The sequence below is a fragment of the Triticum aestivum genome, chromosome 2A, assembly GCF_018294505.1.
Source record: "Triticum aestivum cultivar Chinese Spring chromosome 2A, IWGSC CS RefSeq v2.1, whole genome shotgun sequence".
In the NCBI taxonomy this organism is placed as follows: domain Eukaryota; kingdom Viridiplantae; phylum Streptophyta; class Magnoliopsida; order Poales; family Poaceae; genus Triticum; species Triticum aestivum.
The window spans coordinates 339219187-339291275 of NC_057797.1; positions in this window are offsets into that span (position 1 = coordinate 339219187).

Genomic DNA, 72089 nt, shown 5'->3' on the forward strand with positions numbered 1-72089 from the left:
TAATCCCAGCACTTCCCCTTTCGATGGTCCTAGAGTTGATGTCGATGAGAGGTGCGCCTTCCTGCCCACCGAAGTGGGGAATGATGCGCCTCGAGTCCCCTGGCCATCTTGGACGCAAACTGTCTCTCCGGAGAAGGCGTCAGACCGCAAGATCGACGCTTCCGTGGATAGGTGTTGATGAAGATAAAGCCAGGGAAGAAGGAGAAGGCGGGAGGCAGGTCATCCTGTTAGAGTACAACTACATCGACGCGTTGGTCTAGTACTGGTGACCTGCTGCCTCGTCTTTCTGCATTCCCCTTCCCCTCCTCGGCACCATCAACACCGTTTCCTCGGTGGCCGGGGAAGGGGTCGCCCTCCTGGTGCTTCCGCTTCCTCCAGTAGTCTCCTGACTGGGCCCCGACGCCCTTTTCTGCCGGTGCCTATGCTGGAGCCTTATGCTTAGTCCTGGAAGTGGTGACCAGGGGGGTGCTGAGGTGCTCCGCCCGTCTTCCTCCTTCACAACCTTGCCACTCCCGATCTTGTCAGGCTGTGTCCAGCAGCTCTTCACGAGGAACGGGTGGCGTTGTGCCGGCATGTCGCCCTCCCTGTTCTCTTCCCACCGCACTACCTGGGACAAGAGGGATAGGGAGAGGAGTTTACGGTGCACTTATATTTTTCCAATCTTAAATTTATAGGCACTTGCCAAATTTTAATTCAAATAATGTAAACTCTCGAGTCCATGTTCTGTAAGGCTTGTACTTGTATAGCATATTAATGAAAAAAGATGATCCTTGCCGGAAACCCGTGCGCGTATATGTCCATGAAGAGGTGAAATGCATCTTTATTTTAAACAAATGAGTTTTCCACGGCAGGCTGTCCTGCCGGTACCCTTTCTATTTTCGGTTCATTGAAAATGATTTTAGTTGTACCTATTTGAATTCATTTGGTGCTAGGGTTTGAACATCCCCAGTTCAAATTCATTTGAATTTTAAACATGATGATCAAGTAAAGACAATAGGGGCTGAGCTAGAGCTGTGACACGGTGACACGAGCACGAGCTAGAGCTCTCGAGGCCGAGGTGACATCTCTCCTTAGTGATATTCCATATGACCCACTCTAGACATGACTACTACCTGAGTCCGGAATGTTGTGCATGATTAGGTACCAAGAGGGCCCCCTCGATGATGCACATGAAGACGGATAAGTCCCAAAGTACAAGGATGAAGAGGAACAACAGAAAGAACCAAGAGCAGCTCCCAGGTCCCGGGCATCCGGCCATGGCCCTGGACATCCGGCCCTCAAGATGCCCACACAATAGCAGCCCAGCAGCCGCAATGCTATAGGGCACGGGCATCCATCCTGGCCCCGGACATCCTGCGCCTGCCCGAAAATCCGGCCTCCTTCACTGAACTGCACCAAAATGGCCCGGCGAGCCTGGACATCCGCCCCCCTGCCTGGACATCCGGCTCCTCGTGATGGCCCGAACATCCGTCTCCTCCTATTTGCGCACAGTGAAAGGGGCGAGGCCCATGTACCCCTCTGCCCCCTAGACTATTTATACTCCTTCTCCTCCCTCTCTCTAGGGTTAGCAAAGGATTAGCTCATTTTAGAGATAGAGCTTTGCTCATCAATTCGGTTCAAGACCCCTCGCGGGAAGACCACCAAGACCTCCTCACAGAGAAGAACTACCGCCTCTTGTATCGTCCTTTTTTGCGTTAGGATCTTGTATCACTCTTTATGTTCATGGATCTAGCACATGTGTGATTGTTCTCATTGATTTGAGTGTTTTTCTCTTGTGTTATCCCCTCATGTTCCTTGTAGGATCCTCTCCATTTCGTGAAAGATCGGCCCTCGGGTTTCCACCCTACATCATCTTGTTAGGATGAGCCTTGGTTGATCACGAATTTGGAGCCCTACCCTTTGTTTTCTAGCCTAGTTTTGTTGATTTTTTCCTAATCTCAAAAATTCCCCACCAAAAATAGCCCTAAATTTTTTCGTGATATGTTGTTGTGATGAAGTTTTGTTGGGTTTGATACATGGATTTCGTGTGTAACAGGTACATCTAGCTTTCCCCCATCATTTCCCAATTTCCATCCATGAAATCTCTCGAATTTGTCCTGAAATTTCCTTTTTCCCCACGAGTTCATCGAGTTCATCTCGGATTTGGAGGCCCGGACATCCGGCCCATGCCCTCGGACATCTGGCCTCCCGCAGACCCACTTCCTCCTCCACTTCCATTCCGGCTAACTTTCGCTAAATCTTGCCCAGGTTCCCACTTACACTTGCGCATACCACCACCATATTCCACAACTACAATCGCTTACCCGCTACCAACTCCGAAGTTTTTGTCACATTTTGTTCTTTGAGAATTTGAGTTGTGGTTTTCGTTTCCTAACACATTTTAGCAACTTAGGGACGGTTTGACATTGACATCACCGCCGCTCATATTCACCACAGACTCGTCATCGACAACGACCACTCCACCATTTTGACACCCTCATCTGTAAGCAAGGATGGTAACTTTGACTACACATTTGTGTACTCCATTGCCATTGCATTAATAACCACCATAGCTCATCTTGCATACCTTTCCTATCGAGACTAGCCTTTGAGTATTGTCGGCAATGTTACTTGTGCACATTAGTGGTCATTGCCTATATCACTTCATATTGGTATACATATTTTGGTATCATCTCTTGTGTCACAAAGGTTGTCATCGCATATACGCAATTGCTATCTTGGTTTCTTGAAGTTTTGCATAAGAGGAAAAAGAAAGAGCTCAAAATAGAAAGAGCCAAACAAGCTTTTAAGAAAAAGGAAAATAAAAGGCAAAGAGCTTTTAAGCAAGAACCATAACATCATAATACATTAAGATTGTCATACTCGATCATCTTGGATCATATCATCAGAACACCATACATATAGTATACTTGGGATAGAAGTCGTTGCATTTTGTTTAGTAGGTTGTGCACAAGTCTCATATCCTACTATTGTGCAATCGAGCTAGCGTCTCTCTAGCATTGTGCAACGAGAGAATTTTTATGGATTCCACATTTTGGCTCATTCCTTGGTTGCACGTCGCCATTTATCTATCCGTGTGTGTGTTTCCGTGTGCCATATCTTGCTATTGGTCTACTTGTTGCATTTGCAAATTTGCGAATCTTTTTCAACATTATTGAGTCTTACTAACAAATTGCATAAATTTTGTCCACCATGCTCACCAAGCTCCACCAAAGGCTTTATTTGTTTAGGTGTGAGAAATCGACGAGATATGGTACCAATTGTGCTATTTCCTTGTTACATCATTGAGTGATCATTAATCTATTCTCAACACGGTCAAGGTAAATTTGGTATACTTCTTTCTTTTCCTCCACTCACACACTTACTTGGAATAATGGATAGGCCAACTACATCTACCAACCCACTCTTCATCGAGCAAGATGAGGACCCGAACACCTACGTCACCAAGAAGCACCTCTTCGGCACACAACGAGCTTTGCATCAAGAACAACAAGCATTGAGCGACCGCATCGACAACCTTGCCACCGACTTGCGGCATTCCAAGCAACGTACAAGATATACTTTGACAACAAGCTTGTTGAACAAAACAAGAGAGCAATGCAAGAATGGATGAGATTCGTGCCTTGTTGGTCAACCGCTCTTCTACCTCTTCGTCATATTCAAGACGGAATCACTCAAGTCATTCCTCTGACACCATCTCCCGTTCAAGTATACCGACATTGAACACTCTTCATGGAGCCACGCGCCAAAACCGTCAAGCAAACCACAATTCTCTACACGGCAATGGTCCTCAAGAGCAACTTGAAGAGCAAGAACATCGACGTCGTCAAAATCAAACTACCCTTGGTCAAGCACAAGAAAGGCAACACCAATGCCAACAAGCGGAAGAGCAAGAACGCGAACCCCAATGAGACCAAATGCAAGAGCGACAACACCAACATCAAGACAAGCAACACGCTGACACTCTCTGTAAACAACAACAACGATGTGAAGCACAAGCCCTTGAGGCACGACGTGCCCTCCGTGAAACCAATCATGTTGTCGCAGCCCGCAACCGACGTGTTCATGAAGAAGAAGAAGCCCTTTGTGAGGAAGTACAAGAATGACGACATCAAGCATGATTGCAATGACAATTTCTACTAGCTCCTCCACAAGCTCGATAAGAACCACAAGTTCGCCAAGAGGAACAAGACAATGGGAATCCTCCACGCCAAGAGCAACTTGAGGGCGACAACTCTCCATGTCAAGGACGTCATCACCCTCGATCCCAACACAATGAAGATCAACGATACGACAAGCTCAAGTTCACCATGCCCAAGTTCTCTAGAAGCAACGACCCCGAAGAGTACCTTTCATGGGAATTGAAGGTTGACAAGATCTTTCGTTTGCACAAAAATGAGGGAGAGAAGAAGATTGCCATGGCATCCCTTGAGTCCCAAGACTATGTGCTCATTTGGTGGGAGCAAGTCATTGAGCGCCGAGAAGCAAGAGGTGAACCACCAATCACAACTTGGGATCAAACGAAGGATGTCATGAGAGCGTGCTTTGTGCCAACGTACTATAACCGCGACCTCTTCAAGTGACCACAACTCCTCAAGCGATGAACAAGGAGCATTGAAGAATACTACAAGGAAATGAAGATCGTCATGTTGCAAGCTAATGTCATAGAAGATGATGAGAAAACTAGGGCATGTTTCTTGAGCAGACTCAATCATCCTATCAAGAAGATCACCGACTTCCAACCTTACTCCGACCTCATCGAGCTAGTGCCTCAAGATACCAAAGTGGAGCGACAAGTGCAAGATGACTTCAAGTATGCCAAGTACTCTTCAAAGAGCTACGACTCCAACAACCAAGCTTCAATGACTCCACCGACTTCTACCTCAACCAAACTATCTCAAAGCATCGGCGACAAGTCAAATTAAAAGAAAACTTCGACAACCTCAAGTTGTCCTCCTACTATAAGCAACTTCAAGCCGAGAGCTTCATCATCTACAACTCCACCGGATGAGACCATCAAGATAAGTTCCATCAAATGCTTCACATGCGGTGGCAGAGGCCACAAGTCCTTTGAGTGTACCAATAAGCGCACCATGATCATCAACGATGACGACTCCATGAGTGAAGGGGAAATGGAAGCCCTTGAGCATGTGGCTATGCACGGGCAAGTGATTCGAGCCCCTCTCTTGTTACAATGGCCTAGCACCAAGTCTTTTGTGACAATGATTTGAGCCCCTCTCTTGTTGTTTCCAACGTCTTGACCCTTCAACATCAACAAAACGAAGACCAAAGATGCCATATCTTCCACACCAAGGCGAGCATCAATGGGAAGTCCGTGAAGGTCATCATCGAAGGAAGTTGCCACAATTTGGCTAGTGAAGAGCTGTGTTCCAAGCTACAATTGGTCAAGATGAAGCATCCCCGTCCCTACAAGGTCCAATGGCTTAGCGACTCCGGCACTATTCAAGTGGAGCACACCCACTCGTACTGTAAGGTGCTATACAAACGATTTTGAACCCCTTTTCGCGACAACATTTGGAAGCATCGCCAAGTGAATGTGGGCAATATGGGGGGTCCTTCCCACACGACCTAGAAACCGTCGGGGATCGCCATAGAATAAACATATGAGAAGCTGCCCCAGTCCCACACGTTACATCTCGACGTTACGTTTCTGATCAGAGAGACATCCCAAACAATTACGCTGCTATAGTCATGTGAAAAAGGTGGACATCAACATTTAATCTACTGATATGTTTGTGATAGGTATGTTATCACACACGGTTCAAGAATGTAAAATGTGTGTGGTGCCTCTACTAACACCAACGTGTCCATTTTCATAAATGTGTGCGATTGGTATTCCTATCACACATGCACACTGGTTTGAAATGTTTGCCATATTACCACGAATTGCACACTCATATGAGACGAAAGCGTGTGTGCGTCCGTCGGGCATCGCAAATGTTTCACGTCAAAGAACCATTTGTTCTCTTTTGTGGCACATTATTTCATTCACTCATGTATATTTTTATTTTTCCCTGTAATTTATAATTTGAATTGGAAATTTTGAAATATGAAACGTGCAATTCAAATTCTCAGCACAACGGTTCAGAAACGAATCCATAAATAAATTTGTCAGTACAATATGTTTAGTAATTACAGGATTAGACAGTAATTAAATATGATGAACCACGGTATTTAGAGGTGGTAAAGGTGAAGAGACAAGTGTAAATCATTTTGACTGCCGACGGTGATGAAGAAGCGGAATGCCGATAATGTGCCTTCCTGCATTCCATAGGCACGATGAACTTTTGTCCAACCCCTTGTGACGATCACCCGCCCATCCTTCACCGCCTTCAGGAAGACTTCTAGAGCATTATAATGGTAGCATGAATTATATACTTTAACCATAGTTGCCTCCACTCCGGTCATGTAGTTTGCAAGGTAATCATCAGTAAATTCCTTCGGAAACCACTAAAAAGAGAAAAATATCACATACTGAGGTCTAATAGAGTAACTTGTTGTGGGCAGGGGAAAAGGCAACACATTACTTACCATCCTAAAGTTCACTCTTGTCTTGGGCAAAGTGTAAATAAAGAGCTTAATTCCCATCACCCGTTTCTTTCGCCTAACAATCTTTCTTAGTTTCCTCACTTGACGCTTGTTCATGAATATCTCATTGCCCCATACACAAAAGGGATCGAAGCGTGGATCAGTACCGCTCATATATGTACATACAAGCAACTAGTAAATGTTAGAAGCTAAACTGAGATTGCACACATGATGTAAAATACAACTACCTACGTTCCTAAGTACAAGTATTTTTAGAGATTTCAATATGAACTACATACGGATGTATATAGAATTCTAGATATAGTTTAGATTAGAATCTAGGTTCACTTATTTTGCTCCTTGTGTAGTCTATATTGGAATCTCTAAAAATACTTATATTTAGGAACATATGGTGTATAGGACATGGGATGCAGCTAACCTCGACGGCAAACAACAACATCGCCATTGTAGCCTTGCGTAAGTACATGGAAAGCCAGTGTTAACTACAAGAGGGTTAACATCTACCAAAAAATAGCAAATGGTAATAAACGGTAGCATATGTAGTGATATCTTCATTGCGAAAGAGTAGCACGGTAGCAAAGGGACGGATTAAAAAATGGATACAACTGTTAATTGCAACAGGCTGAACAACATCCCAAGTCATGTATCGTAAGTTTGTAGCCATTGAAATACAACTGTTTAAAAATGGATACATCTGTTAATTGCAACAGGCTTAATGGCCATTGAAACCGGTACTGATAAAAATGCAATTGGCAGAGTTAAACATCACAAGGCAGGTGCTGCCAGAGCACATAATGGCCCAGTTGTCTATAAAAAGGTAGGGAAAATAACTAAAACGTGTTAGGCATGTTTACTACAACATGCTTATTAATACATCGACCGTACAAAACATAGCCATTAATTGCAACTGGTATTGGTAATATTGAACTAGTGAGTTCAAACTTGGTAAGTCCTAAGAGGTAGTTGCTGGGGCACTTCATCTTGGCCAGAGCCCGCCCAAAGTCAGCGGTGGCGGAGGCGAGCTCTTCCTCCGGGCCAAAGCATGGATCAGTGCAGCCGACATGTGTACCTACAAGAAGCAAGTAAATGTTAGAAGGCAAATTGCAATTGCACAAATCATGTAAAATATTGTAACACATGTGATGCAGCTAACCTCAACAGCAAACAACAGCATCGCCCGTTATGGCCCTGCGTAAGTACATGGAAAGGCATGTTAAGTACAACAGGGTTAGCATCGACCAAAAATAGCAAATGGGCAGCATCTCTAGTATATCTTCATTGCAGAGAGTAGAATGGTAGCAAAGTGGCAGATTAAAAAATGGATACAACTGTTAATTTCAAAAGGCTTAACAGCATCCTAAGTCATGTTTTGTAAGTTTGTCGTCATTGCAATACAACTGTTTAAAAATGGATCCAACTATTAATTGCAATAGGCTTAATAGCCATTCAAATCGGTACTGATAAAAATGCAATTGGCAGAGTTAAACATCACAAGGCATGTGCTGCCAGAGCAGAGAATGGACCAGTTGTCTATAAAAAGGTTGGGAAAGTAGCTAAACCGTGTTAGGCGTGTTTACGACAACATGCTTAATACATCTACCATACAAAACATAGCCATTAATTGCAACTGGTATTGGTAAGATTGAACAGGTGAGTACATACTTGGTAAGTCCTGAGAGGTAGTTGCTGGGGCACTTCATCTTGGCTAGAGCCCGCCCAAAGTCAGCGACGATGGAGGCGAGCTATTCCTCTGGATCAAAGCATGGATCGGTGCCACTGACATGTGTACCTATAGGCAACCAGTAAATGGTAGAAGTTAAACTCGAATTGCACAAATGATGTGAAATACTGTAAGACGTGGGATGCAGCTAACCTCGACGGCAAACAACATCATCAACAATTATGACCCTGCGTAAGTACATGGACAGGCATGTTAAGTACAATAGGGTTAGCATCCACCAAAAATAGCAAATGGGCAGCATCTCTAGTGATATCCTGAGTCATGTATTGTAAGTTTTTTGTTGGTATTGGTGAAATTGAGCTGGACAGTTAATACGTGAACATCACACAGTGTGCAGTACTGAAATAAATAAGGCACGAACATGGTTAATGCATCAACCATACTAAACATAGCCATTGCAAGTGGTATTCGTAAGATTTCGCTGGTCAGATCATACATGTTAAATCCTGGGGGGTAGTCGCTGGGGCACTTCATCTGGGCCAGAGCCTGCACCGTGTCGGCGACGACGGAGGCGAGGTGTTCCTCCAAGTCAACACGCACAACGGCCATCGCGTCATGGACCGCCATCAGCTCCTTGACCTCCACGTGATATTTGGTTGGACTTGCGCGGCGATGCTTTAGAGGTATGCCGGTGGGGATTTGGAGGCATGATGATGTTTCATAGGCGCCATTTAAGCAATCAGGCCGAGGTCGTAATAGAGATCGGTGGTTTACCTGACTGGATCCAAGAAGAACGTAGATGTCATTGACACTGTGGTTGCGGCGGTGGTGGTTTGAGCTGCCTATAGGGGGAGGTGCCGGCGGGGAGATACTAAGGAAATTTGATGGGTGGGGATGTTATTGGAGGAATAAATTATGAAATCGCACACCTAATGAAAATTTTGCTGCCAAACTTGAAACTTGGGTGGGGGAAACACACAACGCAGACGAAGCGCGTAAAATACTCGTGTGCGAGAAAAGAGAAAATTGGTAGATCCCGTCTCCAAAAAAATGTACATGTGTAGTTGATTTTTTCGGTCAATGGTATGCCTGGTTTATTAGGAAACATCGCACAGTTAACTGACTTATGGATCATTAATGCAAAAAAATGCACCCGGGTACGCCATAGAAACTGTGTGTTTTGTGATCAAAAACGCACATGGGCACACATGCTAATCAATGCTCAAAGCCCTCAAAGGATGCTCTTATCGACATGGTATGTTAATACTACAAACTTAAAGTACTACTGGTAATTTGCTCTAAGACTACGGGCGACACACACACTAACTACTTATCGCATGCTGCCATCGGGGCATGCTATCCAAACTCCAGCATTCTCCTTCCCGGCCATGTAGGCGGCAACCCACTGTGCTTCAATCTCTGCCAAGCTCTCCTCACCACAGCGTGTGGCCTCTTCTTTCTTGCGGTGGTAGGACTCTCTTTTCTTCACTGCTTTGTGCCTTTTCCGCTCTTTTTGTGTGGCTTTGGCCACCTCTAGATCCACCACCATTTGGCCATGGCAGCCTCAAAGTGCGCCCATGTAACTGTGTGACCGGTGGAGGCGATGAATTCGGTGCAGCAAGATGTCATCGCTTCTTACCATGTGTGCAGTCGCGGGCGACGAGGAACGCTGCGCGGCGGGATGCCATCGCTTCCTTACCAGTTACTGTGCGCCATGATGCCATGAATGACGCTTGGAGAAAGCTTTGGGACGGAGGGGCTGGGAAGCCGTACAATGCAGTGGTTTTTAACAGATCAACGACAAACGACAAAGAAAATTTGGCCTCCCTTATAATTTTTCTCGTTCATTATCGCACATGGTTCATCTCCGTTGCTTCCGAAAACAGTGTGCGCTGAGCCTATTATGTGTTGCGTTATGATTGGCCGGAACCCCAGCCACGCAGATCGTGTGTGTGCACCGTAGGATGCGCCGTGATCGAACAACAATTCACGTCCCTCACATCACACCTGTGCAGCTATAGATGGATTGGATTTATATGCGCTAAATGCCTAGAAATGCACATAATCCCCTAACTATGGTAAATGAGCCTAGAAAAATGCCAAATTTGAACACGATAATTTGTAGGGTGTATGTTCATCGTAGAAAGAAAACTACATGCCAAAGAACAAACAAAATTTGGATTCCCCTTCAATCTTGGTGATTTCCCTCTCGAAAGCATGGAACTTCCTCGGTGATGGTTCGATTTATGAACGGCATGCATGATGACATAAGACAAACCTTCTCAAATTTTTACCAGGGATGGTGAGATCATACCATGGCACCATGCCAGGCGTCATGTTTTTCAAGCATTTATTTCATTTTTTATTGTTTAAAACCCAATAAACAAACGTTTGTAGTTGATTATTGCCACACATTTCATCGAAATATATGTCCATTCCTTGTAAAAGGCATGAGAATTTACTAAATGGCATGAGCATGGTTTTCCAAGCCATTCTTGTGCACCCTTCCATGCACGGATTGTTTGAACTTGAATTATGTGCATTAATGCCTAGAAAATGCACATAAACCCTTAAATATGGTAAATGAACCTGGAAAAGTGCCAAATTTAAACATGGTGACTTGCAGGGTGTATGTTCATCATAGAAAAAAACTCATGGACAAAGGACAAAGGAAATTCGGATCCCCCTTGAATCTTGGTGATTTCCCCCCTCGAAACCATGAAACTTCCTCGGTGATGGTTCAATTTATGAAAGGCGTGCATGACGACATAAGGAAAACACTCTCAAATTTTTACCAGGGCACGGTGAGGCCATTCCATGGCACCACGCCTGGCGTCATATTTTCCAAGCATGTATTTCATTTTTGTATAGTTGTTAACCCAGTAAATGACACGTTTATGCTTGACTATTGCCATACATTTCCTTGAAATATCTTCCCATTCCTTGTAAAAGGCATGAGAATGTACTAAATAGCACGCGCATGGTTTTTTAGACCATTCTTGTGCACCTTTTCATGCACCAATTGTTTGAATTTGAATTATGTGCATTAATGCCTAGAAAATGCAAATAATCCCCTAAATATGGTAAATGAGCCCGGAAAAATGTCAAATTTCAACACATTGCATTTGAGGCGGTATGTTGATCGTTGGCAAAAACTAAATGATAAACTAGGATGAAAATTTGGATCCCCCTTCAACCACGCCAGGCGTCATGTTTTCCAAGCATGTATTTCATTTTTGTATAGTACCTAGTAAACACATTTCCTTGAAATATCTGCCCATTCCTTGTGAAAGGCCTGAGAATTTACTAAAGAGCACGATCATGGTTTTCCAGACCATTCTCGTGCACCTTCTCAAGCACCGATTGTTTGAATTTGAATTATGTGCATTAATGCCTAGAAAATGCACATAATACCCTAAATATTGTAAATGAACGCGGAAAAGTGCCAAATTTGAACATGGTGATATGCATGGTTTATGTTCATCGTAGAAAAAAAACTCATGGACAAAGGACAAAGGAAATTTGGATTCCCATTCAATCTCGGTGATTTACTATCGCGCACGATTCATCTCCGTCGCCTCTGCAAACCGTGTGTGTTCATCCACACATGCAAAAGGAAAAAGAAAATCATCGCCCACTTCGTCCATACCCACTTGCCGCGGACTCCTCCGCAACTCTGCACCTCATCAACTTTTATCGCGGCGGCCACCCTAAGCTCGACGGCTATTGTCAGCGGGCGGAGGTTGCGCTCCAAGTAGCACGGGATTTCGCCCCTACCTATTTTCGTCGGCTATCTACACTGACATTCTAGACTCTGGTTGATTGAGGTTTTTTGCGAGATTGGGCCAAGGATTTTTCTCATGGAGAAGCTAATCAAATTAGCGAAATATTCACTCATCTCTTATCGCAGTCCGTCTGTCGCTGTTAATCAACTAGGGGAAATTGTCGTGGATTCATTTTTTTTCTAGCTGATTCATGGGTGTTCATTCATGTGTCCACAGCGCGAGCACAAATTGGGCAAGTGCGGTCGCGGCCAGTTGGAAACAGAGTTCTATCTCACCATTCCGGATGACTTCCGGAAGCGCTCGGTATGTTCAATCTCAACCTACCACGGTCAGCATGGCCTAAATTTGTGAACATATAACGTCTGTTGCTACATTTGGATAAAAGGTACGGGGCCACGTGCAACTTAGATGTTGAAGCCGGTCCCCCCTATATTAGGCAAATATATGATGTATTGTTCATTCAGTTACTCTCATATTTGCATCAAATCTTTGTTACATTATCTATTTTTGTACTTTGCTTTAATCTATATATTGATCTATTCTATCAGTTACTTCCATATTTGGATCTTGCTTTGTTATTTCAATATATCTAATTTACGATCTTAATTTTCATTTCAAGCAGTACATCCCTTGCTTTGCAAGAACAAGAGTAGAAGGAAATCTTGGGCTTCACTTTGTTTATGACTCCCATGATGTCATATTGACAATGCAGCATGGATTGACAATGACGATTAGCGTAAAACTTGATAAAGATGGTCACTCCTATTTTGATGCGGACCTTTGGAGAAAAATGCCTAAGTGTTATGAGCTGAAAGCTGGCAATAAAACTCTAATGCATGCACCACAACTTGGTACAATTAACATGCATGTTTACTTCCCCAACGTCATCAGCCGATCAAATTCTGATCGAGGTTAGTGTCCTTTCAACTTTCTCCATGCTGTCATATTACTTAGCAAAATCGGGGTATTTGTTCTGACTAATTGATCACTATTTAAGCAACCAATTGTGATTTCATTTTCTGACTCCGTTCCTAGGCAGTAACAAATTCTATTTACCAATTTATGCGCACTATATATTCTTCTGCCATGTTCTGAATAAATAATACCTTTCCACCTTTTAAGCAGGATATGTTGGATGCATAGTGGACGATCTGTATGTTACTAAGCATACCAAATTTCACTTGAAGGACTTGAAGCATGTCATAAACTTTGTTGATAATCTGACAGAGATGGCATAACGTATGAACGCTGGATTTTGGATGGGATTAATTATACCTATGGTGCACACATTGAAGAAGACCAATTGTGTGCACAAAACGCTGGTAAAAAGTTTTATTTTAATGTTGATGCTCATAAACTGTATATATCTTAAGAGATATGTTACAATTGGTTTTTATTCTACATTTCAACAGAAATTGCCCGCTATAGCAGTTCCTGGATCAATTTCCCGGCGTTGTCAAATTACACTTGTGCCTTCTAATAACGCCAAAGTGATTGCAAGGTGTTGCATTTACCTCATAAATGGAACCATTCAAATTAGCAAGTTTCTCACTTGTCGTGGCAATGCATCCATATTGGAAAATTGGAGACACTGTTCTACTCATGCTCTACCAAGGCACAGGAGGGCTCTTCCTTTTCATTGACTAGATGCCGAGTCGCCGTGATCAAGCTACTTCCAGCGGATAGTTATGGTTGTTGGCCCTCAGCCTCTTAAAATGTGCTAGTTGTTACTATCTTAAGTATGTAGATATGGACCATATGGTTGTTAGCCCTCAACCTCTTAAAATGTGATAGTTGTTACTATATTAAGTATGTAGATATGGACCATATGGTTGTCAAAACCGTGTTACAAAGATCCTCCTTTTTCGAATAGTGTAACCATTATATATATGTTACTCAAATTCTGTTAGCCAAGTTCTTATATTTTCATGGAAAGCATTAGTATCGTACAAAGTTCATTGAGTTTAAGTGTGTGCCCGATGTCTAGAAGGCATTTGCATATTAACTGTCCATATTGCAAATTCACAGATGTGTTAACATAAGGAAACGTGTGTGTAACTTACTAATCATCGCACAGGAGTGCTTGCAGACGCATCGTGTGTGATACTCCTAGCCACTGCAAGCAACTAGTTTACATTTTTCAAAGTTTTTTGTACATGCAGAATCACACACAAACTAACTATATTAACTGTCTGTGTTGTAATTTTTCATCGCAAATAGTTCACCCGAGTCGGTTGTTTGCCACGTATCACACACATCTTGTTTACACGATTCATTTGTGTTCTTTTGTCTCATCGCAAATAGTTCACCCATGTGAATTGTATGCCGCATATCACAGACATCTTGTTCAGTTGAACCGTTTCTGTTGTGTTCCCTAATCGAAAACAGTTCATCCGAGTGAACCGTATGCCGTATATCACACACACCTTGATATGGCTAACCTTTTCTGTTGCACTCCCTAATAGAAAACAGTTCACAGAGCGAACTGTATGCTGTATATCGCACACACACATTGATATGGATGCCTGTTTTTGTTCTTGTGCCTCATCGCAAATAGTTTGAATGGATTAACCGTGTGCCCTACAACGCACACGCAACTACAATCAGAACCGTGTTTGATGGCTCTGCCATTGCAAATGTTTTGCATCTTCTTTGATGGTTTTTTTACATCACCGTTTGCGATTAATGCATCGCACACAGTTTAGTCAAAGGGTCTCTGGTCATAGTGTCGTGTTAGCAGCATCGTGTAGTAGTGACTGTTCAAGGCTCCTTCAAGATTGGAGCATATGAAGACACCTTGGAGTGTGATGTGGTTCCTATGTCCGTTTGCCATATCCTTCTTGGACAACCTTGGTAATTTGACCGCGACGTCATCCACAACGGAAGAACCAATCACTATAGCTTCAATATGAAGGCAAAGGAGTAGGTGCTACGACGTATGTCACCAAGTCAAGTGATCACCGACAAGCAAACAACCACACATCATGGAGAGAATAGTGAGCGACTGAACCACCAAAAAGATAGTGAGCGCCACAAGCCCAAATTGAGTGCTCCACGATGAGCGACAAGACTTAGTGATATTCACTACCAAAAGTGAGATGAGAGAAGTGTGCGAGAACACATAAAGTGTCATGCATAATGTCCTATTATGCAAGGACGACACAACACCAACTAACACCTCTCGCTCTCAACCTTTAGTGTTGTCTAATATCTTGCAGGAATTCAAGGACGTCTTCCCCAATGAGTTACCTCTGGGACTACCTCCACTACGAGGCATTGAACACTGCATTGACCTCATACCCAGAGCCCCTCTTCCTAACAAAGCACCTTACCGCATCAACCCCGAAGAAACTAAGGAAATACAAAGGTAAGTACAACAACTCATTCACAATGGGCATGTGCATGGAAGGTAGTTTTCGCATGTCTTCCGATTGTAGACCCATGAATGCTATCACCGTTCGTTATAGATATCCTATTCCATGCCTTGATGACATGCTAGACAAACTTAGTGGAGTTACAATTTTCTCTAAAATAGATCTTAAAAGTGGCTACTATCAAGTACGAATCCAAGAAGGTGATGAATGGAAAACCGCTTTCAAAACCAAGTTTGGCTTGTATGAATGGTTGGTCATGCCAATGGGTTTATCCGAAGAACCCCACACCTTTATTCGGGTGATGCATTTTGTTCTTCGCCCATACATTGGCGTATTTGTTGTGGTCTATTTTGATGATATTCTTGTGTTTAGCAAATCTCTCAAAGATCATGTCACCCATCTTAGAACCATTTTGCAAACTCTTAGAAAAGAGCGCCTTTATGCTAATATGGACAAATGCCTTTTTGGTGTTGATAAGCTTGTTTTATTGGGCCTTGTTGTGTCTTCTAAGGGTGTTCATGTCAATGAATCTAAGATAAATGCTATTAAAACTTGGCCACAAGCAACCAACTTGCAATATGTGCGAAGTTTCCTTGGCCAAGCCGATTTCTATCGTAGATTTGTTAAGGACTTTAGCACAGTTGCAACCCCTTTACATGCCTTGAGTAAGAAGAATGCACCATTTGTTTGGGGACCATCCCAAGATACCGCATTTAATGAGCTTAAGAATTTCCTTACACATGCTCCTTCGCTTACTTTGCCCATTTTTGACAACACTTTTGAAGATCATTGTGATCCTGGTGGCACCGATATAGGAGGTGTGCTAATGCAAGAGAAGCTCCCAATTACTTACTATAGTGAGAAACTTTCCGGAGCGCAACTTGTAACATCCTGGATTTTGCCCTTTTCTTTTTCTGATGATTTTCTTGGATTTCTTGATTTGATTTGCTTTTCTATGGCTATGTGGTTCTAAAACCTGGGAAGATCATGTCTTCCTAGGTTTTAGAGTGGCTTTTCATCCCCATCATCATCCCAAGATCATGTCATTTTCATCCTTGACCTAATCCAATATTATTTTTTCTAAAGAATATTCCTTTTCTGTTAAATGAATAACCCTTTAAACCCTAGGTTGTGAAGCAACCTATATTTCTATCACTCCCAAACTTCCAAATAATTATCATAAATTGTTTGGGTCATATCTTCCTCAAATATATCAAAATCCTTCCTTGGCATCATGAAAGATAATTCACAAATGTTCCTTTTCTGATTCTGCCCTAAGTGGTGGGTTGAGAAGGAAGTGTCATTTATATTTGCTTGATTGATCCCAAAAAAATTTGGACATCTTTTCCTGTCCATACAATTGCTCAGTGACAAAATTCAACTCAATTTGCATAGTAAATATTCCTGAGCAATTTTTCAAAGTTCCTGTCTAAGGGAAGTCATTATGAAGGAAGTACTATCTACGCATATCCAAATGACTTGAAATTTTGCAAGGTCCTTAGTATGATCAAATCATGACTCTCCACCAAATTTGAGCTCACGTAAGTCATCTACGTGAGCCCAGCTCCAAATCTTGGCTTCTGGTCAGATTTTTAGTTTGTGAAGCAACCATATTTTATATTGCTTCATTTAAGTTGAAAATTTACCATGGCATTCTCATATCCATATCAACTCTCTCCACCTAGGTTTGGCTCAATCCATAACACCATTTGCCCTGTGCAATTTTTCCAAGTTTCTGGTCAGAATAAATCATTATGAAGCAATTGCTAGTTTGGTTCATACAAATGGCATGAAACTTTTTGGTCATCTTCATATCCTCAAATCATTGGGCCATGACCATTTTCAGCTCATTTCATGCACTTAAGTGAGTGCTGCTTCATATTTCCCAAATCTGACCAGTAGGGCCCTCTCTACAGCAAGTGCACTCTAGAGAGCTCCATTTCATCTGATATTTGGCCACCATAGTTACCTTAGCTTCTGATCAAGCTATACCAAAGCTCAGAGTCATTGCACTATTCTAGCTCTCACAATTCACATCAAACACATTGCTGCCAAAATGTTTTGGCTCCTCCTCCAAATCTATTCTTCGCCCCTGGACCAGTTTCTTTCTTCATTTTGACTGAGGGTAGCATGGTCTTTCTCCTAGACATGGTCGGTCTGGCCAAAATGAGCCATTTGATCCAGTGCCCGTGGTGATCATGCTTGCGTCATGTCTAATGGCGTGCTCTGGCTCGTTCCGGCAGCTATTCCCGTCATTTCCCTCCTCGTCTCGACGCCAAACCTTGTGCAGGAGCTAGCACATGCTCGACTGCATCGGCCTGAGTCGCTGCCCTGCCTTGAATCGACACGGTTAAGTCGCCATCGTCGTGCCCGTGCCGCATCCAACCACTGTCCTCCATTAGAGCACAGCCCGAGCACGCCCGTGAGCTCTAGAACCCTCCTCCTCGGCTATATATAGCACCCCCGAGGTGCTCTGCACCTCACCCACTCCTCCCCCGTCTCTCTTGCCCACCGGAACGTCCTCATCTCGCCGGAGTTCGCCACTCCTCTTCGGTCATCACCGGAGATCCCCTGCTCCCGAGTGCCTCGAGCCTCCTCTCGCCTCCTCTCCACCTCCACTAGCTTCCTCTCTCTCTGGTGCATCGCCCCACCCCCTTGCCCCCTCGCCGGGGGCGGCCTGCATCGCCGGAGAACCACCACCACCATCCTTTGTCCTCCTCCGTCACCGCGGCCTCCCCTCCTCCCCGTGCCTCCCCAGCGGTCGTGCTCCCTCTCAACAGGACCCCCTCGCCGCCCCTGTCCCGCCGGTGCCCTCGGCTCGGCCAGAGATGGCCGGAGTTTGCCAGGCCCATCGCCAGGGTCCGCCGCCTGCGCCGCTGTCCCCGCGAGCCGCCGTCGCCCTGCCTCTCCCCGGCGCTGCTGTTGCTGCTCCAGGAGGGAGCGGCGCACTGCCCCGCGGCTGCCGGTGGCCTCAGCTTGGACGGAGACGGCTGGTGCTGGCCGGCCCAGCGCCGCGCCCCTCCCCTGCCTCTGCTCTGTTCCATGATAGGAACAGAAGCGCGAGGAGGAAGAAGCCACGCCCCGATCAACCCCCTGTCCCCTGGGTCCCATGGGTTAGTGGCACAGCCCCGGGCCCGCATGTTTTAAGTGGAGGCGTATTTCTTTGGAATACGTCTTCGTGTGTTGAAAGCATATTTCTTTTCTTCTCCAGTTCAAAGTACGTTTTCCTGTTCAGAAAACATATTTATCCTTATGCGCTTTCAATTTTTCCTCCCAGGGACCCGTTGGTGATGAAAATATTCGTAGATTGGTCCTTCTTCTTCCACCTCTCATAACTCCGCGACCATAACTCCGATTGAGGTGAAACCAACGCTCACTTCTTTGTCTCGTCGAGCTCTTTCTGTTGGTGCCATTTTGAAAAGGTGTTCGCACTATGAAAATGACCATGACGTCCTTGCCCTTATCAGCCCCCTCCGAGAGAGAACCATCCGGTGTTTCATTTTGTGGCTTCACCGCACTTCTTCCCGGAGTCTCCGTCACCCCCAGGAAAGCCACAACAACCACTTTCATGATAGCCATGCAGTAGCCATGGTTTCCACTTGTATATTTAATAAAAGTTTGCCCATTATCTGTCTACTTGTTTGCTACTACTCTCATTGTTTAGGTTATGGTCGTGGTTTCATGTTCACCTTCATGCTATGTTCCGATACATCTGGTTATCTTGTACTACTTGGTAGTATCATGTTCATATGTTATGCTTGGTAGTAGTAGTACATGCTGATAGTGATGATGTTCAGTCTAATGCGTGTTTACGTCTGTTATTCAGTACCATTGCTATGCATGTTCCTTTGCATCCAGCTGGGTACATGCTTACCTGGTAGTATTCTTGTTATGTTCTTGCATGGTATTCATTTATTAGGCTAGTGGTCATGCTATGCTCATGTCTAGTTTTATGATCATGCTCGTCAGTATGCCATGCTCAGTTGGATACATGCTTCGTTGTGGTTATGCTCGATGATTATCTTGCACCTCCATGCTTATGTTGATATCATGCTTATGCATTGTAGTTGCATCATGTTATTTTATTATGACTCAGCTTATTGCATTCAAGTTTAACCAGATAATAATCAAACTTGAACAACTGTTGGCTGAGTCATGGTGCCACAAAATCGAGTTGATCAGTGCAACCACATTTGCCTTTTATGGTAATGTCTTAAGTGGGTCTATTGTTATGCCTCTTGCTGGTGCCTCCAACAAGGGAAGGTTATGGGCGCACGCTATCCTGACCAGGTAGGCGGACATAAGCCTTGTGTGCCCGAGTTGTTTGCGCGCTTTGTCCCCGTTTGTGACCCTTGATGTTTTGCCACCATGGTGGCTGAGGGAGTCCTAGATTAGGGGTTCTCTGGACAGCCGGACTATATACTTTGGCCGGACTGTGGGACTATGAAGATACAAGATTGAAGACTTCGTCCCGTGTCCGGATGGGACTCTCCTTGGCGTGGAAGGCAAGCTAGGCAATACCGATGTGTATATCTCCTCCCTTGTAACCGACCATGTGTAACCCTAGCCCCCTCCGGTATCTATATAAACAGGAGGGTTTAGTCAGTAGGACAACATACAATCATACCATAGGCTAGCTTCTAGGGTTTAGCCTCTATGATCTCGTGGTACATCAACTCTTGTAATACTCATATCATCAAGAACAATCAAGCAAGACGTAGGGTATTACCTTCATCAAGAGGGCCCGAACAGGGGTAAACATCGTGTCCCCTGCTTCCTGTTACCATCCGCCTTACGCACAGTTCGGGACCCCCTACCCGAGATACGCCGGTTTTGACACCGACATTGGTGCTTTCATTGAGAGTTCCACTGTGTTGTCATCGTAAAGGGGGATGTCTCGTCTCGTTGTCAAAAACAACATCACTTCTGGGGGAGCCCTGGTTGTAGGCCAAACTCTCCGACTAGGCGGCTTCGTCATGACCGCCAGCTCGGCCGCTGCGCCAACGATGACTTCTCGGGTCATCAAAAATAGCCTCCACATCAGCTCAAAATTCACCGACCAGATGGATCCAATGGAGCTCTCCTCTTTGAATGAGCTCTTGGATCGCATCGCCGCTCTGGGAGTCACTATGGACTACGATCGGATCGGGCTTAAACCCGACCAAAGAGAGATTAACTCTCTGCCGGTCACCCATCAAATAGCGGTGGTGGAGGAATAATGCGGCATTTGTCCCTCTATCCTGAGGACGAACTATGTCTGGATTCCCGAGCTCTCCGAGCCGGATACTCGCTCACGGGTGGACATCTCCCTAACCTTGAACCTGGAATCAGGTCGCATACCGAACCCGCGGAGCAACATCCCGGAGTCCGAACTTCCAAGATCGGAAACTCCCCTGCCCCGGGATCTCAGATTGGGTCAAGGTCTGGACTTCAATCCACCCACCCACCCAGATACAAACAATCTTTCGCACATTAGGCAAGCGCCCCAAGAAACAGTACATCACTATTGGGCAGATTCCTCTTTGTAATGAACAAGGTCAAGGACTGTCATGAGGAAGACGCAATTTCATTCTTTTGTAACAATTGCACGGACAAGGGGATCCTCAATGCCATAAGTCGTCGCGACATTACACACTTCGCCGACTTGGCGGCCATAGTACGGAAATACTATGCAATGGAAAGCGCCTGGAAAACCCAAACACAATTCTGGGATAATCCAGCCCTGTCAAAACCCCCAGTCCAAACTAAAAGGGTGCACTTTCATAAGTCACCCGACTCAATTATAAAGAAACAAAAGCCCACTACAGGGCGTGGAACCGTATTGGAGGGATGGCTTAACGGGCCCTGCAAAATTCATAGTATAGCGGATGCCATACCAACACATAGCCTTAGAGCATGTTGGGTACTCCGGCAGGTGGCCAAAAGTGGTGAGGATCTCCTCATCCAAAACACCCCAGAACACCTCCCCGGGGATCACAATACAGTACTGACAGTCTTCGAGACCTTCGCCTCAAACAATAGGCGTAAGCGAGTACTCCGCAGCCCTGCTGAAGTCTACCACGTAGCAGCAACAAATCCATGGAGCGACATGACTGTAGCCTTCAATGCCAGTGACGAACCTCAATTCCGAACAACCCGAGCACCAGCTGCTTTGGTCCTCATTCCAATTGTGGACGGCTTTCGGCTCACTAAATGCTCATGGACGGCGACAGCGGATTAAACCTCATTTACGAGGAGACCCTTCAAAAAATGGGAATAGACAGCAACCGTATAGAGCAAAGCAGCACGACCTTTCAAGGAATTATCCCTAGTCGGGAGGCACGTTGCGCTGGGAAAATCACACTAGATGTGGTATTCGGCACTCCGGAGAATTACAGGTCCGAAGAAATCACATTCCAAGTGGCCTCGTTTAGTAGCGGATACCACGCCCTTCTAGGGCGGGAGGCATTCATGATTTTCCGAGCCATACCCCATTACGGGTACATGAAGCTCAAAATGCCCGGACCCAATGGAATCATCACTCTAGCTAGTGATCCGGACATAGCACTCCGCGCCGAGAACAAAACAGCGGCATTGGCCCTCGAGGCATTATCCGAAGCCCTTGTGGCGGAGGAGTTGACCGCGCTGCGCTCCACAATGGACAAGGACGACGTGATACTAGACAAAAGATCCAAGTTCACCTCCTTTAAACCAGCAGACGGAATAGTCAAATTCCAAGTCCATCCAACCGATCACACAAAAACAACATCCATCGGGGCACAGTTAAACCCCGCTGTAGACGCCGCACTACGGGAGTTTCTGCGTGAGAATTGGGACATATTCGCCTGGCATCCTTCAGACATGCCAGGAATCCCACGCAGATTGGTCGAGCATAGCCTTAATGTTCTAAAAGGATTCAAGCCGGTCAAGCAGACTCTTCGGCGTTTCTCTGAACCTAAGCGACAAGCCATGGGAGAGGAGCTAGCCAAGCTACTGGAGGCTGGATTCATTAGAGAAATAAAACATCCGGACTGGCTAGCAAACCTGGTGATGGTACCAAAGAAGGACAAATCCTGGCGCCTATGCGTCGACTTCAAAGACCTTAATAAGGCTTGCCCAAAGGATCCCTTCCCCCTCCCTCGCATCGATCAAATCATCGACACTACTGCAGGACACGAATCATTGTGCTTCCTAGACGCATACTCCGATTACCACCAGATTAAGATGGCAGAATCCGATCAAGCCGCAACGGCATTTATCACTCCATACGGCCCCTTCTATTTTAACACAATGCCCTTCGGGCTCAAAAACGTCGGCGCAACATATCAGCGCATGATTCAAACATGTCTAAAAAAGCAAATCGGCAAGACAGTGGAGGCATACATAGACGATGTGGTCATTAAAACCAGACACGCCGACTCCTTAATAGACGACTTGAGGCTCACGTTCGCCAATCTCCGAACATATGACATTAAGCTCAATCCGGAAAAATGTGTTTTCAGCGTACCCGCCGGAAAGCTCCCGGGCTTCATCGTCTCCAATAGAGGAATTGAAGAAAATCCGGCTAAAATCTGAGCCCTGTCGCAGTTGGCTATCCCAACCGACCTCAAGCAAATAAAGAAGTTAACTGGATGTGTGGCGGCCTTAAGCCGCTTTATCTCCTGATTAGGAGAAAAGGCACTCCCCCTTTATCACCTTCTTCGGCGCACCGAACACTTCGAGTGGACGGACGCAGCCACGGCCGGATTGGAAGACATAAAAGCCATCCTGGCCACCAACCCAATCTTGGCCGCGCCAAATGTCGGCGAACCAATGCTATTATATATAGCGGCAATGCACCAAGTTGTAAGTGCAGTGCTCGTCATCGAACGAGAGACAGATGGACATAAATTCCCGCTTCAAAAGCCGGTATACTATGTATCTACCGTCCCCACTCCATGCAAATCACGGTACCCACATTACCAAAAGATAGCATACATGGTATTCATGGCATCCCGGAAATTATGACACTACTTTCAAGAGTGGTCAATCACGGTGGCCTTTGAAGTACCACTCAACGACATAATAAACAACCGCGATGCCACGGGCCGGATTGCTAAATGGGCCATCGAGCTCCTCCCGTTCGACATAAGATACAAACCACGGTGAGCCATCAAGTCGCAAGTGCTGGCTGATTTCATCGCCGAATGGACAGAAGCCGAACTCCCTAAAGAGTACGACGCGCACTCCAATTGGATCATGCACTTCGACGGCTCTAAAATGTTGGCTGGTCTGGGGGCTGGCGTCGTCCTGACGTCCCCCACCAGAGATACAATTCAATACGTACTCCAAATACTATACACAGATTCCAATAACGCAGCCGAATATGAGGCCCTATTGCACGGTCTTCGGATGGCAGTTTCCATGGGCATTCAACGCCTGGAGGTGTGTGGGGATTCAAACCTCGCAATATCCCAAATAAATGGAGACTTCGATGCCAAGGATCTGAAAATGGCGGCATATCGGAACGCCGTTCTCAAAATATCAGCTCGGTTCGAGGGGCTTGAATTCCACCATGGGGCCCGGGAAAATAATCAGGCGACGGATATCCTCGTCCGTCTTAGTGCTAAGCGCGACCCTATCCTACCTAACATCTTCCTGGAAAAACTGTTTAAGCCATCCGTGGTATGGGAAGGGGACACCGGCAATAAGAGCCCGGACCCGGTCACAACACCGGATACCGAACACTCTAACACAATCGGAGGCTCTGCCATTGAAATAACACCGTCAGCCCATGTAATAATGGCCATCATCGCCCCCTGGACAGAGCCATTCCTGGCCTACCTAACCAGGCAAGAACTACCTGAAGACCAAAATGAGGCATGCTGCATAGTGAGGCGATCTAAATCCTACAAGGTCCATGAGGGAGAGCTTTATAAGAAAAGCACTACCGGAGTCCTTCAAAGGTGCATCTCCGAAGAGGAAGGGCGGAAGCTTTTGGCAGAAATCCATGCCAGCCTCCACGGCCACCACGCCGCAGCCCGGGCCCTTGTAAGCAAGGCCTTCCGTATAGGTTTTTATTGGCCGACGACCCGGGCAGATGCGCAGCATCTGGTCCAACATTGCGTCGGTTGCCAGCTCTTTGCAAACCAAAGCCATATGCCGCCCACCGCCCTCCAAACAATCCCCATCACTTGGCCCTTCGCGGTCTGGGGGCTTGACATGGTCGGACCCCTTAAAGGGGGAACCCATAAGAAAAAATACTTACTGGTCATGGTGGATAAATTAACCAAATGGATAGAAGCCAAACCTGTCAAAACGGCTGAATCCGGACCGGTGATAGACTTCATATCTGGGGTTGTACACCGTTATGGCATCCCCCACAGTATCATCACTGACAACGGCACGAATTTTACAGCTGGCGAGGTGAAACTCTGGTGCAGCAATATGGGCATCAAGCTCGACTATGCTTCTGTCTATCACCCGCAAACTAACGGTCAAGTTGAGCGAGCAAATGGTCTTATCATGAGTGGCATTAAACCCAGACTAGTGTGGTCCTTAACGGAATCAAACACGCACTGGGTAGAGGAGCTCGACTCCGTACTATGGGGGCTGCAGACCACGCCGAATCGCACTACTGGATACACACCGTTCTTTATGGTGTACGGCGCAGAGGCGGTTCTGCCTTGCGACATAATTCATGACTCACCCCGAGTGCGCATGTACGAAGAAAAAGAGGCCGAGCTCGATCGGCAGGACAGTTTGGACGCCCTGGAGGAGGAGCGCGACGTGGCAAAGGCCCGTTCCGCATTTTATCAGCAACAGGCTCGAAGGTATCACAATAGAGAAGTACGAGCCAAAACCTACAATGTTGGCGAACTAGTTCTACGCTTGCCGGAGAAGAAAAAGAACAAGCTCAAGCCCAAATGGGAAGGTCCCTTCATTATTGACCAGGTTCTGACCGGTGGAGCGTACCATCTGCGGTACGCATCGGATAATCGAATCGAGCCAAACCCATGGAACGCAGCCAGACTCCGAAGATTCTACACCTAGCGCCGGACTATATGTTCGTCTCCTCACCCCCATCAATTTTTTTGCATATCTGTCTTTTTCTCTCTTCCTCTTTTTTTTTCTCGTCCCGGCCCTAAAAGGCTAAACTTGTGTCTTGATTGCACAATCGCGCCAAGCTTGCCGCGCTCATTATACCTAGGGGCTTCTTACACGGAAGCTTAATATAATTATTTTTCTGGGCTTTATGTCCCGCACATGTGTCATTCTTTCGCATGTACCTTTTTTCGCCATTATATGCATCGATATGACTTAAGTTTTGGCCAAGCTGGGTTGCCTGGCTCTTGTATTTATGCCCTACGTTCCCGATAATTCGGCTAGGGCATAAGGGGAGCACCTCTGCGATTGTTACTGCCGGGTCAGCCGGATGTGTACCTCAGACTGGGTTAAGCCAAAAGCTAGCATTCTTAAGGGAATATTCGGTCAGCGAACAAAAGATGACTTTTATTTAATTTGGAAATATGCCCCAGATGTTTACAGCCTGGATTCCTTTTCGCAGTTCGGACATGCACATTAGGGCATGCGTACCCATGGAAAGGAACCCTTAATGGAACTATTCTCCCTGGAAGATGTTTCTTACTACCCATGTAATATAACATAGCTAGTTGGGCACTTGTCTTTTCAAGCACTTATGACCCCTACGCCTGGTTTCCATGCATACCCCGGTTTTTATATAATCGAGTAGGTATTCGGATACACTCCGGACTATCGGGTCCAGAGGTCGAAGCAAAAAGTTCCGCCATGAAAAATGATTTACAATCCGGCTAGGGACATTACATATGTCACTTGAAGTACACAGTCACTAAGACTGATTCAATTCTTCTTCTATACCATCCCACAGGTTGTCTAGCCTACAATCCTGTTGTGAATACTTTGCGTCTAATTCTACTTGATCATACACTAAACTGACGGGGATCTCCTTCCCATCAGGCCCCACAGGTCCGACCTCGGCCATGTGGTTTGGGTCCACTTTGGTGTATCGCGTCTTCACCATAGGCCAGGCTTCCCTCGCACCTTGTCGGCAAGCTGATATCTTCCATAATAGGAAGCGCCGCCGTGCTCCCTTGAGCTTCTCTACAAGCTCTCCCGTGCCTCCTGGTAGGGATGCAGACGGCCACAAGGCTTGGGCAATACCCTACATCACCTGCCGAATTTGCTCGTGCAGTTGTGAGAGTTCTGGTAGAAGATCACCCGAAGACCCGGGCATCTCTTCTGTGGGACGACCCGTCAGCATACCTGTAGACACAACTCTGTTAGTCGGCTTCGTCGCCGAACTCCTTTAGAAGTTCATACAAGCACTTACTAAAAATGACGTGCCGAAGCCGCTTATTCTACTTTACGGAGTCTGCCAGCTGGGCCCGGACATCTTTCAGTTCCTCGCCCAGCCGGGTATTGGCGTCTTGAAGATTGTTTTTCTCCTGCCTGACTCGCGTAAGCACGCGCTCACTAGCATTTAGCTGCCGATCAGCACGTGCCGCATTCACCACTACGGCCTCCGGACTCACTCCGGGGTCACCTGCAACATCTATTGTTAGATTTGCATACATGCCGCATACTACCTAGTAGCTGTCTTCTTTGCAAGGGAAATAGGTGTTACCAGAGGGACCCTTCTCGGACTCCCTCAACGTGGCAACAGCGGCCCCTAGCTGGGCCTTGCACTCTTCCAGCTCTTGAGACAATTGGGAATTCTTCTCCATAAGAACCTACTCAAATAAATGATCCTTAAATCAGTTGTGTCAACTGTTTTAAGTCTCAGGGGCTACTAATTAATCGTCAGATTTACTTACCCGTATATCCCTTACATACTGATCCGTGGCTCTGGCTAGACCATTTTAAGCAACATGGATGTATGCGTCTCCGGAATTGAAGGCATCAAATGCCTCTGGTGAGAAACAAGCATCATGAAGTACGGCCCGCCGACGCCTGTGATTCATGGCACTCTCCACTTCGGAATTCACAGCGGATAGTCTGTCCGCATCCTCTGTAGGAGGAACATCCGGCGTCTACCTCGCGTTAGCTTCCACCTCTATGTCTGGCCCTGGAGCCCGACTGGTCGAGGCGTGATCGGCAGCCTCTCCGGATATAGTCCGGCGGGCGTTTTTTCTAGGAAACACGAATGTCGTTATATTTTAAGCAAGATGACGACCATGGAATGAGATTTCGTGTTATACCTCAGTGTTGGCGTCTCTGTCCTAACTGCCTTCCTTTTTTGCCTACCCGGCTTCGGTGCCTCTTGTTGGCGAGTTGCGGCAGGTTCGGCACGACATCCCGAAGGCCTTCCCTGTAAGACACCATACGTGTATGGTAGGTGAAGTGCATAAAAGGGGATCCTTTTTTGGGAGTTGGGACTATGGTTTTTCTTACGTGCGATGCACGGAGTAGTCCCGAATAGTTGGCCGTTATGGCCACCATGGCATCATCGCAGCTCAATTGATAGAATTTCCTGTCTATCAGCTCCACGAATATGTCCGGATCCTCTTCAAGTCCAGGATCGAGGGCCCGGCCAGGGTCCTCAGGTCGTGGAGCTGGGTTGTTGACCTCCTTTATCGCTTTTCGCAGTTCCTGCCGTGAAATGGCAAGGTGAGTACCTACGATGAAGAATGTGGGAAGGTTGAGAATGAAAAGGGTACAACTCACCCAGCCTGGAGGGTTTTACATGGAGAATCTATCCCATGGTTTAATGTGGATAAACTCCTCTTCCTCTCCCTTGAACAACTCGGATAGAACTTTTGCTAAAGCAGCAGGTGAGTCCGGTCCCTTGCGCCCGCAATGGGTTGCATCATCTTCCCCGTTAAAACACCATAGGGGGTGCCCTCGATATTGAAGTGGTTGCACCCCCCGCATTATGCATATTGACATAACCTCGTTTATTGTCAACCCTGATTGAGCCAGTGCTTTTATCCGGTTCATCAGATAAAGGACTTCTCTGTTATCTTCCTCCTGGGGGCTCCATGGGCGCTAACTTTGACGTTTCTTCAGAGGAGCATTGTCGAACTCAGGAAGACCCCGCCAAATAGGGTCTGGAAGAGGGACGTCCTCCATGTAAAACCACTCCGAGGGCCAGTCTTCAGACGTCTTCTTTGGAGTACCGGACGGGTATCCGGTCTTGGCGATGCGCCATATTTCGGCTCCGCCCACTTGATAAAGTGACCCCTTTTGTGTGCGGGGCACAAGGCAGAATAGCCTTTTCCACAGCTCAAAATGAGCCTCGCAGCCCAAAACAACTCACAAATGGCAACATAGCAGGCAATGTGTAATATGGAAGCAGGGGTGAAATTATGCAACTGGAGGCCGTAAAACTCCAGGAGTCCGCGGATGAATGGATGAATTGGAAATCCGTGTCCCCTTAGTAAGTAAGGGACAAGGTATACCCGCTCCCCCTTGGAGGGATTGGGGAAGCTCTCTACTTGCTCCCCGCCATTATAAGTAGCGAGCCCAGCTCGGACGGGGACCATATACGCCGGAGGGAGAAATCCCTGGGTCTGCAACTCTACTAATCGATCGTGCAAGAAGGAACACTTCTCCCAATCGTTGGGCTTCGGGCTACGGGAGCGAGAGGAGGAGCTGCGGTGGCTGGCCATGATGGAATTGATTTTTTCGAGCGCGCTCCATTGGATTCTCGCTATGGGAAGATGGTGTGGATTGGATCTAAGAATCCCCATCCCTTTAATAGACGATTTATTTACTTGGCTAGGGGGGCGAATGTAAAAATGCCCTGGCTCCTCGCATTCGCTCGACACGTGGAAGATAGCCCTTTTGGGCGCAGAAGCCAAGAAGTCCAACATTTATGGGAGCCAGACACTACTTAACAGATATTCATGATTTGGAGAAGAACCCACCTTGCAATCCCGAAGACAATACAACGCGCTGGACTCATCGTCATTGAAGCCTGGTTCAGGGGCTACTGAGGGAGTCCTGGATTAGGGGGTCTCCGGACAACCGGACTATATCCTTTGGCCGGACTGTTGGACTATGAAGATACAAGATTGAAGACTTCATCCCATGTACGGATGGGACTCTCCTTGGCGTGGAAGGCAAGCTAGGCAATACGGATGTGTATATCTCCTCCCTTGTAACCGACCTTGTGTAACCCTAGCCCCCTCCGGTGTCTATATAAACCGGAGGGTTTAGTCCGTAGGACAACATATAATCATACCATAGGCTAGCTTCTAGGGTTTAGCCTCTACGATCTCATGGTAGATCAACTCTTGTAATACTCATATCATCAAGAACAATCATGCAGGACGTAGGGTATTACCTCCCTCAAGAGGGCCCGAACCTAGGTAAACATCGTGTCCCCTGCTTCCTGTTACCATCCGCCTTAGACGCACAGTTCGGGACCCCCTACCCGAGATCTACCGGTTTTGACACCGACAGTGGCCGTTGGATGTCTTTGGTGGACATCGGGGCCACCCATGACTTAGCCCAAGAGGGGAGTTGGTCGGAGTGGCCGGGGGAGTGTCATGGCAGTAGATCAGTTTTGTCAGAACGCCGTTGGTCCACACATATGGGAGTGCAAGGCAATGGGTTCCGTGGTGTGGGTACAGTGTGCTAACCTCTACATAGTGTGTTTTAATCTATCGATAGCCATGCCCGTGGATATGGTCCCAATTTGTAGTCGGTCGCACTATGAGCCAACACTAATAATAACTTGATTAATAACAACCCCGGTTCGATGATGAGAAAGAGATTGGTTGTGATCGATAGAGGATCACTAAGGTATCGTGGATACCGAAGTTGGTTGATCTTTATGTGATTGCGAGATGATCATGATGGTATCGTGAATACTGAGGTTGGTAAGTTGAAGCATGAGATGTTTATGAGGTAACCGCCAAATAAGAGTAAGTTGGTGCATGATATGTTAACCTATTGCATGTAGTATCATTATGTTCATACGGTCATGCCATGCTAAAGTTCTATCATTCTAAGTTGTGCATGCCATGTTGTTTTGTTAGTATCATCTTCATGATTGCTTTTAACCTGTTAATGCCATGCTGTTGTTTGCCTAGACCGCTTTTGGTTATTGTGAGCTTGCAAGTACATTCAACGTACTGACATGGCGTGTCATACCAGTTTGCATGTCGCGCCTGGTTTGCTTGCTTGCTTGGTGTGGTTCCTGTGTTCGCGAGCTAGGATAAACGTTCCAGCCAGAGTCCCTGTGGATTGGAGTCCATCATCGTCGTTTGTTGTTTCGCTGCCAGTAGAGGTTCCACTGCCCCGAGTTGTTATGCTGCTAGCATAGAGCAATTGTGGTTGGCATAGAGTCGCCGTGCCGGTGTTATTCATTGTAATTTCGGAGACCTTGTATTCGTATTCGTGTTGTAATAGAGAGCTAGTTTGTTCTATGCTAAGCAGTGCCGTATTCCATAAGACCTCACCTCGATCTCTGGGCTGGAATATGGGGTGTTCCGGTTTCTCTGAGATGGGGTGCCACACAACTCAATTATCACATCTATGATGAAGACTTATATGCCTTAGTGCGAGTATTACGTGAGTGGGAACACTATATTCGCCATCATCAATTTGTCATCCATACGGATCATGAAATGCTTAAATACCTTAAGGGTCAAACTAAATTGAATAAGCAACATGCCAAGTGGAGTGAGTTCATAGAGTCATTTCCTTATGTCATCAAGTACATCAAAGCTAAGGAAAATGTTGTGGCGGATTCTCTTTCCTTCAAATGCATGCTTGTCACTAAACTTGAATTGAATGCCAATGGCTTTGAGCACATAAAAGACTTGTATGCGCATGAACCTACTTTTGCTATCCCTTATGCCAAATGTTTAACATATATGTCTTGGGAACGCTATTACATCAAAGATGATTATCTTATGAGAGCTAACAAACTATGTATCCCCGAGTCTTCTCTTCATTTGTTACTTTTGCAAGAATCTCATGCACGAGGACTTATACAACAGTTTGTACATGACAAGACATTTGCTACGCTCTCCAAGAACTACTTTTGGCACAAGATGTTCCGCGACATCTCACGCTTTACCAACCGATGCTCGACATGTCGTAAAGCTAAGTCTAAAGCTCAATCCCATGGTCTATATATGCCACTTCCTATTCTGTATCACCCATGGGAAGTTATTAGTATGGACTTTGTGCTTGGTTTGCCTCGAACTCAAAATGGCAAAGATTTCGTGTTTGTTGTTGTGGACCGATTCTCTAAGATGGCCCATTTCATCCCATGATAGAGGCGAGGGTCCCGATCTTTCGATGAGATGATAACTATCGATTTGGTGGAGACGACTTTGATGATCCGACTACAAATGTGCACGACGTTGCGCCTTAGCAATCGCTAAACCAACTCCAAAAGGTTATTGACCACGCCGAAGCACGATCAACCTGACCACGAAGATCGATTCCTGCAAGCAATCGAAGAACAAGCAAGAATATGATTAAGCAATCTGAATATTGCGAATATGGATGAAGTATTGATGAAAGTGGGGTTTCATAAGCGGTCTTGGTCTGGTCGTTGGACACGAATGAAGTACACGAAGTTGCAGCGATGGCTAACTTTTAACTAAGTAAAACCCGAGTCTAAACGATGCCTTAAGGGCTATATTTATAGGGAAAAGAGAGGGGATTTTGTCCACCCTTGGCAAGGCGGGACTAAAACACCTCCTAAGTCGTTTCCGCTACAATATGGACTCTAAAAATAGATTACATGGGCCTGGCCCAAAATAAGGTGGCGCAACACCAATAGTAAGCTATGGAGGAAATTTATGAAAGGCCATCTTGTATTGTTCGTCCATCTTCTTGTATGTCATCATGGTGGCTTCAAAGTCCGAAAATCTCCACTTGAACCTCCGTTCTTGTTCTCTTTGCACGCACCTTCATCTCCGTGCTTGACCATGCTCCAATGCTCAACCTTCTTATCCATGCTAAGCCCTTCAATTGCAAGCAACACAAATGTATCTAAGTTAGGCAACATCATATTCTCATGAACACTAGAAACATTACCAAGAAATGAAAGTACCTGATAATCTAATTGGCGTATCTGAGCTCTAGCAACTGTTCCAAGAGGTAAAACAACAGGGGATATGGGTGTAACTTTGGTAGCCATGTCCTCATCATTCGCCCCTTCTTGAAAACAAAGCCGTCCTCGGTGTTGCTTAATCTGAAATCTGGCTAACAAAAGAGACAAGGTGTACACGTTGTATATGTATATGTCATCCATTTTTACTGATCTCAGTTGGGGCACAGGTGACACAGTTATACAAGAGCACCCTTCAAAAGTCGTGAAATATAAATCCAATATATAATCACAAGAAGTCAAAGGCATGAAAATATTGCAACTTAGTTTGCACATATAAGTGAAGCTCTTATTCATATCAAAAGATTGACAATGCTTATCATTAAACCATCCCAACATTGATGAACCGTCACCAAGATTAGAGGTCATATCAAAATGATTAAACATTGGCACAATTATTTTCAAACGTATTTGATCCAAATCTGATTTATTCCATGATTCATTTGATTATTTTGCATCGATAGTTAATTCAATGGGTTCACTCAAAATTGTTTGATCACATGGCAAAGTCAAATCATCAACATAGTCCTCTAAAATAGCTAGTGTGATCAATGTAGTGGGTAGCTCACCGCATGGTGCATTTAAATTGACAAGACATTCATCATACTCATGTGGAGGTGGAAGATTAGTACCTTTGTCATTACCTCTTATGATCAACTCAGATGATGTAGGCACTCTCGATGATGATGTGTCACATGGTGGAGGTGATGTAGTCCTCACAACAACTGGTGTGGTTGTCATAGTATGCCTAGTAGTTGAAGGGACAACCATATCAACTCTTGGAATGTGCATCTCGCACTTATTCTCCTTGTGGGCAACACGTCGTTTTATTTCCTGTTCAGCTTTGCAAGCAAGATGAAACAAATGGTCCATAGGATAACACTCTTCATGAATTAGTATCTCCTGAATGTCATGATTTAATCCTCCCCAAAATCTATCCATAAAATCTTCTTCACTTTCTACTAAAGAGGAATGCACCAAGGTAGTTTGTAAAGTATCATAATATGTCGTTACGGTGTCACTACCTTGTTTTAAATGTTGCAACTTTTTAATCATGTCACGAGTATAATAAGCGGGAACGAATGTATGCCGCATGACAAGTTTCAAATCATCCCAAGTAGTAGGTATATCATTAGGGTGTAACCGACAATATTCACTCCACCAAACTATAGCATAACCAGTGAAAGAACCAACTAGAACCTTAACTTTTTTACGTTCATCAAAATTATTGGAAGCAAATATATTATTTATGTCAAACTCCCATTCAACATATAAAGCAGGTCTAAAACGGCCATTAAATGGTGGTATAGAAACAGTAACCCGATCATGTGCATTTGGATGTTTGTGCACCTCTTGTGACGGTTGTGGTATTTGCATAGGTGATGGCACGTCTCCCACGATCGACAAACCCCATGAATTGACTCTATATCCTGTCATGATTAGTAGAAACAAGAAACAAAATCCAAAAATAATGTTCCTATGAACTACTGGGAAATGATGGTAAAACACTCACAGTATAGCAAATCAAAGTCTTACAAGTTCTTATCATGCAGCAGGTGGTGACCGGCAACCAGCGGTGTCAAATAACTTCAAGAGTTGGGTAAAGCGATTGTCAGGTGAACGTATGTATGCACGATGTAGAAATATATGGAGCTGGGTTGGCTTTATATATGTGGAAACAAATGCTACAACCACGTTAATGAATGCAAGCTGAAAATTTGTTCAAAGTGGTCGAGTGTTGGTCCTAGGCTAGACTGTATCAGAGACGCGAGCCTATGACACAAATGAATTCACGATGCCCCGTTGACAAAAATAATAATTTAAATGTGTTTGCACTGGCAGACGCAACGATGGATGCGGCTGATAAAAGAAGACCCTCGACAATAGAGCAATCAAAAACCTGTGTGACACGGAAAACAAATGGGGCAGCAGAGAAATCTTGTGGCCCTCTCCCTAACCAAGTCAACTTTTTTTTCTTTAGGCACAAGGAGCCACGTACCAGCCTCCTTCAATTAGCTATTCCTGCTATCTTCGTTTTTTACAACCTCCAAGTGATCAGTGCTCCTTCCAAATAAACCAGTATCACATATTACAGATTTTATGGAAGTCAAAATAGTGCGTTCCAACTTTCCAAAAGAAACAATCCTCCAAAAGACAGGAATCAGTGAGTTATTTGAGAGCCGAACCAAACCTCCTTTTTTTTCTCCAAAGACACGTCCAGACTTGGAAACCTCCCATCGGTTTTTTGTGTGTGTATAGATCAACCGAATCTGGACTTGCTCTCTGCAAACAACGATGCTTTTTTTTCAAGCGGTGGAACAAACTTTCCTATTCTCTTTCAAGTTTCCTTCTCTTACCATGTATGCGCCCAGCAATTTTTTTCTCTCAAACGAACAAGGAAAATCTAATTGTCCTTTACCTCCTTTCTTTCCAAGTCAAACGTCACATGGAAACAATCAACCCTCTTGCCAAACATGGAAACAACGACCTCTTCGTGATTTGCATGCAAACTTTCCTTGAAATATTTATCTGCTTCCAAAACACTCATGTGGGAATACCTCCAAATGCCATGCGGTCTGTTTTTTTCCTTTTCTTTTTGCTGCTCCGAAGTTACCAAACCAGGAGCACACCACGTCCCCCTTTTCTCTTTATTTTTTTTCTCTCTCCCTTATTCTGACGTGGAGTACTACTCTCAAACTCTCATGTTTTTGTTTTTGGAATCCCAACCGAATCAGCCAACTTGTACTTTCCTTTTTGATCCCCAACGTGAGGAGGAACTTCTTAATCACAAACCGACATGCACTTCCTTGCCTTATTTTAACTTTTGGCTTCCTTTTGTGCTGCGATCTCCAATACTCCCGTAAGGAAACTCCTCCTTAAAAAAATCAAACGTGCTACACTAGGACACCCATATCCAACACATGCCAAATTTGTTTCTTTTTTTATTACTTTCCAAGTAGTAGCACACAATCCACACGTCCTTCCTTTTATCTCAAAGGAAACAGCCCATCAGAATCGCCACCAACCAAACCAATTGGCAGTTGCCCTTTTTTCCTTCCTAAAGCAAAGAAGCAACGTGGGAGGGAATCACGTCCCAAATCCCAAATGACCTGCCTCTTTTCTGGCCGACTCAATATATTTTCTTTAAAAAAATGTCCAGCAATATCTCCTTATTAAATTGCTTCTTGGCCGAAAAATCTTTTTTTGCGGTCTCCTTGTTTTTTTTGCTTCAGTCTCCACTTCTTGCAAAACGAATCTGATCTGCCTTTTTTCTTAGTTCCTTTTTTCTCACGTGATGAATCAAGCTCCCAGATGAATAAGGTGATGATGCTGGCAACGGCGGTAATGAAAGTAAATGGCAACGACGATGAAACAAAGTGGATGATGGTCTATACGGATGTAGCGTGAACGAAACGTGACTAGAACTCGAAACTCTGAAAGTTTAGATACTAAAACCCAGCAACTCGACACATGATGCAACCGAGAATTCAACAATGCAAAAACTAAGTGATAATAGCGAAAGGCTCAGACGGTCTGGGATATGATGAACTAATCTAACTTTTTTTGTGGCTTTTTTTGTGGACTATAGGTATGAAGAACATACTCGATCTAAACTATGAAAAACTGTAAAATCTCACCGAGCAACCTGAAAACTGATACCACTTGATAGAGGCGAGGGTCCCAATCTTTCGATGAGATGATAACTATCGATTTGGTGGAGACGACTTTGACAATCCGACTAAAAACGTGCACGACGTTGCGCCTTAGCAATCGCTAAACCAACTCCGAAAGGTTATTGACCACGCCGGAGCACGATCAACCAGACCACGAAGGTCGATTCCTGCAAGCAATCGAAGAACAAGCAAGAATATGACTAAGCAATCTGAATATGGATGAAGTATTGATGAAACTGGGGTTTCATAAGAAGTCTTGGTCTGGTCGTTGGACACAAACGAAGTACACGAAGTTGCAGCGATGGCTAACTTTTAACTAAATAAAACCCGAGTCTAAACGATGCCTTAAGGGCTATATTTATAGGGAAACGAGAGGGGATTTTGTCCACCCTTGGCAAGGTGGACTAAAACACCTCCTAAGTCGTTTCCCCTACAATATGGACTCTAAAAATAGATTACATGGGCCTGGCCCAAAATAAGGTGGCGCAACACCAATAGTAAGCTATGGACGAAATTTATGAAAGGCCATCTTGTATATTTCGTCCATCTTCTTGTATGTCATCATGGTGGCTTCAAAGTCCGGAAATCTCCACTTGAACCTCCGTTCTTGTTCTCTTTGCACGCACCTTGATCTCCGTGCTTGACCATGCTCCAATGATCAGCCTTCTTATCCATGCTAAGCCCTTCAATTGCAAGCAACACAAATGTATCTAAGTTAGGCAGCATCATATTCTCATGAACACTAGAAACATTACCAAGAAACGAAAGTACCTGATAATCTAATTGGCGTATCTGAGCTCTAGCAACTGTTCCAAGAGGTAAAACAACAGGGGATATGGGCGTAACTGTGGTAGCCATGTCCTCATCATCCCATGCAACAAGATAGACGATGCTTCAGATGTTGCAAATCTTCTTTGTAGGGAAATCTTGCGTCTAGATGGAGTGCCCAAGACAATCGTCTCAGACCTCAATGTCAAGTTCCTTAGCTACTTTTGGAAGACGCTATGCGCCAAGCGCGGAATCAAGATTTTGTTCTCTTTGGCATACCATCCTCAGACCGACGGCCAAATGGAGGTCACGAACCGAAAGCTATCTACTCTCATACGCGTGATGATCAAGAAGAACATCAAGGAGTGGGAAGAGTGTTTGTCCATCGTTGATGGCAGATTTCGGGCTCCGCAGACCCTTGATAGATTCAAACTCTGGGGTGCGTGCGAAGAACTCAACCTCCCCAGTCTGCCTACTCGTCAATCTCACGGCCTAGCTGAATGAACAGGAAGGAAATGGGACACAACAGTTTACCCAGGTTCGAGCCACCTTGCGGTGTAAAACCCTACTTCTGCTTTATGGTGGATTGGCCTCGAGGTGGGCTGATGATGAACTATTATAGTGGAGGAACATGCTCAGGAGGTGTGTTCTTGAGCTGATGGGGGAGAGGATGATCTGAATGATCCGCCCCCCTCTATGGTGGTGGCTAGGTCCTTTTTATAGTGGCTTTGGTCCTCTTCCCTCAAAGTGGAGGCAGGAAGGGATCCCACAACGGCAAAATTCGAAGGGAGACAACTAGTACATCTCATCCTGACAAAAGTAGTCTTCACATGCAAAGCCTCTGGTCGTGACGCTGTGGTGGGCTTGGCGATGACCTTTGTCCTGCCGTCCTGGCGGTCTTGGTCTTGTTGCATGGGAATGGAAACCTTTGGCTGATTCCTCAGGAGCTAGCCAGAGGAGGTCGCTCCTTCTGGAGGTCTTGGTGTTGTTCGCCTCGCGAGGCTTGGCACCTCGCAAGGGTCTTGAGTTGTTGATGCTGAAGGTGGGTTGTACCAGGCCGTTGATGGAGCCACACCATGGGCCGCAGTCAGGCAAGTCTGGGTACCCTGGGTCCCAGGATGCCGATAGCCGAGTACGCCTACAATCAAGCACGACACTCTAATACTGGCAAGTCCCCCTTCGAGGTCGTTTACGGCTTCAACCCGTTGTCTCCCTTGGACATTCTACCTCTACCACTACAAGAGCGCATCAACATGGACGCAAGTGCATAAGTGAGTTGCCTCAAGAAGATGCATGAAGATACAAGGCAGACCATCGAGCGCCAAATACAACGACTCGCGACCAAGCTCCACATAAACAAGCAACCCATGATATTCCACATTGGAGATCTTGTATGGCTACATCTTCGCAAGGAATGCTTCCCCAACGAACGCAAATCCAAGATATGACCTCGAGCCAACGGACCCTTCATGGTGCTCGAATGCTACAACAACAACGCCTACTAGATTGACATCCCACGCGACAAGTACTCCATGAGTGACATATTCAACATCAATGATCTCTCTCCCTACCATGGTGAGGAGGCTTCGATCCGAGATCGGATCTTTCCCAAGGGGGGAGATGATGCAGAGCATCCTATGGTCATCCCCATGGACCTACCATCGTCTCACCGAGTGCCAAAAGGACCGATGACACGAGCACAAGCTAGAGCTCTTGAGACCGAGGTGACATCTCTCCTTAGTGATATTACATATGACCCACTCGAGACATGGCTACTACCTAGGTCTAGAATGTTGTGCATGATTAGGTACCAAGAAGGCCCCCTCGAGGATGCACGTGAAGACGGACAAGTCCTGAAGTATAAGGATGAAGAGGAACGATGGAAGGAACCAAGAGCAGCTCCTTGGGCCCGGACATCCGGCAATGGCCCCAGACATCCGGCCCCTGAAGATGCCCACATAGCAGCATCCCAGCAGCCGCAACACTATAGGGCCCGGACATCCGGCCCGACGACCTCGTACATCTGGCGCCTTGCCCGGAAATCCGGCCCTCCTTCACTGAACTGCACCAAAACGGCCTCGCCAGCCCGGACATCCGGCATGATGCCCGGACGTTTGGCTCCTCCTTTTTGCGTGTAGTGAAAGGGCCGAGGTCATCCACCCCTTCGCCCCCTAGATTATTTATACTCCTTCTCCTCTCTCTTTCTAGGGTTAGCAAAGGATTAGCTCATTTTAGAGATAGAGCTTTGCTCATCCATTCGGTTCTACTCCATGGAGAGACTAAGGCCTCCACTGAGAAGATCCATCAATTGGATTCAAGACCCTCACAGGAAGACCCCCAAGACCTCCTCACGGAGAAGAACTACCATCCCTTGTATCGTCCTTTGTTGCTTTTGGATCTTGTATCACTCTTTATGTTCACGGATCTAGCACATGTGTGTTTGTTCTCGTTGATTTGAGTGTCTTTCTATCATGTTCTCCCCTCGTGTTTCTTCGTGTTCTTCGTAGGATCTTGTCCATTTCATGAAAGATCGACCCTAGGGTTTCCACCCTACATCACTTTGTACCTTGCTTGAGGAGTTGCAATTTCTTGAAGAGGTCACGGCTATAGTACGTGGGTACAAAGCGCGCTCGCATGACATCCTTCATTTGGTTCCATGTTGTGAAGGGGGCTCACCTCTTGCTTCTCGCCTCGCAATGACTTGCTCCCACCAAAAAGGACATAGTCTTGGAACTCAAGGGATTCCATGGCGATCTTCTTTTCTTCTTCATTGTTGTGCAAGCGAAAGATATTGTCAACCTTCAATGTCCATGAGAGGTAGTCTTCGAGGTTGGTGCCACCGGAAAACTTTGGCATGTTGAACTTGAGCTTGCTGTAGCATTGCTCATCATTGTGGTTGGGACGATTATGATTGTGATGATGCTCTTGACGTGGAGGGGGGTCTTGAGCCGCTTTCTCCTCATGCTCTGCTTGATTAGATTGTCATTGAGGTTGTGGAATTCTTGCATGGTTCCTCATCTCGTGGCGCTCCTCGTGAGGCTTCTTCTTATAGCTCGCGGGGGAGGGCCTCTTCTTGTAGATGTACTTGGCAGTTGCGCTCATTGATGGATTTAGTTGATTCATGTAGAGCACATTGGGCTTCAAGGGCTTGTTCCTCATGGCGTTGTGTCACTTGTCGAAGGGCATCACCATCTTGTTGTTCTTGTTGATCTTGACGTATTGGAGCTTGCTCTTGGACTGGAGGATCATTAGCTTGTCGACATGGTCGTTCACGTTCATGGAGGTGGGCTGGTAAACCATTGCCATGGAATGGGTTTTGTGGATCTTGATGATCTTTATGGTCTTGGCGACAATGCGAACGAGCTCGTGGAGGAGTTGCATCCAAAGGAGATTGCGAAGAATGTTGACTTGGGTGGCTCCATCTTGAATAGGACAAAGTGGTAGAAGAGCGGTTGACCATCATGGCTCATATGTATTCCTTGAGAGTTGCCATCGATGTGTCGAAGTAGTCTCTGTGCATTGCTCGGATTGCCGCAAGTCGGTAGCTAGTAGGTCGATGTGGTTGCCCAATAATGCTTCATTCTCTTGACGCAAAACTCTTTGCACGCTGAAGAGGTGGTTCTTGGTGACGTAGATGTTCGGGTCCTCATCTTACTCGATGAAGAGAGGGTTGGTAGAAGTAGTTGGCCTATCCATCATGTCAAGCAAATGTGTGAGTGGAAGAAAGGAAAGAACTATACCAAATGTACCTTATCCGATGTTGAGAATGAATCAATGATCATTCAATAATGTAACAAGGAAATAGCACAATTGGTACCGGTTCTCGTTCATTCTCACACCTACACAAGTAAGGCTTTTGGGTAGCTTGGTTAGAATGGTGGCACAAAATGTTGTGCAATTGTTAGCAAGATTCAAATAATGTTGAAAAAGATTCACAAATTTGCAAATGCAGCAAGTAGACCAATATCATAGAATGGTAAAAGAAACGCACAGATAGATAGATAAATGGGGTCGAGCAACTAAGGAACGACCTCAATATCTGGAATCCATGGAAAATGCTCTTGTTGCACAACTCTAGAGAGATGCTAGCATGATTGCACAATAGGCGGATATGATACTTGTGTAGAACCTATAGGGCAAAAATGCAATGACTTCCTATCACAAGTATGCTATTATGTATGGAATTACGGTGTTATGATCCAAGATGATTGAGTATGACAATCTTAAGTGCAATGTTGTATGATGCTACGGTTCTTGCTTAAAAGCTCTTTGCTTATCTTTCCCTTTTGCTTAAAAGCTTTTTGGCTCTTTATCTTTTGATCTCTTTCGTTGGCCACTTATGCAAAACTTCACGAACCAACATAGCAATTGTGTATGAGGGAATTTTTTTTGCACTAGTGATGACAACATCATACCATGATATGAATACCAAGATGATATGGAAGTTTTGGTGGAAACCCGGTCAAAATTGATGAAAATTAGGCGGGAAAGAAAGTGGTGGATGAAGTGGTGTTGCGGGAGGCTAGATGTCGGGGGGGGGGGGGGGTGGGGAGGGGCGGATATCTAGGGTCCACGGGCCAGATGTCCGGGGCGCCAAATCCATGATGAACTCGGTGGATCTCGTGGGAAAGAAAAATTTCAGGGCAAAATTAGGGGGATTTCATGGATGGAATTGGGGGAAATGTTAGAGGAAGCTAGATCTATCTGCAACACATCAAATCCCTAGATCAAAATCAAAATAACATCATCACACCAATAAATCACAAAAAAATTGGGGGAGGGCTATTTTTGTGGGGATTTTCAAAATTGGAACAAAATACAACAAAATTAGGCTAGAAAATGAAGGAGTAGGCTCCAAAATCATGATCAACCTTGGCTCATGATACCAATATGATGTAGGGTGGAACCCTAGGGGCCGATCTTTCATGTTTTGAGCAGATCCCACGATGAACACGAAGAACACACAAGGGAAAATGGAGGAAAACACTCAAATCAACGAGATTCGATTACACATGTGCTAGATCCGAGTACACAACAAGACACACGATCCAAACACAACACGGGACGGTACAAATGGTCGGTAGTTCTTCCCAATCTGTGAGGATACGAGGGCTTGAATCCACGAGGGGGTGTTCCCATGATGGGGTCTTGAATCCACTTGGGATCTTCCCTGCAGAGGCCTCGGTCTCCAATGGAGTATGTATCAAGTGAATGAGCAAAGCACTATCTCTAAAACGAGCTAGAACCAATCCTAACCCTAACAAGAGGAGGGAGTGGTCCATTTATAATCTTGGATGAAGTTTGGGAGAGATGGAGGGATCCAAGGGCCGGAGGCCCGTTACACTATGCACAGATAGGGGCAGGATGTTTGGGCCTTCAGGTTGGGCCAGATGTCTGGGCTGGGGGGCGGATGTCCGGGGCACACGTCGGGCCGGATGTCTGTGGCCTGGGCCGGATGCCTGGGCCGTGTACCTTGTTAGCTTGGCAGCTGCTGTGGGCACTTTCAGGGGCGGGATGTGCGGGGTCCGGGCCCGAATGTCCGGGCCCTGTACCTTGTGGTTGTTGGCCTTTGCGTGGGCTACACTTTCCAAGGGACGGATGTCTGGGGTCCTAGGCCACATGTCCGGGCCCTGTAGCTTGTGTCTGGTGTCCTTTGGCTGGGCTACATGTTCCAGGGGACGGATGTCCAGGGCGAGGGCCAGATGTCCGGGTCCTGGGAGCTGTCTTTGGTCCTTTCACACATTCCTCTTCGTCCTTGTACTTGGGGACTTGTACGTCTTCATATGCATCTCCGTGAGGGTCCTCTTGATACCTGATCATGCACAACATTCCTGACATAGGTAGTAGCCATGTCTCAAGTGGGTTATATGGAATATCACTATGGAGAGATGTCACCTCGGTCTTGAGAGCTCTAGCTCGTGCTCGTGTCATCGGTCCTCTTGGAACTTGGTGCAACGATGGTAGGTCCAGGGGGTTGACCATGGGATGCTCCACATCACTCATGATACCAAGATGATGCAGGGTGGAACCCTAGAGGCTGATATTTCAGCAACAACATAGGGCTATTGCTCTCCTTTCCCCTTCTTCCCCTCCCTCTCTCACCCCTCCCCTCCCCCCTTCTTGTTCCTCCGCCTCTGATCCGTGCTCCCCCATTGTTGCCCTGGTCTCTGGTCAGCTTCTCCCTCCAGCGTCTGGTTCCTCCCCCACCCTCTCGCTCGTCGGTGGTTTGTTCTTTGGCTCCCTTCACACCGTCACTTGGCTCCCGCTTTTGGGCTCTCACTTCAGATGAGGACTGTTCATCGAACAAGGAGCCTTCCTGCTTGTCCTCACCGGCTCGCCCTATGCAGGCCCCTTCCCCCTCCGGCACGCCGCACCCCTGCAAAGTTTTCCCCTGGGGGTCGGGGTCGGTCGGTGTCGTTGCCGCCTTATGTTGCTGGCTGGGTCCGAATCTCTCGTCGTCTGCGCAAATCTGGTAAGTTCGCCCACCTGTCGCCCAGATCTGGGATCCTGGGGACCGCTCCTGGTGTGGTTTCCCTCCCCGCCCTCCCTCTCTGGTTCAGCCACCTCGTCGGCGGCGGCTTCGTCGCCGGGGCTAAGGATGGCAATTTTACCTATGGACATGGATATCCGACCCGAATGGATAGGGTTTGGATATGCTTTTGTGCCCATGGGCAGCGCCCAAACCCGACCCGATTGCTTGTGGTTAGGGCATGGATCTAATGTTCTGCCCATGGGTATACCCAAACCCGACCCGATAGTATGATTTAATGGGTCAAAATCTGTTATCCCTACCCCACAGTCAAATGTCCCACTGGAATTTTCCACTTTGTTATCTAAAACATGCAAAAGAAATTGCATAATCCTCGTCGTAACTTCTTTTAGATGACATTCAATCCCCGTCGTAACATACTACATTGCACCTTCCCTTGTTTTTATCTCCTCGTTAAATGACTCATCATTCTCATCTTTTAGAAAAAAAACTAAATTATATTAGGTTGTTAGTGGATGTTGATTTGCCATAAGTTGATGTTTACCATAAGTGAAACCTAGCCTACCATGAGGTGAAGACCAGAGAAGCTTATGTTAACATTGTGCTATGTCTTATTTATATGTCTTGAGAGGACCCAATGGATATCCAGTGGGTATGGATATCCATCGGGTTTGGACATGGACACAAATTTTCACCCGTTGATTTTTTCATGGGTGGGCAAATACTGCCTTCATGGATATGGATATGGATTTTATATTGCTCAACCCGATCCAAACCCGACCCATTGCCATCCTTAGCCGGGGCTCGTCACGCCGCAGGCACCACTTGCCCTAGATCTGGTCTCCTCCCCGTTGACCAGTGGGTTGCGGGCTAGGCCGTCGGTTGGGCCTCCTGTTCCTACTCTAGCCTGCCAGCCCGCTCCCCCCTCTTTATCGTCAGTTGACGATTTCCCCCCTCTCTTGTCTGTGGGCCCGGTGCGGCTCTCCGATGCTTCTGGGCTACCCCCTCCTCCCCCGGACCGCGTGGCCTGTCTGGCCCAGGTGGGCACGGCTCGGTCTGGGTATTTATGGATCCCCCGTGGCTCCGCCCCCCTGCTAGGGTTTTTGGCTTCCGCCGCGGATTTGCGTTGTTATCGCCTTCCCATTTGTCGTCTGGTCAGATCCACTCCTCCCACGCCCCCTCTCCTCAACTTTGTCGCGGTGCTCTCCATGGATAAGTCGCGGGTCTCGTCTTGCGATGCGGTCTCGGGTAGCATGCGTCGGCGGGAGGACTCGCCGGGCTCGGGCATGGATCTGGATCTCGAGGCTTCTCTTCGTTCCAAGCTGGAGGCGGAGCAGGTGGCTCGTGAGCAGGTGGCTCGCGATCGTGCTGCGTGGGCTGCTGGTCCGGAGTGACTCCAGCGCTCGGTGAGCGCTCCTGGATCTGGTCTGCAAGGATATGGATCTAGGGCTTCTCTGTCTCCGGCGTTCGACCCTTGGGTAGCGGCGGCGGCGGGTGGTGGTGGGGTCTCCTCCTTGTCGGGCTTCATCCTTGGCGCGGGGCATGGCGCTCCTGCCCCGGCGCGGAACCCCCCCCCCCCCCCCGCCCACCTAGTGGGGGCTGGCGCTAGTTCTCGCCCTCTGCCGCGTTCATTTGTTGGTCCGGTCCGGCGGGCTGCCGGCCCTCCCCCTGGCGCTTCCTCGTCGGGGACGGGGGGTGGGATCCTGCCTCCCCCTCCTCCTCCCCCTCTCTCCCGCTGCATTGCCCCAACTCCTCCGCTCCAAGTAACCCTTCTGCGCTCACCTGCTTCGCCTGTCATAGGCCTGGGCATTTCCAATCTAGATGCACCAACCCCCCGTTCTGCCTGATTTGTCGCTCCGATGGGCACCTCACAGTCAACTGTATGAATCGCCAGAAGCCTCCTTCCTTCCTCCAGTTCGGTCTGGGTCTTCCTGGATGCGCCTTCTTTGCTATGGATAGTGATCTGCCTATCTTGGAGTCGGCCCCTTCCCTCTCAAATGCTGCCATAGTCTCGGTCAAAGACCAAAAGATATCGTCCCAAACTCTGCTTGAAGGGCTTCGGATCTGGGATGTTGAGGGTTGGGATTGGCAGGTCAATCAGCTGTCTGACTATGAATTCTCTATTTTGTTCCCTTCCAAGGACTGCCTCCATATGATTGCCTCTTGCACTAGCTTCACCCTCCCTCTCAATCAACTGGTGGTTTCTGTGAAGCCTGCTACTTGCAATGGAAAAGTTGTTGGTCCTCTCTCTCAGGTCTGGGTGCTGGTGGATGATGTGCCAGCAGGGCTTCGTTCTTCTTCCTTCCTAATGGTGTTTGGCTTCTTGATTGGGAAGCCTGTGGAGGTGGATTCAGAGTCGCTGGAAAGGGTTGGCCGAGCTCATATCAAGATATGGTGTGTTGACACGTTATGTGTTCATGGATCTATTGACGTTTTTCCTCCGCCCAACGGTGTCAGGCTTCGTGTGCGGGTCGAAGGGGCGGATGCCTTCCACCCTCCACCTCCTCCTCCACCCCCATCCAACCCATCGGACAAGCATGATAAGGAAGGGGACGGCTCCTTGGGTGGTCAAAACCCTAGTGATGGTTCTAACTTGCGGTTCACTTAATCCGAATGGGATGGGTTGGCTGATTCGAAGCAGGAGTTGTTCCAATCACAGGCTCCTCTTGACTTGGCCCCACGCGAGTCGGTGGCGGTCCCTCCTACTGATCCTCTGAAGCCAGCTGCTGATGATGTGTTGCTTGAGAAACAACCTATTTCGGCCACCCCATCTCCGGGGCCTGCTCCAACCTTCCAGGCCGTCCTATCTCCCCTACCCATTCCGGAATTGAGGATCTGCCCATCTCCCCTGCCCGAGATGAGTGGGGTCGCAGTCTAAGAGGAAGAAGAAATCGTCAGTCCACAAGTTCTCGGCGAAGAGCAGGGCCTCCTCGGGCTCTAAGCAATCGATGACTGGTGTCTGCCCCCGCCTTGACAAGGACCTGGGATCGATGTCGCGCTCGGGCCCCGTTCCTGCTTCTACCATGGCCCGGTCTCCTTTGATTCGTTCGCCCACTTCCACGGCTCGCAAGGGCAAGCGGGTCAGCGAGGCGGGCGGATCTATCTTGGAGCGGGCGGAGCGGCGGGCTGCTGCTAAGGATCTTCCCCCTTCAGGTAATCATCTTGGTCCTCTCCCCTCCTCTTCCCCGATTCAGCTTTTTCTCTCGTCTCTTTCTGATGACCACTTGTTAAATATTATGTCTGATGTGGGTGTGTCGGTAGATACCGAGGTAGGCTCCCCCTTACTCTCCTCTCTACTATCGGGGCTAACAAGTTGGCTCAGGCGGCCGTCGCTAAAGCAAAAGAGGCCGTTGCCTCTTCGGCTGTAGCTTCGGAAGGTGTTCGGGCTCCGGTCGATGGTGTGGAGGTTGGTAGTCGCCAACCCCAGCCTTCTTCCAGAAGGGGCCCTATTAAAAGATCTAAACCCTGCGTGGCTCCTAGCAGGTCCAGTCTCCGTATTAAAAACCTCTCTTATAAATGAAAGCCTTATTTTGGAAAATTAGAAGTTTCGGTGCTAGGGGGCGTCACAACCAAATTAAAGACTTGATTCATGGTAATAACATTGACTTGGTTGGGCTGGTTGAAACCTTTAAAGAATCCTTCTCCCCTAACGAACTTTCTGCCATCGCGGGCATGGATAGATTTGATTGGCATGTGCTACTTGCTTCCGATCATTCGGGAGAGATCCTGATTGGCTCAAAAAAGATATGTTCGATTTCGTGGCCTTTGATCATGGTGTTTTCTGGGTAAGCACGGTAGTCTGTCACAAAGCCCTCAATATTCTATGGGAAATCATCGTGGTTTATGGCCCGGCTGATCATTCGCTTTCCTCCTTATTCTTGGACGAGCTCTCTGCTAAGATTGAGGCATGTAATTTACCAATTATTATCGGTGGGGATTTCAACCTCCTTTGCTCTCCTGCTGACAAAAGTAATGACAATTTTTCTTGGAGGCTGGTGAACGCTTTCAACGACTTCATTAGCATCAATGCTATCCGCGAGCTACCTAGGATTGGGGCCCGCTTCACTTGGTCTAACCATCAGGCCAACCCGATTAGATCGGTACTTGCCAGAGTTTTTATGTATTCTAGTTGGGATTCTCTCTTTCCTTGGGCCTCCCTCACCGCTAAATGTATCGTTGGCTCGGATCACACCCCCCTTATTCTTGATGGTGGGCTACATCAAGATAGACCTCCTGCCAGATTCCAATTTGATGCCTCTTGGCTGTTTGTTGAAGGGTTTTATGATTTGCTTGCCTCAAAGATTACTCGTCTCCTATCCACTAACCCTCGTTCCTTTGGTCCACTCGATGATTGGCACTTTTGCTCTTACAATTTGCGCAAATTTCTGAGAGGCTGGTCCTGTAATCACGCTGCAGAGGAGCGTCGCTCGAAAGACGCTCTCGAACCTCAAATCTTGGCCCTTGATCATTTAGCTGATTCTTTTGGGCTCTCTGAAGATGGGTGGTCTTTGCGATACAATCTTGAATCAGCCTTGATGCATTTGCATCAACAGGCGGAAATTTATTGGCGACAGCGGGGCACACTTAATTGGACTCTAAAAGGGGATTCCCCCATGGCTTATTTTTTTGCTATCGCTAACGGTAGGAGGAGGCGTTGTGGTATTAACAGCCTGATCATTAATGGTGTGCGGTCTTCTGACCAACCTGTGATCCTCTCTCACGTGGTGGAGCTCTTCTCTTCGTTATTAGGGTCCAAACCTTCCTCGGGATTTTCTATCTCGCCAAACTTGTGGGACCACAACATGAAAATTTCGGCCGATGAAAATGCTGAGTTGTTGATGCCCCTTTCTGATAAGGAGACCTGGGATGTGATTAATTCTGCTAACCCTAATGCTACTTCCGGGCCGGATGGCTTTTCGTTTCCCTTCTTCCGGAAGTTTTGGCCTCAGTTGAGGCAGTTGATTTGTAATGTTATTCAGGGGTTTTGCCTAGGCACTATAGATATTTCTTGCCTCAATTACGCGGTGATAACCCTGATTCCTAAAGTAAAAGCAGCTGAGCTGATCTCCCAGTTCAGACCCATTGCGCTTATCAATAATTTTGCTAAGTTTCCTGCTAAGGGCTTTGCTACCCGCTTGTCTCCTGTTGCGCATAGAGTTATCAGCCCCTACCAGTCAGCTTTCATCAAAGGGCGCTTCATATTAGATGGTATCCTTTGTCTTCATGAAATAGTTCATGACTTGAGGATTCGTAATTCTAAGTCTGTTATTTTAAAACTAGACTTTGAGAAGGCCTATGATTCGGTCAGTTGGCCTTTTCTCAGGAAGGTTCTTCTGGCGAAAGGTTTTGACGGGGCGTATGTTCATCGTATTATGCAGTTGGTCTCGGGGGGCCACACTGCGGTCTATGTGAATGGCCATATTAGTAATATTTTTGTCAATGGCAGAGGCCTGCGTCAAGGGGACCCTGCTTCTCCTGTCCTGTTCAATTTTGTGGCCGATGCCTTTTCTCGCATTTTATCTAGGGCGGCTCAGCATGGTCATATCATGCCTGTGGTCTCTCGTCTAGTCCTTGATGGTGTCACTCACTTGTAATACGCTGATGACACCATTATTATGGTTGAACTAAATGATGCATGCATTGCCCACCTCAAGTTCATCCTTTTATGCTTTGAGGTCGTCTCGGGTCTTAAAATTCACTTCTCCAAAAGTGAGGTCCTGGTTACTGGTGTTGATGATGCGGAGGCCTTGAGAGTGGCTAGGTTGCTTAACTGTTCCCTGGGCTCCTTCCCCTTCAAATATATGGGCCTTCCCATCTCTCCTGTTCTGCTACGCTCTAAGGATTTTGCTCCGGCTGTTTCTAAGGTGGGAAATAGGGTTCTCCCCTGGAGAGGTAGATATAACACCAATGCTGGCAAATTGGCTTTGATTAACACTTGCCTTTCCTCCCTCCCTATGTTTCTAATGGGCTTCTATCTCCTATAGGGTGGTATTCATGCCGGTTTTGACAAGCACAGGGGTGCGTTTTATTAGAATGTTGCCGACAACAAACGGAAATATAGGTTGGTTAAATGGAAGCTCATGTGTAGGCCTAAAAACCTTGGGGGACTAGGGATTATCAACACGATGGTCATGAACAAATGTCTTCTAATCAAATGGTGGTGGAAAATCATGACTCGTGGGGCTGGCTCCTTATGGTACTCTATTCTTAAAGCTAAATACTTCCCACACTCTAGCCCGATGTTTGAAGTGGCCCAGCGTGGCTCCCAATTCTGGAAAGACCTTTTTAAAGTCAGACCTTTATTCCTGGATCATGTGAAGTTCAATGTTGGTAAGGGTACCTCGGTTCATTTTTGGCGTGATTGGTGGTGTGGTGATACTCCTCTGGCAGTTAGCTTTCCGGTTCTTTTTCCGTATTGCCCTAATCTAGAGATCTCCATCGTGGAGGTGGCGGCTAATAATTGGGATTTGGCTTTTCGCCATTCCTTGTCTCCTGAAGAGTTGGATGACTGGCAAAGACTCTCTGCCTTCTTCCCCCTGCTCTTGGAGACGCATGATACGGTGATCTGTCCTCATTCTCCTTCTGGTCATTTTTCAGTTAAATCCTTGTATTCTAGGCTCATCGAAGGTTCCCCTTCGAATATATTTTCTTGCATCTGTCGGTCCAAAGCTCCTCCTAAGATTAAAATCTTCCTCTAGCAGGCCTTTAGAGGTCGTCTCCTTGCGGCCGACCAAATTCGTAAGCGGAACGGGCCGGGATTGGCTTTCTGTGACCTACGTGGTGCCGCGGAGGATACGAACCATATCTTTTTTCATTGTGTGTTGGCTAAGCTGGTCTGGAGCTGTGTCTGCTCATGGCTCCAGGTTCCTTGGAATCCCTCCTCCTTTCATGAGTTGAGAAACCTTGCCAGCTCACTGGTTGGGGTGACTAAGAGAGTTTTCTGGGTTGGCCTGGGTGCGATATGCTGGTCTTTGTGGACGATTAGGAACAAATTTACGATCGAGCACGTCTTCCCATCTAAGGATGCTGACGTTCTTTTCAAATCTGGTATCTTCTTGCAGCAGTGGAGATCATTGACTAAGGAGGACGACCGGGGAGCGCTGGACCTGCTCATATCTAAAATTCTGGCCTCAGCGTCTTCTATTTCTGGGCAGGACCCTGGCGCCTGATCTTTCATGTCGATGTTTCGTCGTCTTCGTTGCTGGCGGTGTCTACTTCTTCTCCGGCCTGCATACCATGTCTGGCAGGTTGCCATGTACCCCTAATACTCTCTTGCTATTGGTCCCTAGTACTGTTGTCGTGTTTTATTGCTGGCTTCGCCTTTTGTTGGTGTTGGGCTTGTGACTCTGCCTTGTGGATTTATTTATAAAGTCGGGGTATGGCCTTTTCTCTAAAAAAGAGGATGATCTTTCATGATTAGAGCGGATCATGCGAAGAACAAGAAGAACACATGAGGGGAAAACATGAGGGAAACGAGAGGAAAACACTCAAATCAATGAGATTCGATTACACATGTGCTAGATCTGAGTACACGACGGGACACATCATTCAAACACAACAAGGGACGATACAAACAATCGGTAGTTCTTCCCAATCCATGAGGAGGTGGGGGCTTGAATCCACCAGGGGATCTTCCCTTGATGAGTTCTTGAATCCACTTGGGATCTTCTGCGTGGGAGGCCTCAGTCTCCAATGGAGTATGTATCAAGTGGATGAGAAAATATTTGTCTCTAAAATGAGCTAAACCAATGCTAACCCTAAAACGGAGGAAGAATAAGAGTATTTATAGTCTAGGGGTCGAAGGAGTACATGGGCCTCGACCCGAGTCACTGGGCGCAGGCAGGGCCGGAAGTTCCAGGCACTGGAGGTTCCGGGCAAAGGTCTGGGCAGGGTCCGGGCTACCTAGAGAGTTGGCATGGCTTGAACTGATGATGCGGATCATTCTACGGACATCACCATGTTAAGAGTTCATTCGGCAAGTGACACGTGCTACATCTACTTCACATACATAAAGGTGAATCATCTCCTTTACATGTGTTCACTTGATCCCTTTGAGGATGGTATACTACCTGACACCCCTCTCGTGTGCATGCATTGGTATTGTCGGAGCATAACAGACGAGGAGGGGGGGTGCAAGTTCCAAGGATCACCTACACCATCTGTGAGGGAAGCATGGAAGAGAAGGAAGAAGAAGCACGGACAAGCTTCTGGAAATCCCGGAACTTCTGGCCTCCTGCCCGGAACTTCCGGCCCTGCCGCACCGAAGCTATCCAAGAGTCTGCCAACTCTTTGGATAGCCCAGACTCTGCCGGGACATTCTCCTGGAACTTCCGGCTTGCTGCGCGCAAAGACTCTGGCCAAGGCCCATGTACCCTTTTGTCCCTCACTTACCCCTTCGTGGCTACTAACATATATACTCAACCCCCTCCTCCATTCTAGGGTTAGCATTGGTTTAGCTCATTTAGAGATAGAGATTTGCTCATCCTTGTGGTTCTACTCCAGCGAGTGAGACCGCGGCTCTATGGAGAAGATCCACGCTTGGATTCAAGGCCCCTCACGAGAAGATCCCTCGCGGACTCAAGGCCTCCTCATGGAGATGAACTAGCTACCATTTGTATCGTCCTTTGTTGACATTGGATCGTGTATCTCTGTTTGTGTTCATGCATCTAGCAAATGTGTGACCATCTCGTTGATTTGAGTGTTTCCTCTCGTTTCCCTCGCGTTTTCCCTCTTGTGTTCTTCGTGCTCTTCATAGGATCCCCTCCAAATTGTGAAAGGTCAGCCCTAGGGTTTCCACCCTACATCATGCATTTGGAGTCTCCCCCCTCCGTTTCTAGCCTTCTTTTGCTTGATTTCGTCCAAAATTCAAAAATCCCCACCAAATATAGCCCCAATTGTTTTTTGTGATTTGTTGGTTTGGATGATGTTTTGTTGATTTTGATCCATGGATTTGCTTTCTTACTAGTGGATCTAGCTTTCCCCATCTTTCTCCCCATTTCCATCCACGAAATCATCTCAATTTTGCCCTAGGAAATCATGTTTTTCCGTCCCCGTTCTCAGATCTAGAATTTAGGGTTCGTCCCGGAAGAAATTCCGTGACCCCCGGAACTTCTGGGCTAACCAGAGAGTTTACCCCAAAAATCCCCAGACTCCCTGCATTTTTTCCACGACCCCTGGAACTTCCGGCCCTAGGCCCAGAACTTCCGGCCTAACAAGAAACTTTCCCCAAAATTTCAGCATTGCCCTTCTTCACTATTTTCATCACAACGTTTCGCTCCGAACTCCGATTTGAGCGTTCTTTGGCTCATTTTGAAGCTATCAACATGCCCGAGGTCCACACATTGGTTTCACCACCATTTGAATCCATCAAAAGTTTGGAACTTTGGCATCATTTCCTAGGCCTTCCACCATATCATCCCGAATACCACCATAGCCTTCCGCAACCTAACCCATTTGGATATATATAACACTAGTGGTTGCTTGAGTAGTGATTAGAGTCTCCTAAGATGTTTAGGGTACTATGGGACGGTTACTTCTTCATCAACCAACCACCATAACTTTCTCATAACCTTGCCCACCATACCCTTCCACCACCTCAACTTAACCCAATTTTGTTTAAGCTTGTTCGAGTTGTGGTTTGTGTCTCCTAAGGTGTTTCGGCTACTTAGGAATGGTGACTTCAACTCCGACAACATGTATAGTCCACCACCAAAACCTCCACTTCCGCATTGCGTACTCCAAAACCCATCAGTGCATTTTCGCAATCCCATTGAGCTTTCAAAACCACCACCGCATTCCGCTACAACCATTTGACATCTCCCTTTGGAGATTTGAGTTGTGGTTTTTCCGTTTTCTAGGGTGTTTTGGCTAACTAGGAAATGTTCGACATGGATAACACCGCGGCTCAACTTCGCCAAGGATTTGACATCAACCACCTTCACCATTTTAACACCCCATATGTTCTTGGTATTGTGGTATCCCATCATTGTACTTCTTCTTGCCATTGTATTGATAACCCCTAGCCCATTTCGTGTCACTTGCCTATCGAGACTAGCCATTTGAGTATTGCATGCAACGTTACTCGTGCACATTAGTGATGATCGATCTACACCTTCCATTGCATACATACCATATCATATTGGTATCATAGTACCATCCCTTGTGTCACAATATTGTTCTCGCATATACACAATTGCTATCTTGATTTGTGCATTTTGCATAGTGGCCATATAAAAAACAAGAATAAGCTTTTAAGCAAAAAGAGAAAAACAAAGAGCTTGTAAGCAATAGCCATAGCATCATACCACATTGCATATAAGATTGTCATATCCGGTCATCTTGGATCAAATTGAGAGAGATACCGGAACATCATACATATAGCATATTTGGGATAGAAGTCGTTGCATCTTTGCTTTGTAGGTTGTGCACAAGTCTCGTATCCGCCTATAGTGCACTCATGCTAGCGTCTCTCTAGAATTGTGCAACAAGAGAATTTTTTGTGGATTCCAGCTTTTGATTTTTTTCCTTGGTTGCACGACCCACTTCTCTATCCGTGTGTGTGTTTCCATGTGCCATTCATTGCTATTGGTCTACTTGTTCCACTTGCGAATTTGTGAATCTTTTTCAACTTATGAATTATTGACTCTTGCTAACACTTTGCATCAAATTTTTGTGCCACTATCCTCACCAAGATCCACCAAAAGCCTTACATATGTAGGTGTGAGAATTAACAAGATCCGGTACCAATTGTGCTATTTCCTTGATACATTATTGAGTGATCATTGATCCATCAACATTGGGTAAGGTACATTGGTCTACTTCTCTTTCTCCCACTCACATTTGCTCGACTCTTGTGATGGATAGGCATTGCACACCTCCTTCGGTCTATAACAACAACGACGAGTTTGGTGCCATGAATAACAACTTCGATGACAAGATGGATGCTCAAATGGAAGATGTCGGATCCGGGGTTCCGCAGATCCTTGAGAGGTTCGAACACTGGAGTGTGTGCGAAGAACTTGTCCTCACCAATCTGCCTGCTCAATGATTCCTACGCCTAACTCGACGAACCCAAGGGACAAGAGATGCATCAGTTTATCCTAGTTCGGGCCACCTTGCGGTGTAAAACCCTACTCCAGCTTTGTGGTGGATTGCCTCGAGGGGCTGAGGATGAACTAGTACAATGGTTGAACAACCTCGGGAGGTGAGGTGTTCTTGAGCTCGATGAGCTACTGGGTGAGAGGATAATCTAAATGACCCGTCTTCTTCTATGGTGGTGGCTAAGTCCTATTTATAGCGGCCTTGGTCCTCTTCCCAAATGCAAGGCGGGAAGGGATCCCACAACAGCCAACCAGTACAAGTTATCCTAGCAAAGGTAGTCTTCGCATGCAAAAGACTCTGGTGGGGACATCAAGGTGGGCTCTGCGATGACCTCCGTCCTGGCGGTCTTGGTCTTGTTGCACCGATATGGAAACATTTGCTTGATTCCTTGGGACTCCGCGCCTGCGCTTGCCTCCTTGGCACCAAAGGGGAAACTGGTACGCTACACCCACTGGCGCCCGCCTGGCCGTGGTCGTCATGGCTCACATCATGTGAACCTTGCGAGGTGCACCTTGCCTTGATATCTCCGCTCCTCAGGAGCCAGCCTGGTGAGGATGCCCCCAGGGAGGCCTTGGTGTCATCTGCCTCGCGAGGCTTGGCCCCTCGCGAGTGTCTTGGTTTGTGGTTGCTGAAGCTGGGCCATACGAGGCTGTTGATGGAGCCACGTCGCGGGCCACACGGAGGCAAGTCTGGGTGCCCCCATTTTCAGGACACCGACAGTAGCCCCCGGGCCCAAGGCGCGCTCGTACTTGGCTTCAAGGCGAATCCAAAGGGCAAGTGCGGAGCGCCGCGGGCCCCAACCGCCTACGTCCTTGGTTGAGGCGTGGCAATTAATGGGACATGGGCGCCTCCGCTTCCTCATGCTGCCTCGGCAACCGTTCAACTTGACGAGACCCTGCTGCATGCAGAGACCATCATTATGTGTGATCAGCCGGCGGTTGGCCTCCTTCCGGCTATAAATGAGGGGAGGGGCGGAGCCCCCCTTGCTCATCTGTCTTCTTGCAGTCTGCTTCTTCTTATCCTTTCTTGTCTCTCCATCTCGCTGTAGCTCCTTATGGCGCCGACGAGGAAGTTCTCCGCTGCCGAGAAGGGGAAGGCCCCCAAGGAGGGACCTGACTCGCCACCTCCCAAGAGAGGGCAAGGCCGCCCCCGCAAGCATGCTGCGACCCCTGCGGTGGCTCCTCGGGGGCGCGGGCGCACCTTGGCCGGTCATGGCAGTGCTTCTTCTTGTGGTGGGTACCACTAGGGGCTAGGTAGCCCTTGCGATGAGGGGAGGCGTTCCATGGTCGCCCGACCTCCCCGGTCGTGCTTCCACTCTGCCGAGGTGCTCCCTGAGTTCGTCATGTGGCCGGAGAGACCAACCGGCACCTAGCTCCTACTCCCCTGCTTCTTCGCGGGTGAGCTGCCGGGCATGGGGCCAGACGGCCTCTGGCTGTAGGCTGACGACTATTGCAGCAAGGCCTAGTGGGTCAGGGTCGAAGTTTACGCCGCCAGGGATGTGTCCCTGGCCCGCGGTTGGCAGGCCTTTGCCGGCACGTGCGGCTTGAGCAGGAGGTGCGCCCTCCACTTCAAGTTTGACGGCACCGTGACCCTCTTCGTGAGGGTGTTTGGGGAGGACGATCATCCCGCAGGGTGCTGCCCCGAAGACGACGGCAGCGACGATGAGCTTGGACTTGATGACAACTGCGCCGATGCTGCGGGTGAGCTTGCCCTTGGCGGCGGCCGAGGCTAGTTCAGCGGCGGCGGCTCCTCCAGTGAGAGCACGAGCAGCGGTGGCTACGACTAGCCACCACATCTCCGAGCTCGCTTCATGGATGGCAGCGGGTCGTCTCGTCGCCGCGGTTCAGTGAAGCGGGAGGAAGGCTCGGACTGAGCCCGGAGGCCTCCGGAGCCCGGCCTCAGGAGCCGTTGTGGTCACGTGGGCTAATTTTGTTTAGACTTTCTCTTTCCCTGCATTCTGAAAAAGTTGAGGGCCCTGCTGGGGCGTGTAATGAACCATGGTACATACGCCGCTATGTTATGCTTGTTGTTCTGATGTATGCTATTATGTTCATGTCCGGGTAGGTGCGGTAGGATAACTTAGCTTGATACACTCACGGTAGTCTCACGCCTTGCGATGGCGCGCCCTCCATCATCTCGCGAGGTCCCCTTGCTGCCAGCTCAGGGGCTGCTGACCTCGGGAGACATCGTGAAGCTACAGAATTGTAGGAAAATTTTGTTGGGTGTCCTATTCTTCCTTGCGCGAGTCCTCAGGCGTGGGCTAGTTGTGGCTTAGTGCATCGCGTCACGGTACCCGGGGGGCACGGACTTAAGAAGATGCTCAAACCACAAGCTCGTTTGAGGGTGTCTCGCGAGGATAGAAAAAGCCACAGCCCTGGGGAACAGGGCCGTGGCGAAGTATGTTCGTGGCGCGGGGTGGGCCCGACGCGCACGCACATACCTGCCCAGCCCCCACGCGCGAGACGCGTGAGGAAGAGCGACAGGCAACTGCCGCCCTCCTAGGCCGAGACTGGCATCAAGAGAAAAGATGAGGGGGAAATCCAACATGGAAATCCAAAATGCAAGAACTCCAAATTCCATTAAAAGAAGAAAAAAGGGGGCAACCAACTTCAGAAAGCAAGCAAATGAACAGGCATGTTTGCCACCTTGACTAGTATTCTCACCAGTGCGGAGCTAATTGCTGCCACTAGGACGTGGGAGGGAGCCCCCGAGCCTCGAGGGCGGCTCTCAGGAGACTCCGGGGCATGTATAACCCCACTCATTATTGCGTGAGAGTGTCACGAGCGGAGACCTTCACGGGCACTGGGCCTTGTTTCATGGGTAGAACTTCCGAAGGTGCTAGATGTTCTAGGCGTTCTGGATGGGGATCCTATCATGTGTCTCCAGGCACGTGGCACCAGGCCTGGAGACGCGGGCGACCCTAAACGGGCCCTCCCACATGGGCAAGAGCTTACGCAGCCTTTCCCTGGAGAGCATCCGCCGTAGGACGAGATCACCCACCTCGAGAGTCCTGGAGAGGACGCTGCGACAGTGGTACCGCCGCAGCGCCTGCTGGTACCTTGCCTCCTGGAGCGAGGCTTGGCAGTGGCATTCCTCCCCCAGCACGAGGTCCATCCCCCGTGTGGCGTCCTGGCGTCCCTCGTCAAACGCCAAGACCCGTGTGGAGCGATGCTTGACCTCGTGAGGGAGAACCGCTTCGGCTCCGTAGACGAGGAAGAATGGAGTCTCGCCCATCGGCTTGGTGGCGGTGGTGCGGATGGACCACAGCACGGACTCGAGCTCATCGAGCTAGCCCCTACTGCAGGCCTTGAGCTTCTTCTTGAAGGTTCTTTTCTTGAGGCCCCTCAGGACCTCTGCGTTTGCGTGCTCGGCCTGACCGTTGCTCCTGGGGTGTTCTACTAAGGCATAGCATATATGCGTTCCAAGGTTAGCACGATATGTTTTGAAGAGATTGCTAGTGAACTGCGAGCCATTGTCGGTGATGATACGACTAGCGACCTCGAAGCGTCTCATGAGGATGAACTTGACTGACGAACCGGCCGGGATGGTGTGGACGGCTTCCACCTCCGCCCACTTGGTGAACTTGTCGATGGCGACATAGAGGTAGCAGTAGACCCCGGGCGCTCATGGGAATAGACCCAAGATGTCCAGCCCCCAGACTGCAAACAACCACGAGAGCGGAATGGTGTGGAGGCCTTGAGCAAGCTAGTGGATCTGCTTGGCATGGAACTGGCATGCTTCGCGGGATTTCACCAGCTCGGTCGCGTCGCTGAGCATCGTAGACCGGTAGAATCCACTGCGGAGCGCCTTGCCCATGAGGGTGTGTGATGATGAGTGATGCCCGCAGTCTCCTCTGTGTATGTCGGCTAATAGCTCGCACCTCTGTTCCCTAGAGATGCATCATAAGAAAACATCGTTTGGTCGTTTTCGGTAGGGCTCACCGTCCTGAATGTAGTAGGCTGTGGCCTGCTGAGCCATGCGCTCAACGTCTTCTTCCTTCTCCGGCAGGGTTGCCTGAAGTAGGTACGCCTTGAATTATTTGGTCCAGCTCCCCTCCTGATGCTCGAGCGCGAGGAGCAGGCCTGCTCCTGAGGTCGGGCCATAGGCGGGAGCTCTTGAGGACGGTGCTGGTGGGAGCTTCTCCTGAGGCAGTGTTGGCTCTGCCGCCGAAGGCTTGAAGAGCCGCTCCTCAAAGACGCCGGGCTCCTGAGACTGGCGCTTGGATGCTCACTTGGCGATATCTTCGGCCTCCTTGTTCATGTCGCGAGGCACGTGTTGTAGCTCCAGGCCCAAGAACTGCTTCTCAATTTTGCGTACCTCCACCAGGTATGCTTCCATGTACTCATCCTTCGGCTCATATACCTTGTTGGAGAAGTTGACGAGGAGCTGGGAGTCGCCCTTGATGGTAAGGCGCTTTACCCCCAAGGCCACCATAGCCTTGAGACTGGTGATTAGGCCTTCGTACTCTGTGATGTTGTAGTAGAGCATGTCCTGAGTAGGCGAAACAAGCACAGCTCCAGCCCCCGCACCCTGCCATGTGAGGGCGCCGTCGAAGTACGTGACCCAGCTGTCTGGTGCTTCGCTCCCCGGCGAGAGCGATTGGTCCTCGCCTACCTCTGGTCCTGGAGCGTTAGTCCATTCTTCCATGAAGTCGGCGAGTGCAGCGCCCTTGATGACCCTGGTGGTGCTGAACTCCAGCTGAAATGCCTGCAATTCGATGTTCCATTCAGCGACCTTACCTGCAGCATTGGGCTCTGGAGCACCCTCTCTAGTGGGTAAGCCAAAACGACCTTGATGGGGTGGCCTTGGAAGTAGTGGCGCAGCTTGTGCGAGGCGACAAGAAGCACGAGCAAGAGCTTCTGCGGCATGGGGTAGCATGCTCGCATGTCCCGGAGAACCGTGTTGATAAAGTACACTGGGTGCTTGACGAGGGCGGGATTGTTGGTGGAGTCTGAATCCTCATGAGTCTGGGGGACCTCAGGAACTTGGTTTCCTATTGGGGCAACTGCGGAATCGTCATCTCGTGGAACCTGGTCATCCATTGGTGTCGCCGATGCTTTTGGGGTGCCATCTTGGGGCTGCATCATCTTGATCGAGCACGCGGCACCGTGTGGTAGGCCTTTGGCCTGGCGTTCCTCCCGGACGACCACCAGCACTGCGCTGGCTGAGTGAGGTGTGGCGGCCAGGTAAAGCACTAAGGGCCCGAGAGGACGCGGGACCACCATCACTGGTGGGTTGGTGAGGTATCTCTTGAGGTCTTGGAATGCCGCGTCAGCCTCCAAAGTCCACTCGAACGGGCCCTTCTTCTTCATTAGCTTGAAGAATGGGAGAGCATGCTCCCCCATCGTGTAAATGAAGCACCCTAGTGAGGTCACACAGCCCGCCAGCTTCTGCATTTCCTTGAGAGTTTGTGGCGGAGTCATCCTTTCTATTGCCTTAACTTTCTCCGGGTTCGCCTCGATCCCCCTGTGTGACACCAGAAAACCCAACAGCTTGCTAGAGGGGACGCCGAACACACATTTCTCTGGGTTGAGCCGCAGATCCACCTTGTGCAGGCTGGCAAATGTCTCTTCCAGATCCTCAATCAGGGTCCTTGCCTCCTGAGATTTCACCACTATGTTGTCGACGTAGGCCTCAACATTCCTCCAGAGCTATTGGCCCAGAGCGATGTGCATCAGCCGCTAGAAGGTTGCTCCGACGTTACGCAGCCCAAAGGGCATGCATGTGTAGCAGTACACCTCGCACGGGGTCAGGAAGGTCGTCTTCTCGACATCTTGTACTGCCATCTTGATTTGGTGGTACCTTGAGAATGCGTCCAAGAAGCACAGTAGGTCACACTCAGCGGTGGAGTCGACAATCTGGTCGATGCGCGGTAGTGGAAAGGGGTCTTGAGGGCACGCATTGTTGAGGTTGGTGAAATCGATGCACATGCGCTCCTTCCCTCCTTTCTTGGGGACGATGACAGGGTTTGCCAACCATTCTGGGTACCGCACCTCCCGAATGACACCAGCATCTTGCAGCTTGCGGGTTTCTTGGACGATGAATGACTGCTTCTCTATGGATTACCGCCGCACCCTCTGCTTTACTAGGCGTACATTGGGGCACACATTCAGGTGATGCTCGATCACCCCCCTTGGGACTCTAGCCAGGTCCTTGGGCTCCCATGCGAACACCTCCTTGTTCGCGCGCAAGAAATTGACCAGTGCCTGTTCTTGGTCCAGGGTGAGGTTGGCACCTATGGTGAAGGTGGCTCCTGATGCCCCATCTTGGTCGACCGGCACCTGCTTCATCTCGGCTCAGTCTTGATTGAACAACTACTTATTTTTGCTGGCGCAGCCCACGGAGCCCCCGGGGCTCCTTCCTCCACCAGTCACGCGGCAGCCGTGGCCCTGAAGGCGAGCTTGAGAGCCGCCAGCGCTTCCTTGGTGTCCCCAGCCACCGTGAGGATGGCGCTTCTTCCTGGCATCTTCATGAGGTTGTAGGCGGGGTGAGTCGCCGCCATGAACATGGCTAAGGCCGGGTACCCTAGGATGGCATTGTACGGGAGGCCGATGCAGGCGATGTTGAAGTCGATGAGCTTGGTGCGGTAGTTGTCGTGGGTGCCGAAGGTGATCAGGAGGCGGATCTGCCCCAGGGGGCTGGTGGAGCCATCGACGTCCCCGGAAAATGTCTTGGTGGGACGGAGCCGACCATGTGACACGTGAAGCAAGCTGAATGCTTCCACGGAGAGCACATTGAGCCCAAACCCGCCGTCGATGAGGATCTTGTTTACCGCTACGTTGCAGATGGTGGGGGTGCGGAGCATCGGGAGCACGCCTGCGCCCGCGGTGGTCACAGGATGGTCTCTTGAGTCGAACCTGAGGTCGGCCTCGGGTGCCGCCCATCCCGGAGGAGCTCCTGCTGTACACATGCGGCACTTGCTTGGCGACAGAACTGTTTGACACATCGGTCCGAGGGCAACACCTGTGAACCGCCCAGGAGTGTTGCGACAGTGTGAGGTGCTGGTGCCGCAAAGCGCGTGATGAGGAGGCCGCGCAACTCTTCACAGGAGGCCACCGATGATCCTGGCAGGTTGAGAAGCCAGGCACGCAGCCCACCCACAAGGGCCATGGGAAGCCAGTTCTCCATGACCTTGTCATCGCCGCCTGCCACCCAGATGGCCTCCTCATACGCCTGGAGGAAGCCTACCGGGTCCGCCGCACTGTCGTACTAGGGAGGGAGGTCCGGCCTGAACTTGGGTGGCCACTGCACTCGTTGCAAAGCAGGGGTGAAGGATTGGAGGCCCTCGGCGCCTCCGCGCGCGTCAGTCATCCCAGCCGGAGGGGCGGCGCCTGTCATGAGAGCCGAACAAAGAGACAAAGTGGACAGAGATACGGAGCGGATGGAGAGGCAGAGAGGCAGAGCTTTGATGCACCCCTACCTGGCGCGCCAATGTCTAATCCAGGGTTCCGCAGACCCTTGAGAGGTTTGAACACTGGGGTGCATGCGAAGAACTTGTCCTCACCAATCTGCCTGCTCAACAATTCTTAGGCCTAACTCGACGAACCCAAGGGACAAGAGACGCAACAGTTTATCCTGGATCGGGCCACCTTGTGGTGTAATACCCTACTCCAGCTTTGTGGTGGATTGCCTCGAGGGGCTGAGGATGAACTAGTACAGTGGTTGAACAACCTCGGGAGGTTAGGTGTTCTTGAGCTCGATGAGATAGTGGGTGAGAGGATGATCTAAATGATCCGACCTCTTCTATGGTGGTGGTTAAGTCCTATTTATAGCGGCCTTGGTCCTCTTCCCAAATGCAAGGCGGGAAGGGATCCCACAACGGCCAAATTTGAAGGGGAACAACTAGTACAAGTTATCCTGGCAAAAGTAGTCTTCACCTGCGAAAGCCTCTGGTGGTGACGCCAATGTGGGCTCCGTGATGACCTCCATCCTGCCGTCCTGGCAGTCTTGGTTTTGTTGCACCAATATGGAAACCTTTTCTTGATTCCTCAGGACTCCGCGCCTGCGCTTGCCTCCTAGGCACCAAAGGGGGAACTGGTACACTGCACCCACTGGCCCCCGCCTAGCCTTGGTCGTCATGGCTCACGTCATGTGAACCTTGCGAGGTGCACCTTGCCTTGAAATCTTCTCTCCTCGGGAGCCAGCCTGGTGAGCCCACTCCCCAGGGAGGCCTTGGTGTCATCCACCTCGCAAGGGTCTTGGTTTGTGGTTGCTGAAGCTGGGCCGTACCGGGCCATTGATGGAGCCACGTCGTGGGCCGCGAGTAGGCAAGTCTGGGTACCCCCATTCCTAGGACACCGACATGAGAGATCAAGGCCCTCATCAAGTCCTACAAGAGATCTTCCTCATCTTCCGAGCTACCATCTCCGGCAAGGTCACATCGACATCGACACCACCACTGACAAGAACGTGAAGGTCAAGAGCTGAACACCAACAATTGCTCCATGACTTCACCATCTCCCTTGGCATCTTCGCCAAGCGACTTCGAGGCATCTTCGCCTATGGACATACGGCATCTTCGCCTACAAGCACCTCAAGACTATGCTCAAGAGAAGCACCCCAAGGTCAAGTCTGCGACTTCCACGAGCTACTACGACCACGTCATTGACTACAACATTCCTTTCTATGGGACTCAAGAACCCAAGGAGTATCTCGAGTGGGAGCGCCTGATGGACGACTACCTCAAGCTACATCAAGTTCCTCCCGAAGATCAAGTGAAGTGCGCTACAACAAACTTCCACAACTATGCGTCGACATGGTGGCTTCACACAGCTTTAGAGAGCTATGACATGAGTTGGCCGAAGACAAAGAGAGCTATGCGGCGAGAGTTCGTTCCTCCCACCTACACGGAACAACTTCTATGCCAATTGGAGGACACCATCCAAGGATCCAAGTCCATCGATGTGTACTTCAAGGAGATGAAGAATGCCTTGCGACAAGCCGGCATGGATGACCCCATTTCGATGAAGTTCCACTTCATGATGGGATTTCACAACGACATCTCCAAGACTATCTTCCTCGAGAACTACAAGTCCCTTGACGACAACTACATTGGTGCTCTCAAGGAGGAACAAGAACTCATGAAGGATAACGCTTCTCCACCCCAAGCACACTTCTCGAGGGCCAAGCTCCATGAGGACGAGCATGTGGATAGTACCACCAAGATGTCCAAGCCCAACGAGCTCCAAGACGATGCTCCCAAGTTCGACTTCACTGTCATCCCTCTTTGTGGCATTGAAGATATCGAGTCTACCTGGACTCTTTTTCAAGATGGTGCACCGACGAGTATGTTGGGGAAAATATACACAGGTATGCATTTTCCCTTGACTCGTGCACGGCCAAGCCAAGACCAGGCCAGAGTACAAGAAACCAAGAGATTCGAAGAACCAGCATGTAGCTTAGAGAGACTAAGGCCAAGCCAGAGAAGTAAGATATCGCCGAGAGAAGGGCTTCAATTGCTCGATAGGCGAGCCTAGCAAGGTGCAAGGTCACCCCGAGAAGCAGACGACCAAGACACCCCGACAGTGCCTGCCGGGGCTCACGGAGGCAAAACCACCTCACCAACCACTCCATGACGACCCACGTCGTCGATCAATGCGGTGTCAAGCCACAAGATGATTAAGTGGCAGCCATTTCCTACAGAAGAAACCAACGGATGACACCCGTCCTGCGACGTGTCAAGAGAACCGGTGCGGAGCTGGCAGGATAGCCCGGCAAGCCTTGTCGGACAACTAATGATGTGACACTAAGTGGTGCATCTAATGCGCCCTGTCAGCCTACAGAGTTAGGTATGATAGCACTGTTTGCTATCATACCAGTGCATAATGACTACTTTGCCATTGTGGTGACCCCTTAATCTATAAAAGGAGGCCCATGGAAACCGTAGAAAGGGTTGGAAAGTTGATGAACCCACACCCCCATACGCGCGTAGTCGCTACTTCCCTAAGGCAACCCGTGCCGGGAAAGTGTACTATGCTTCACCACCTCCATTCCACCATCAATCCACCAAAGCAGGATTAGGGTTTTACGCCTAGCTGCGGCCCGAACCTGGGTAAATTTCTTGTGTGCTCTCTGCCATGCTGCCGTACGCTGGTCTACTCTTTCTACAATGCGACGTCCCCCCTGCCGAACCAGCAAGGGGTCTCCCGGTTCCATAGGTGACCGCGGATATCCCGCGACATCTTTGGCATGCCAAGTAGGGGGCTTCACGTGCACGAACCTAAAAGCATGCGGAGCGTGTCAGCTTCCTCACCATCTTCGCCTTCGACGGCGCCATCGACTGTGGTGCCCGCAAAGATGCAGAAGCGAAGCGGGGTGCCATCACCGCGCCATTTTATCGCTCTCCATGCCTTGCCATGGCAACGACTATGGAGAAGATCACGCTGGTGGCGATAGACCCCCCCCCCGGCGGCCCGTACATCATACCCATGTTGCAGGCACCATCTGGAGAAAGGGCACGATATGTGCAAGCGTGGGCTCCCTCCTCCCCATCCTTTTCCTTTGTCAGCAGTCGAATTGCTTCAGCATCGGCGTCGTCGATGTCGACGATTACCGCGTGACGCTCGATCCAGTATTTCCCCTATTAGGGGGTAATCCTGGGCGAAGCGCTGGTATGAGTCTCTCAATAGATACCCCGGCAAGCATACTTCAGGAAGGCTGCCTGCGTTGGTGTGATCCCAGCGCTGTGCCCCGGCACCCACCAGCCGCAAGGAATATGTGTTGGTCCCTGCCAGGAATGAAGAAATCAACTAATTAGCTTCTTCTCCTCCAATTGTCGTGGGCGCGCCTGGGAGCGCAGCCCGGTAGAAGAAAAAGGGGTATCGAAACGAAAGCTAAGTTTGTGTTATCACCTCTTATTGATGCCTTTCAAATCTTTGAAGTCGTTTATCCCTTAAACCCTAGTGAGCGTTCGTATAGTCAAACCCCTCATGCAATGGAACCTTGGTTAGTATCTTTGACGCACCATCGTCCTGTCCAGAGCCATGCTCGCAGGTCGAGAGGCTACGTCGAGAGCTACCTAGGAAAAACCTGCTAAGACGCATCCACGCCAAGATGACTGTTAAGGGCCGGACCCTTACGATAGTTGCAGCAATATGATATCGGCAGGCATCCGAAGCATACACAGGAATTGATCATACGGATGCAAGCATATAGGGTTCAAAGGGATAAACACGCATTTAAAGATCCAACTAAGAATATTTGTTCTGCGCGAACACTAGAGATAGAATAACTAAACACAAATATATATCATGTTCCATGACAGGGCCTAGTGGAAATGACAGTGGCCTGGTACTTGGTCCGGTGGCCAGGAGGAGCAACTTAAACATGAAGGACCCAGTCGGCGTGGGGAGTGGCTTTCTTTTTGGCGGCTGCAACATCAGCGCCCACTAGCGGCTTCTTGAATCCATCGTCAAGATCGAGCTCTGGGTGGCGGCAGGGGATATTGCTCAAGACCATGAAGAGGGCATTATGAGCGAGCTTCCAGGACTCGGTCGCGAAGCGCTCGGCCCTTGCCTCTCCATGCACCTTCAGGTTGTCGATCAACTCATTAAAGAAGAGCCCCAGCTTGACACTCGGGTCCTCCTGCTCGTTGGCTTAGTAGACTGGGTCATCCATACCCATCGCCGCCGCTTGGGTGCCAAGGCGATTGGCGATGTCGACCAGGCTCTTGATCCAGAGGTTGCTAATGTCGACCCGGTTCTTCAACCTATCCTCTGCATCTTGCCAAAGATGCTTGGCGGTTTCCATGTCTATGGACAACAACTGATACCGGGATTCAAGGGATTCCGCCAACTTCTCCAACGACTCGATCCTCGCCTTCATGTCCGTAATGTTGCCATTGGCGGTCTTAAGACTCTCGGTCTTGGAAGAAAGTTGCGACTGCATACCAGCCAAGCGGAGCTCTGTCTTCTGTGCTTCCTCCTTAAGTGCCTCCACCTCCTTGGTGCCTTTGGTGAGATCCTCGTTTAGCTTAGCCACCTACCCGTCGAGGTCAGTCTTGGCGGCAGACGCGACATCCAGATCTTCAATAAGTTTCTTCAGCTAAGCACCATGGTCAGTAGTAAGGGTGTCCAGGATAGCTCCATGCTTATCCTCCAATTCCTTGGTGTGTTGCCGCACCAGAGCCTCCAAGCTTTCGTCCTTGGCATGGAGGGTAGCTTCTAGTTTCTCCTCCCGAAGGGAGATCTCTCGCTCCCTAGTGTCCAGAGATGCCTTGCGGCCCGCCAAGCGTGTCTCCGAGTAATGAAATCCTCCCTCATCATCAGTAGGGCCTCTTGCTTCCTCATCAGCACCTTGAAATGCTTATCATTCCACTCGTGCAACTCCAAACACCCGTCCTTCAGCTTCTAGTCCACCTTATCGGTAGACTCGCGCCGCTCCTTGAGCGCTTGCCACTTTTGTTTGTGCTAGGCCTGCACCTCCTTTACACCTGCCGCCATGGATTTCATGCAATACAAGTCCATGGCGATGGCGGCTGAGTCATCGGCCTCTTCAGCTCCCTGGTAGAGCGGAGCCAGGAGGCGTTGGAGTTCTTCATCGAGCTCTGCATCCATGGTGAAGGACAGGCCGGGGGCTCCACCTCTGGGTGGCGACATCACCATTGCCAGCACGCTCGAGGTGGGTGGCGAAGTCTCAGTAACGATCCTGACCGCGGGAAGCGGGCCCATGGTCTGGAGTGGGATCTTCGTCTCGACGACCACTTCCCTTACCGGGGCGTCCTCCAAAGAATGCTCCACCACCGCCAAGGAACCCTAAACATCCCCAGCAGCGAGATCCTGCCCCTCAGCAGCTGCGAGCTCCGCGGCTTCATCTGCGGCAGCCCTCCCTATGTTAGCCACCACCTCCAGTAAATTTGGTTCTTCAGTTTGATAGGCTGCATATGAAAGTGCCAGTGAACAACGAAGAAATGGAAGTCTCGAAGCGAATGGAGAAACTAGTGGAAGGAATCAGAGCATGAAAGGAAAATGGAATTATTAAGCAAGATACCTGGGGAGGTATGCCATGTAGGGGTCTTTGTTTCCCCGGCAACAACTGTTGCCGGGCCATGAGCCTCGTCATCTGCCAGGATAGACTCGGCAGCCTTCTGCATAGTCAAAGCCATGGAAGGTTCCATGATGGTTTCTTCGTCTTGAGCAGCAGAGGAAGCATGCCCTTCAGGGAGGGGCTCGCCCTGCGTCATCTCGCCTCCTCCTCCGCCTGGGGGGATGGAGAGGCTGTCTTCATCATCTCCAGCGGGCGGGGCCTAGTCTCCACTCCCAGGCCGAGGGCTGGACTAGGGGCTTGGTACTGGGATTTCTGCATCCTCCCCCGCCAAAGCCGAGCCCTCCATGCCCTTCAGTGACCCGAGGCATTGAAGTCTCTTCATGGAACGATGGACGAGGATCTCCATGTCCTCCTCCACTTCCCTGCCGACAACAAGAGCAGAAGGTTAGTTAGCAAAAGCACTCAAGTATGCCTAAAGGATATCTACCACAAAAGGAAATCTTCCTTACTCTTATGCGATGAGCATGGGGTTTAAGTTGAACTCTGTGGGAGGGGGATACTCCCGTCCTCTCTTCAGAGATGGAAGGATGGAACTCCCCGACAGCTTTGGCGCCTGCCGTGATGTTAGGAGCTCTGGGGAAGACGAGCTCTGCGAGGAGCTCGAGCCGGAGCAGGGGCTGGACTCTGCCTTCGTGGCCGACGACCATTTGGCGGAAGTAGCCTTGGCCTGAGCAAGGCGAGGGGATTGGTGAGACGCCACCTCAGCCTTGGTAGACTTGGTGGTTGGCGCTAGGTTGGAGGTCGCCACCCCTCGAGCTATGGCACGCCTGCGAGTGTGCTGATCTGGGTCTGGCTCGGGCGCTTGCAGTCCAGCCGCGAGGCACTCGTTGATAGGGACCGCCTCCATGTCCTCTGCTTCTTCCTCCTCCCCCTCCTGAAGCTCTGTTGCTGCCGCGGCTAGGGCATCTAGCCCGACAAGCTCTTCCCCTGCAGCATCTTCCATGGCATGTGCCTTGCTGTCACCCTGGGAAGAGCTTCTGTCCCCAGCCTTCCCTTTACCTTTCCCGGCCTTTACGGCCTTCTCCATCTCTGCGCGGTGGGACACCTTGTCCTCCTCGACACTCTTCAGAATATACGCCACCTCCGCGACAAAGGTGTGTTTATACATCCCATCCTCGGTCCTAGTGGCCCTCTCCACAAGAGTGCTCGACCATTGGAGCTCTTCGTCTAGAGTGGGGAGCTGCCAAGTGCCCGATATGCCTTCAGCATTGCAGTTCGGCATCCATTTCAATATTTGGTCCCAGGCAGAATTGATATTCAAAGGGACGATGGTTGCCGGGAACTTGAACAACTCAAAGCGGCCAAACAGTTGGGCGCACAACCAGCCATGGCCATAACCTGACAAGTTGTTGGCCCGCCCTAGCAGCAACCTCATCATGTTTGTCGCATCTCCATACAACCACGTAGGTCTGTCCCTTTCCTGTGGCGATGAGATGCGGTGGAGAAGAAAATCTGCCACCACATGCTCAATGGTTAACCCGGCAGCCGCCAGACGGGTGATCCTGTTGATTGCCAGGCGCAACCTATCCTTAGTGAGCCCTCTCAAGTTCCAATCCTTGCTGCGCTCGACGCACTCCTGTCGTGCTTCGCAGAACTCGGGGGCTTCCTTGTCCTAGATCCAACACCAATTTCCTGTCCATTCATCCCACCTCTCGCGCTGGTACCCAGGGAGGTAATCCCATGTCTTCCTTGGCGAGGGCGGTATCCAGCTGATGATTCTGGAGCGGTTGACTTTGCTCTTGACCCTCGGGATGAAGTAATGCCAGACCAAATCGACATTGGGCATCACTCCGACGAAATTCTCGCACAAATGCACGAAGATGGCTATAGTCACCATCACATTGGGCGTGAAATCGAGGACATGGAACCCATAGAGGTTCATAATCGCCTTGAAGAACTCAGAGAAGGGGGGACAGAGGCTGCAGATGAAGTAAGCGGCAAAGAACCGATAACAATCAGGGGGATCCACCTCACCTGCGTCATAAACTACGGGCGCCCCATGCTCTTTCACAACGGGCCGCCCTCACATATACCCGTACTTCACCTGAAGAACGGTGCGGCTCAAGGCGGACGAGACAAAGACGACGTCCTCGCTCTGCTTCTTGTTCAGCTCCGGCGACCTCTTGCTCGCCTCGATGGCGGCCTCCTTTGTTGCAGTCGTTGAATTTCTCTTTTCCATGGGTTTCTTCCCCATTCCCGTGGCAACGCGGGGAGGGTGGCGGTGGAGGGAAGAGCGATATGAGGAACTGTCGCTTGGCTTGGCGGAGGAAGAAGATGGAGGAGCGGGATGAGAGACAGGTGAATCGTGCCCTTTGTTTTCCCTACTCTTAAGGGGGAAAAGCGGGGAAGAGGCGCGACACTTCAGATAGTTACCATTTTACCATAACTGCAACAGTTCCATGACCCCACGACGTGCAGTAATTGCACAAAATGGACGTTGGATTGACTGGTCGCCATGGCGAAATGGGGTGCACAGCCCGCTCCTGCCACGTGTTCGCGCACTGTTTGGGGCCTAACCCAACATGCCACGCGACACGTATGGCTCAGGCCCAGGGGCTTAGGTTAGGGAAAATATACAGGGGTATGCATTTTCCCCTGACTCGTGCACGAACAAGCCAAGACCAGGGCAGAGTACAAGAAACCAAGAGATTCAAAGAAACATCATGCAGCTTAGAGAGACTAAGGCCGAGCCCTAGAAGTAGATGACCAAGACACTCCGGCAGTGTCTGTCAGGGCTCGCGGAGGCAAAACCACCTCACCAACCACTCCAGCATGACCCACATCGTCGATCAATGCGGCAATGATTAAGTGGCAGCCATTCGCCACATGGCAGCCATTTCCTATAGAAGAAACCCACATATGACACCCCTCATGCGACGTGTCAAGAGAACAGGCACGAAGCTGGCAAGATAGCCCGACAATCATTGTCGGGCAACCAGTGATGTGACACTAAGCGGTGCATTTAATGTGCCCTGTCAGCCCGCAGAGTTAGGTATGATAGCACTATTTGTTATCATATCAGTGCATAACGACTACTTTGCCATTGTGGTGACCCCTTAATCTATAAAAGGAGGCCCATGGCAACCATAGAAAGGGTTGGAAAGTTGATGAACCCACACCCCCATACGCGAGTAGTTACTACTGCCCTAAGGCAACCCCTGCCAAGCAAGTGTACTATGCTTCACCACCTCCATTCCACCATCAATCCACCAAAGTAGGAGTAGGGTTTTACGCCTTGCGGCGGCCCGAACCTGGGTAAATTGCTTGTGTTCTCTCTATCGTGCTATCGTACGCTGGTTTACTCTTTGTGCAACGCGACGTCCCCCTGCCGAACTAGCAAGGGGCCTCCCGGTCCCATAGGTGGCCGCAGATATCCCGCGATAGACTACAACTACAGAGTCTCTCAAGGAACATGCTTTGGAGGCGAGCGACAAGGTGGCGAGCAAGGATGATGCTTCCATCTTTGGGGCGAGAGTGATGATGTGTTATCTTCGGCCTTCATCCACTGCGACAGTGACAAGATGGTTGAGCCTGGGATTTTCCCTTCAACCACAACGACTTATGACGACTTGAGTTACTTTTGCCACCATATTGAGAGTGAGAGCGAGTTCACCACTATCCCCATATATGAGTTGCCCAATTCCCATGTGAGGAGAGCCACAACCCCCCCTCCACTTCAGTGAGATGAGTGACTCCACCATATGTGAGTTTGAGTGCACCTATTTTGAGGGAGTGAGTGAGCCACCACATAGAGAGAGTGAGGTAGTTGATAGGCATGTGGGGCCACATCCATTTCTAACGACTTAACCTCTACCTCTATTGTGTCTTCTCATTTGGTGCTAGGTCCCATATACGATGACGCGCCGATCCTCGACGACTTTGTCCTTCCTATGGACAAGACGATGGCCATGGTGGAATATGATGCAACCCCACATGGTTCCATCAAGATGATGATATTGACCACCATTTGGTCTTTCCCACCACACCTACACCACTTGAGTAGAATTAACAAGGTAACATAGGTGAAGGTGATGCTCTTGTCCCACTAGTGGACATTCATGACATTGATTGCTTGCATGATGTTGATAAACCTATTACCATGATTCATGCTAGTGCAACTTCCACATGCGATGATTTACCCATTTATGATGAGATTGATGATTGCCATGAGGAGTCTATTAGTTGTGATGCCATGTTACATAGAATTTCTTATGACAATTCTTTAGTTCACATCATGTTTGATAATCCTCTTGACTTGTCATATGCTATGCATGAGATCAACCATATGTCATATTTGCAATCTCGTCGTAGTAACTATGCATATGCCATTAAAATAAACCCAATTTGCACTTATGGCATGGATGACAAGCCCACGGTTATTGGCATTTTTTTTCTTGTGATGATATTGATATGCTCCCTTTGCATCATTTATGTCATATGCCATGCCATGACCACCAAGCTTCGGATGTGCATTGTTTTGGATGTTGTCCATTTTCTCCATCTGTTGTTTCCGTTATTGCTCATGAGGAGAC